Source organism: Triticum aestivum, chromosome 2D, assembly GCF_018294505.1.
Source record: "Triticum aestivum cultivar Chinese Spring chromosome 2D, IWGSC CS RefSeq v2.1, whole genome shotgun sequence".
Taxonomy (NCBI): Eukaryota; Viridiplantae; Streptophyta; class Magnoliopsida; order Poales; family Poaceae; genus Triticum; species Triticum aestivum.
In genome coordinates, this window is record NC_057799.1 from 87859548 (window position 1) to 87931636 (window position 72089).

Here is a 72089-nt window from a genome sequence, read left to right on the forward strand (position 1 = left end):
AAAAACCACGTCATCGTCAGTAGTGACGAGGGCAGAGCATCGACAACGTGCTCAGAGAGGCAGCACATCAACAACACAGTGACCTTTCCAGTCCCCCCTCCATGTCCTCTCCCCCGAATTCTAGCGGATCCACCGTCGACGATGATCGCTAGAGGAGATGCGGACAACCTGTCTGGTTGCAGTGGTGGAGATCCGCAGTGGGTGGAGGGACACATCTGCTTCTCGGTTTCCTAAAGAAGCCTCAACCGACGCAATATATTGTCCACCTATTCCCGGTCCCCTCCTCAGTCCCAATCAACGGCACCCTTCTCTTTCCCAAATCCCCCCCCCCACCCGTCAGCACCCATAATCTCTCGGTCTAGGGTGTGAGGCAAGACCATCACAGTAATATGAGTAGTGCGACCACCAAGTCGGTCAAAACTAAAACACAAGACAATAAGCTAAACACACTAAAAAACAGCCAAAAATGGCAACAAGGACCTGTATGTATCACGCAAAAATGCAATAACTTGCATGAATCCGCTAAGTAAACAAAAGGCATAACTCCACCAGCTCCCTTTAAAAGCCACCATGTCTTTTTCTCATGCAAAACAAACAACAAAGGCACACACAGAGTCGCCAACTGGCGCGGCGTGCCTCCGCGCCTCCACCCGCTAGTTATATGGAAAAGCCTTGTCTAGTTTGTCGCGGCGACATGGGTCGTGCCCCTCCCGGCAGCGGCCATGTTGTGGGTCACCCGATGGGGTGTCTGGGCTCAATGTTTTGTGGCTGCTTTGAGCGAGTCTTTGTCTCCCGGTTGCGCGACTCAACGATGCTGCGTTCGTCGATGGATCTTCCAGCGATGGTCTCGGTTGGCCCTAGACTACGTCATGGCGAGGCGCGGGGCGTTATGCCGTCCTTGAGCTGGGATTTTGGATTTGACGATGGTTGGTCGATGGGCATGCGACCGGCTCACTCTGCGACAAGCTGGATGGCGCGTGTGGTGGTGTCGGTGGCTAGCCAACCATGGGTTTGGATGGAAGACAACCGGTGAAATCAGTGCTCAACGCGTCCTGGCCCGACTATGATGGCTTTTGCGGACGTCGTTTCCTTGATGAAGGTGTCGTTGTTGTTATTCTCATCCCTCTGCCCTTGTTTCTCAGGGGAAACCCTAGGTCCGAGCTCCTCGGTCTGGATGATGCTGACATGTATGATGTCGTGTTCACTCTTGGCGGCACCATCCTGGAGTCTGATTTGGCTGGAAAGACCCGTGGTTGGCATGGTGGTCATTGATGGCTCGTGTGGCAGCGGCAATGTGGGTGTGCGAGGTCGAGGCTGCAGTGAGACTGTGGTAGTCGGCTGACTCTCTAGGTGTCCGTGGGCTCATTGTGGTAGTTTGTTGTAGTGGAGGCAAAACTGTGTGGAGGGTCCTTGTGGCAACGACGACAAGCGGGGGATGGCCCATCTCGATGATTCTTCACAGCGCCAACCTTGCATAGTGCTATGTCGCTCGTTTATTCCCGGATCCATTGTTGGCCCCGTTGCTGGCGTGTGTGTTGTTCATTTCGCTTGGATCTTCATGTGGCCGCTTCTGCCACTTCGTTGTGTACTCAGTCATTGGTTGCCTCCTTTAAGTCAAAACGCTTGCTCGGGAAGAATTGGTGACGATGTCGCTAAGGTACAAACTCGTCAATATTTCCTTCGTAGCAGTGTGTGGTTTATATTGTGTCATGTGCAGTGAGTTGTATAGTTTATCGTCTGTTTTTTCTCTAATTAACTGGGCAACACTCTTCTTCTTAATCATTGAAAATGAGGTTGCAGGTTTATTTATATAGATAAAAAGAAAATTTTGTTTCGCTTCTCCAGCCATCCAGAAAATTTTGTACTTATGGTAGAAGAAAGACGAGTGATACAAACAGCGAGATCGAACGGCTCGCAGGAAGCAAGGAACGATCGTCTGACAAGCGAGGCGATTGATCGGTGGCTTCCATCGGTTAACCGACGCCCATCGGCGTAAAACAACACGCATACGACGAGCTCCGGCGGCTGGCGCCGCCGATTCCCTTTAATGTGGCGATCGATCGGTGCCTTCCTCCGCCTCTTCGTTGCCGTCTTGCCGACGGATCTGACGAAGAAACGTGGCGCACCGGTAGCCGTAGGCACGCAGACTGGCGTGCCGCGACCATGCAGCCACCGCTGGAGCTCTCGCCGCCGGCACCCGCCCCTAGGTCTGCACACCCTTGACCTCTCCCTCCCTCTCTTTTCCCCTCCTTTTCCTAGTGCAAATTTGTTGGGTGGATTAGATCCAAACTAGAATCAGCCAAGAACACATCTCCACGGCAACTATTGGTCAGTAGCCGTCGCGCATCTTGGTAATTTTGCTAGTTTCCTTGTCGCGGCCACGAATGAATGATGCCCCCTGCCGAGATGCACGCCCGCCCCTGAGCAATGCTTTGGTTGTGTAAGGCGAGCGTACTGCGAGATTGCATAAATGTTGTCCGGATAAACAGGTGAGAGTTTTGCGAGATTGGTGGCACTTGATTTATTATTTGTTTTGAGTATACTCTACAAAGTACAAACACCACCAGTTTAGCTACATGTGGTTGCCTGAATTTATAATTTGGGTCAGTCGAATTTCACGTGAAGGAAGGAACAGCTGGAGGGAAGGAAGGAGCTCTCCTGGGGAGCCCTCTGGGTCTATCTTAGGCTTGCAGGCGACCTCATTATCTATCTTAGGGGTGTGGGGCATGGTGCAGGTTCGTCGGAAAAAAACTGGTCATCGCCGGGTGGTGGAAGCACGGCGGTGGGCGGCGGTTCAGGGGAGCGCCATCCACCGGCGGTGGCGGAGGCAGGCGGTTAGGCTTGTGCTGGATCGGTGAGGGAAGAGAAACAATACATGTACCGGTTTGAGGTTGAAGATGAAGCATTGTCCGTTGGATCTTGATCCAATGATTGAGATAGGAGGGGGGACCGTTTTCATATTTTCACGCGACTGGCGCCTAACCGCTCCCAAATATCACCCTCCCAAATGCATGATTCGGAAATGTACCAATTTTAGCTCACTAAATAAGGTTATCTTTATTCTGTCGTACTGAGCATCAAGCTGTTGGCTATTCTGCGGTAGCTTATTTTAATTGTAGTGTGCCATCTCGATATACATCTTACTATATAAAGCATTAATGTTTAATGACATGAATATTTTTGTTTCCCTTTAATGTGTAGTACTGCAGTAAGAGCCTAATACTACCACATTTCCAATCTTTTTTCTATGATATCTGATTCCTCAATGCTGATACATCGTTCTTGAATTTTTTGTATGACAGAGAAGTGGTCGTTGCAGAGTGGCCATCTAAGAAAATCTGCCACTGCTTGGTCTCTACCTCAGCCTCATCTGAACAACGTGTTTGGGCAGACCTACCGGACAGCCTGCTTCACCTAATCATTGCTCTCTTAAGCTCATTCCATGACCTCCTTGCTTTTACTGGCACTTGTCACTCTTGGCGTGCTGCGGTCTTTTCCTTCCCATTATCCATATATGCCTTCGTCTTTCCACCTCTCCATCTCAAAGCAGCTTGGCGTAAGGCTAATCGGGATTGCGGCACATGGTATTATCTTTTATCGAACTACAAATGGCGTCTTTGTGATCCTGTGAGGACAGACTTATCTCTTCGCCGCTCAGCTCCCCGTAATGCTCCAAATTACATGCGCTATTTGGGCTGCTCATATGGGCATCTTATTTTCTCCTGTTTGGAGCACCTTCTCCTTGTCGATGTTTACACAGGTACTAAGGTGAAGCTGCCCAAACTCCAAGCCAACAGCGGTTGTGCGATCTATTGTGGCATTCTTATGGCTCCACTCAGTTCATCCAGCTCGTGTCTCCTCCTTTTCTCAAAATCATCCATGTTCCAGTGGCGGGTTGGAACAAATTCCTGGACAGAGTACCCTTTTGTTTCTGAACAATTATTTCTTCAGATTGTTTTGTTCAAAGGTCAGATGTTTGCCATGGGCTTGACCCACACGCTCAAAACCATATCCTTGGCACCTCAGCCCAGTGTGCAGGAAGTCGATGTTGTGTGGGGAGAGGACCTCGTTGTTGGCTTGAATTATGATCCATGGTTGGTGGTCTGTGGTGACATGCTTCTCATGGTTGATCTTGTTGATGACTTGATAAGCAATGGCACCTTTCAAGTCTTGCACTTTGATTCTTCAGCCGAACCAGCTAAGTGGACAAAGATGGAGAAGTTGGAAAACTGGGCTCTCTTTGTTAGCCTTGATAGGAGGAGCCCAACATTTTCTTGCATGAACCCTGAAAGATGGGGTGGAAAGAGTAACTGCATTTACGTTCCGAGTGCATCCAAAGACTCTGATGAACCCTGGATTGCTGTAGAGCTTGGTCAGGCAGTTTACAGCACAACTCGCTCCGATTCATACATTCTAGGAGGCAGAAGCGATCAGCTTGAGAGCCTCTGGGTGCTCCCCAGCTTGGTCTATGGTGTTGGCCAGTGAAGCATCATGTTTGCTTGTCGCATGTTTTTTTACTCTTGCATATGCCCATTCGACTGCTGCTTTTACAAGTATATTATGTTGAGCTCCAGCCAGTGATGTAGTGAACAAGAAAGTATTTTATGGACGATTATTCATGCATGTGTGTTCCTTGATCTGCATGCCATGTGCCTCTCCTTGGCTTTAATGGAGGGCATAGTTCAGAAAAATGATGCTCCTGAAATTGCACCTACTGTTAGCATGCTAAATGCAATCTACTCCCTCCGTTCCTAAATATAAGTCTTTTTAGACATTTCAGATGGACTATAACATACGGATGTATGTAGACATATTTTAGAGTGTAGATTCACTCATTTTGCTCCGTATGTAGTCACTTGTTGAAATCTCTAAAAAGACTTATATTTAGGAACGAAGAAAGTACTACTGGTTAGCAGCCCTCTTGGATTGCTTATTAATAAACAATACACTGGGTTCTACTTTCATGTCACGACAAGGTAACTTAAATTTGCAGCATTGTTTCTTTTGATCTGCAGGCACGAGTTTGACGAAAATTTGCCTAAGAATGTTAGGCTGGTATTTCCCCCCAAACCTTTAGAGTGATATTTGTAATCTTTTGTCATCAAGGATGAAAGAGATGTTTGTCCTAACGTTTAGGGACATACCAACTCACAGGAAAATCTCAAAAAGATGAAGCTTTACTAGTTAGTCTACTGCTGTATTCTACAGAAAATCAAGGTGTTAGTTTTGATGTAGCTTATTGCGATTGAAATGTACCATCCTTTTTTCTCCCTTGCTACTACGACCTAAGCAGCGTGTCATTTGAGTAAAATGCATTGGTGGTCACTAGACTTGTCGTGTCCGTTCAGTTTGGTCACTGTACTCAAAAATACAGTTAATATGGTCACTAAATACGAGTTGTGGTGATTATACGGTCACTGTCACATCGTATATCTTCGTATTTTGTTGAGTTGACTAGTCAAACAGTTTGAATGATGCCTCCTCAGCTCTATTTTTTTCTCTGTACCGATGCAGGCAAAATAAAATAGTGACGCGGTGGGGATTCGAACCCCAAACAGTGTACACTTATAACAACCGTCACGATTCCTTATTGTACATTAGCGTGCATGCACACCGTGCACACACAGTATGCGGCAATTTTAGCAAAAATAAATTTGAGCTGAATTTTAGCAATTTTAAACTAAAGATATGCATGAAAATGTTGTGTAGATGCAACACACACGAAGTGTTACAGAGAATTTTTTGCCGCTACGTTCAAGTTCTGTGGTATTTTTTTCTCTTATATTGAGGTTGTTTCAAGTCAGCCGAAACATCTTAGTGTACCTCATGATCGAACTGACGGCTGCGCCATTCAACATGTACTTTCCAATTGCATACTAAGCAGCCCTATCTACCTTGGTTTCGTGCCATCCCACCAATGCTTACATAGCGGCGAGCTAGCTATATGCAAGAAATAGAAACGAGGCCATGCATGTGTACAAGGCTGGGGGTTCACGCTACATGTTCTCTTAATCTGTGACGAAACTGAAGAAATATTAGCGCCTAGCAGCCGGAACGTGCAGCTTGATTAACAGACTAACAGGGTAAATGAAAAGAGCTTGAGAGTTGAGAGGTGCATCAGAGTAATTGGACTGGAGAATGAATTATGTATTGATGGGATGATAATAATATGCAGATATCACAAGCACGTACAATATATGCATACGCACACAACCACAAATATGCACGTACCCATACAAGCTCAAGCACAGCATGCATGCACAGCAAGCAACAAACGACGTGTCATGGCTGTCACGTGAATGCATAACGTTACAGCAGGATGCCTTTCTCCAGTTTAGACACAAGGAGAGGTGAGCACAGCGGGCTAGCTTGCTGACATCCTAGCGCTATGTTTGGGGTTTGATTCCACACTATGTCACTATTTTATTTTGCCTCTACTTCTTTCTTCCACTCACAGACAAGTGGGGTCTGCGTCCATAAAGAAAAAAAAGAGCTGACAAGGCATTATTCAAACTGTTTGACCGGTCAACTCAATAAAATACGAAGCTATATGAAGAAACAGTGACCGTATAATCACCGTAACTCATATTTAGTGACCGTATTGATCACATTCTTACGTACAGTGACCAAAGTGGACGTACACGACAAGTTTAGTGACCACCAATGCAATTTACTTGTGTCATTTTGTTAAGAAGAAAGATCTCTCGAAACATGCTCTCGCTTTGCTTTATAGGTAACTTACAAACCAACGTGCACGGCGGAACAATACAATCTGCGCAGACTTCCCTTCACACACTTCAGACGTAGTGATTTAATCAATGACTTGGTCTTTCCAATGCTGCTGATATTTTCGCTCTCCTTGGTGTTTCCATGGTGTCTATCTAAAGAAGATTCATCACCCAGTGTATCCTCATCATCTCTTCTTTTAGCAGATGCCACAGCAGTTTCTCTGTTCTTTGTCATCTCCTGATTTGCATCAGGTTTGTCAACTCCCTTCGATTTTTTGACAATATTCTCAGCAATGACGTCCCTCGTAGATTTCTCAGCGGAAGAAGCCACATCCTTACCATGTTCACCAGCAGCATCAAGCGCATATGACTTGCGAAGAATGTTGAAAACTTCCAGTGTTCTAGTCCGGACCGTCAAACACGTGCTAAATTCTGAATGGATGTAAGGGATATCTCCTACATTGAGGTAACAAAGCATCAACATAGCCTCCTTTGCCATGCCCAACAAGGCGGCAGAAACCGTGGCGCATCCAGCCCCATTGCTGACCATAAGATCCAAGGCAAACCTTCGGACATGCCCATTCCCCTGTATGACTTCTACTCCAAAGCTGATAACCGGTCTGAAGTCTGAACAACTCAAAGTTTTGAACTTGTGGGAAGAAAAGAGAAGCATAGTGCTGCTAGGGTATCTCAATTTGTATGCATTTTTCCCGATAAAGGGCGTCTTTATTAACTCAAAATGTCTCGATTTGCATGCATAGTGTCGGATCAGACATATAAAGCAGAAGCCGTCATGTGCCAGGAGAAGTTGCTTAAGATCCCAAGCCTTGTCATCCTAGATGAAGGCCGCACTCCGCGAAATGAGAAAACTGACTTACTGGCTGCACTTGGAAAGTATACGAACTCCTTGCAAAGTGGTGCTCTCAGGAACCTTGTTTCAGAATCATGTAAAACAGGTCTTCAACATCTTGAACCTTGTCCGGCCAAAATTCTTGAAAACGGAGGGATCCCGGGCGATAGTGAAGCACATACTAAGCAAGGTGGACATGTTGGGGAAAAAATGCAAGGTCAAAGAACATTTCAGTTAAGTTATGTGATTTTGTAGAAGAAAACCTTCAAAAGGACACAAATGATAAAATGAGAGCGATGATCATCCAGAGTCTGCGCGAGCTAACTGCAAATGTACTCCACTATTATCAAGGCGAGCTTTCGGAGGAGCTACCAGGACTTTTGGACTTGACCGTGTTCTGAAAATGAGAACTGAGTAGGAAGAGATCCTGAGGGGTTTGGTGGGACTGGGGAAATTCAGCAAAAGTGCAAAATGTAGTGTTGTTTCTCTTCATCCGTGCTTAAAGGATATTCAGAACGTTAAAGGCAAAAACCGATATATTGTCGTTGAGAAGATCGGTTCCGTCATGTGTGGAATTGATATCAAAGTTGTCGCGAAGGCCAAGTTTATATACAATCTGTTGTGTCTTTCAGAAGCGGCAGGAGAGAAAGTACTCGTGTTCAGTCGGTATGTGCGTTTTCTGATTTTCTTGGAAATGCTGCTCGTAAGAGAGAAAGGATGGATTCCAGAGGTGCACATTTTCAGCATGACTAGTGAATCAACTCCAGATCAGCGAGACGAGGCTGTCGAGAGATTCAACCAATCACCGGATGCTAAGGTTTTCTTCGGTTCCATCAAGGCATGCGGCGAGGGCATCTCCCTCGTCGGTGCGTACGAAAACCCTTCCGTGATGCGCCAGGCGATCGGGCGTGCTTTCAGGCCAGGGCAGTCCAAAATGGTGTACTGCTACCGCCTTGTCACTGCCGACTCGCCAGAAGAGGAGGACCACAACACGGCCTTTCGAAAGGAATGGGTGTCCAAGATGTGGTTCAAATCGAACGAGCTTTGTGGAAATGATGGTTTTGAGCTTGCTGCTGTGGATGTTTCAGAGAGCGGGGATAGATTTCTTGACAACGAGGCGTTGCGACAAGATATCAAATCCCTATACAAAAGGTATGTATGTCTTTAAATCATGTGAATGAATGAATCTCATAAAAACTTCTGTTTTTGTGCATCAATGAGTACACCATACTTCGTTTTCTTTGCAGGTGAACGACAGTGGTAAGCGCTGACGAACCAGTGAGGGAGAATGAACCCGGGAAGGAACCGAAGCAAACTTTCTGTGCTTCTTGGCAGTGTTTTGCCGATCGTCTTTGATTGCGTTAGTATGAGGAGATATAGCAGGGCACAAGTGTCTAGTAGTACAAGCATCTGCACTCTGAAATGTTGAAAGTATCTAGTGGACATGTATGTTGGTAAAAAAGTCATTTTGTTTTGAATTCCTTTGAGATTTTATTGTTCATCCCTGGAGCCAAAACGTAACCGCTGATCGTGGATCGCTGCAAGAACATCCTTACCTTGTGTGCTTTTCTTCTGAGGGGGAGAATTACACAACGGTCGGTGCAGCTAACCGCCGGACAGTGTAGTGCAAGTCCCTCTTTGCTAAATATAAGATGTCTAGACAGTTCAATTTAAACTGCCAAAACGTACATGTAGAAATAGTGGTAGTATATATTTAGCTCTCGAGGGAAGCTCAGGGCTGTAATTATCACCACCAGAGAGAGCATCAGTCTAAAAGTGTTGACAGCAAAATAAATGAATTAAACATTTTCCAGCTCACTGTGATTTTGTAGATTCTTTATTCATCAGTCTAAGCAAGCTACTTAGCTAGTTTGATGAAGTTAGGAATAGATGATGTCATGAACACCAAATGGAAAAAAGTTCTGAAGGAAAAGAAAAACAATTGCACATCAGAGTTCAGCATGGTCCTCTGTAGACTTAAGGAAGTTCAGAAAGATCCTGGAAACAGCGACGTTCTGTATCATCATGGAACACTCAACAGAACTACAGAAATATGCAGTAGAGCTACAGAACTACAGAACTACAGAAATATGCAGGCTATATGGGAGAAGATTCAACCCATACACTCCCTATGCAGGCAGTGTTCCTGCGGTTTACTCTATTTTCGGATTAACAGAAGAGTAGCAAAGAATTTACCAACGACGCATATCATTTCTTTTCGGTCTAATGAATAGGCGGTGTTCCTGCAGTTTACTCTGTTTATTTTTTTCGAAGACCAACATGACACAAGTCAGACGTGCCAAGGGAGCAAACTTGAAAGCAGCTTGCCAACACCTCAATGGCAATTCTCTGTAGACTGGTCCTTTTTAGCAGTTTATGTAGCCTGGAACTCTGGAGACTCTGTAGCAAAGACTGTGTAAAATTTGTGTGTGGTAGAGGATAAGATCTTGCAGCATCCTTTGCTTGTAGAGAGAAAAGTATCTAAACAAGAAATGATGTCGTCTGGAATGATTTGGCATTTGAGCATACATGAGTTCTAAGCAAATCATCAAACCATGATCAAATAGTAGAAAATAAATTGGAGATGGGTTGATTTGCGGTCTCCCATGGGCGATATGCCTGAAATTCAGTTTTCGCGAGAGAATATATAAGCACTGCAAATAATACTAGAGGTTCAGAATTTACATAGGATAAGCTCAGCCAACAACTAGTGCATATTTAGGGTCCAAAATATGAATAACTTGGGGAGTTTGACAGATAATAACAGAAGTTCAATTTTCATTAGGTTCTTCTGAGCTTGTTGTGGTTCCTTGATTGTCTTCAATTGATCCAGTTCCAGTGCCGCATTGTTGCTCTGACTCACCCGTGACAGTTGCTAGGCAGTCTGATGTTACAAAAACAGGAAGACCACACTCCAATCTTTTGTCTGGGATCCAAGTTGTTGTATTGCATTCAAATGGCATGATATTTCTGTAGTCGCGTGAGATCTTAGATTCACCGAAATTAACACTCCAGGTCCTACCTAGGTAGGGCAGGCTGTAGTATGGGGACATGTATGTAGCCAGTGGCGGACCCAGGAATTGAAGTTAGCTGGGGCAAACATTTAATTTCTAATTTTTTTGGGTACAAATGCAATTCTATTCAACCAGAACTCAAGCATTCAACAACAAAAAAAAGGCTCTTAGAAACAGTAAACTGCTAACATGGATCTTGTCGCTTGAAATGCTCATTTATGCCACAATATGATCCCATAATTCCAATTTCCAAACGAGACCTACAAAATTATGAATGCATACCGTGCTTCTTTGAAGTTCCGCCAATCATTCCCAAAACGAGTACGAGGAAAATCGTGACCATACAAATGCCCCACACCTTTCGACAAATATGCCCTTCTCATTTCATCTCTAATTTCTGGAGTTGTGTACTCTTCAATTTGCTTACGTGTGCCAGGATCGGGATTCACATCATCTGAACTAAATGCCGGAGGAATGCCTTGCAACATCAAATGGCACCAAAATTGAGCTGCACCACTGCTGAAGAATGTGCAAGATGTGATCTTTTGGTACAATATCGTCTGAATGTGTCAGTATTATCAGTCATTCAGTGATTCAGGATGCAGCAGAGGATGATAGTTGGGTAGGTTTTGCTTTTAATAAATGACAACGCCTTTGGCGTACGTGGCACATCAGTACACGGCACAGGAAAACTGTGGCTTCCGTCTATACCGTTTCATCAGGTGCATCTAGACCCGGGTACCAAAATGAATATCCGATCTTTTTTTTCTTTTTCTGGATCGATTGGAGGACATGTCGTCTGTTTGGGCCTGTAGGCTGTAGTAACACGGTTTACCGGACCAGCCCAACTGCCCAAATCTCTCTCTACCTCACGGCCTCACGTACCCCTTCAACCGCTCCCTGATGTACCGGTTTGAGGCTTCAACGGTTCGACCTCTGGCTTTCTGAACTCTGAAACAGAGAACAGCGCTGCAGCAGGCAGATGTGTAGGTGGGGGTCGATCCTCCGCCGCCGGCGACCCGGGGCGGCCGCCCCAGCTCGCCCCAATGGTGGGTCCGCCACTGTAATGTAGCAGAGCTAACACCAATCTTGCAACAGATGGCGATAACATGAGAGCAAGGCTTGTGAAGTAGCTGCGGCTTGCTGCATGAACAGGTGACAGTTTTTTCAACAGTGGATCCTTCAGACTTATTCATGCTGCGGGTATATTCCGACTTCAGGTGAACAGTCACCTCCCTCTTCCTTCCCTTAACTGTAAATTTCCGATCCAATACCTCACCACGAGCATTCTTCTCATCGGTGTACATATACGTAAGTGTATGCGTCTCGGATTTCTGCATTTTGGAATTCATGTCAACCTGGACACGTTCCGGGAAGTTAATTGATGGGTTGCCGATTGCTTTGTTTGCTGCAGCACTTGTGTTTTCAAAGTACTTTACCAAGCGCAGGAATGTTACCTCCACTATCGCACTGAGCGGAAGGCATGTGATCCCTTTCAACACAGGGTCGTTCTTATATACATCAGCTATATCACTGCCCATGATGCCATACCTTGCTCCATCTCTGTCATATGCCAGTGACCACTTCTCCTTTGGTTTCAGACTGATCCAATCAGAGAACTTTGTTATCTTTCCTTTGGTGTCATCAGCATGATCTTCTTCCTTCCCATCCTTCACAGAATCATGTTGGTTACATGGGCTTTGCGCCTCAAGCTCTGCCACAACATGCTTGACTGATTCCTGCTGCATTTTCCCACTAGCGCCACGTTCTTTCTCTGCCATATATGTCGACGTTAACTCGTCTAGCTCCTTCCAGATTTTACCAAACTTATGGCGTCGCTTCTGCTGGCAAAGTTTCTTGAAAATCAACAGCAGCTTCTTGTCGCCAAAATACGCAAAGAAGTTTTCAGCAAGGTCTTCCATGCACCACCGGCTTTCTGATTTACGCCACTGTCGATATTGATATTTCAGAAGGTCTTCCACAGCATCAATCAACTCCCTTTTGTAGTCATGTATAATGCACACATCAGACTGATGCACCACTGCTCGCTCCAAATTCCTAAGAAACCACAACCAACTTTCCTTGGTCTCACCCTCAACGACAGCACATGCTACTGGAATGGAAAAATCATTAGCATCCAATGCCACAGCAGTCAACAACATCCCTTGATATTTCCCACATAGTGGTGTGCCCTTGATGCATAGCACATGGCGACAGGTATGGAAGGCCTGTAGGCACTGTCCAAATGCCCAAAACATACGCTGCAGGACTCAGAAACCCTTACACTCTGCAACCTCTGCATCTTTGATGTCAACAAAACAACCAGGGTTCTTGCGTGCTATTTCCTTAAGCAACCTCGGGGCAAGGTTGTGTTGTGTGAATCATAAAAGGTACCGAATTCCCTCTCCAGAGCAAACTGTCTTGCCCTCCACGCCTCGACGGGACTAATCTTCTCGCCTAAGGGTCCAGTGAGATAATGTACCAATTCCTTAGCTGTCATCGTCAGGTCATCCACAAGGTCACGGAAGGCGTAGCGACTACTTGCCAGGCACTCCGTCCCAGGCAACACAACCGTGGCCAGTTGAGAGTAATCATCATGTACGGCTTTGAGCAAAATGCCGTAGTGCATGACCTCAGAGGATTGCACATACAACATGAACTTCTGCGTCACATTTTTTTTCTCTTCAATTTATTTGCAAAGGAGCTCCAGCATTTGTCAGTCAGAAATTCATGCATGTCCCATGGGTAGTCCTCCAAACAACAGTCCGGTTCGGAGGACTCTTCGTCAAAGAAATCAGTTTTGCGTTGCTTGAGGAACCCCTTGATATCGAGATCTTGTGTTTCTGGATGGAGCCGGAACAGCCTGAAGATCCAGAGCTGTAGATCCACCAATGACATGGACTGTGGCTGCAGCGGTAGCTCGCCGATTAAGTGAGCGCATTTGTTTTCTAAATCGTTGCCACGCACGCGGGAAAACGGTGATCTACATCCATAGTACACAGGCATCTGAATCGGCTCCTCAACCTACACCATCAAACAATGCCACAACACACATGGAAGAGATTCAGACGAATCAAACAGCCAAGCAAGTGCTGGGACAAATTCAGACTAACTAAATTATCAAATGAGATGATGGGTACAGTGAACTACAGACCTGTGGCTTGTGAGCCTTCCTGACAGCCTTCGCCGTCGCCGTCGCCGGGGCCTTCCGCTTCCTCGCGCTGGCGACGATACCCTGCGAGATCAGAACACGCAGATCTTCAACAAAACGGGCGGCGGCGAATCCATCGAGTGGTGCCCGGAGGGCGGCGAGGAGAGCGTACCGGCTGGGGGACGGGGAGCGCGTCGGGGCCGGCGAAGGACGGGACTTCAGCGACATCGGCGCTGGTGCGTGGTTCGTCCATCGCCGGCTTCGTCGGAACAGGGTTGCCGCCGTCGGCGTGGGTTTCCATCTCTTTCTGTTCGCGCAGTTGGGGAATGGGAATGGGAAGAGGGTTTTCCCTCGCTTCTGGAGTTTTTCCCTCCATTTTCTCGTGATGGGCCGCTCGCCAGGAGGTTCCGCGAGCTTTTGTACCTGGGCCGTTATTTCCATTTGCTGTTGGGCTCTCATCCCCACTGAGAAAGAACTCTCCTAAAAAAGCTCGCAATATTATTTTCTAGAAAACAAAAGCTCGCAATAAAACAGCAGACACCCCTAAAAGAAACAGTAGAAAATATAAGATGGAAACCATGTTACAGTGGAAACATTTACAAATTCAAGCTCAAAACCATAATATAAAAAATTCAGCAATGAATAGTGACAAAAGGTGCAACATCTTTTTGACCTCACTGTTCATGGAAAACTTGTTTTTTATTTCTTGCCTCCCAAATGAATATATATTTGACTATTAAAATTTTAAATGTATTTCTTACCGCCATAATATAATCGTATAATCCAAGACATCATTTTAACAAAAAAGGGTGGATTTCCTAATCCTAAATTGTGTTATTTAACACCATATTCTCCTATCATTATCATGACTACATAATAACATCACCTAGCAAACACATCTCCCGAACACGGGTACGACGTGCCCCGGCGCCGAAACCTACTGGAGTAGTAGTCATCTTTAGTTCCCGAGGGAAGTAATCACTGAGATTAGCACCACCAGTAACGATCGGAGGGAGTGTCTGCAGCAAAAAGAATTAAACATGGTCCAGCCGTCCAGCTCCATGTGCTTTCATTCAAAATCTTTCTGGGCGAGAGTGATTTTATTCATTTAATGGACATGGTTGTTGGCCTGTTCCAACTCAAGAATGGTTTACTGATTTTGTATACTCATTATTCATCAGTTTAATCAAGCAACTTAGCTAGTTCAATGAGGTTAGGAATGGGTGTCATGAACACCAAAAGGAAAACGTTCTGAAGGAAAAAACACACAAGAAAAACAACTGAGTTCAGAATGGTCCTCGGTTTGTAGACGTAAAGAAGTTCAGAAAGATCTTGGAAATTATTTCATCATCCAACACTCAGCAGAAAAATGCAGCAGAACTGCAGAAATATGCATTACGATTCTTTATAGTATGTTGTTTCGACACAACGGAAAAAATACAGCCAAGAAAAAAAACATGATGAATGATGAAGAACAGTAGCAAAGAATTGACCAACAATGCAACATTATCTCTGTATATATCATTTATTTTCATTTAATGATGAATAGACAGTGCTCGTTCAGTTTCTCGTGGGAAAAAAACATAACATCATTATATTTGTTTTTGTAAAGACCAACTTAACACGGGTAAATGTGCTAACAGAGCAAACTGAAAGCAGCATGTCAACACCTGATGGCAAATCTGTAGACTGGCTATTTGGAAGAAAAATAATCTGTAGACCAGAACTCTGCACCACATTTGCATATGGATTCCCTGGCAGCATTCTTAACAAGAAATGATGTCTTCTAGAATGATTTGGCATTCGAGCATGCAAGAGTTCCAACAAAATTATCAAACTGTAACGGTGTAACCTACAGGAAAAATAATAATAGAGGGGTTGATTTGCAGTCTCCCATGGGCCTAGTAACCATATTGTCTTAATAAGCCTAAAATTCAGTTTTCATGCACTGCAAATAATACCAGAGGTTCAGAGTTTACATAGGATAAGCTTGACAGTGACTACTGCCTATTTAGGGCCCAGAATATTAATAGCTTGATAGGTGATAACAGAAGTTTAAATCTCATTAGGTTCTTCAGTGCGTGTTGTCACTCCTTGATTGTCTTCAGTTGATCCATTTCCAGTGTTGCATTGTTGCTCTGATTCATCCGCAACAGTTTCTAGGCAGTCCGATGTTACAAAAACAGGAAGACCACACTCCAATCTTTTGTCTGGGATCCAAGTTGTTGTGTTGCATTCAAATGGCGTGATACTTCTGTAACCGCGTGAGATCTTATATTCATCAAAATTTCCACTCCAGATCCTACCTAGGTAGGCCAGACTGTAGTATGGAGACATGTATGTAGCAGTGCTAACCCCAATCTGACAACAGACGGCGATGACATGAGTGCAGGGCCTGTGAAGCAGCTGTGGTTTGTTGCATGAACAGGTGGCACTTTCTTGTATTGTGGATTCGCCAAACTTACTTATGCTTTCCGATTTCAGGTGAACAACCTCGTTCTTCTGCCTCGACTGAACTGTAAAATTCCGAAACTGTTTCCCCTGGAAAACATTTCTGGTTTTGGTGTCTAGGCAAATCACGCGATGCATCTTGGATTTGTGCATTTTTGAATTCATGTCATCGAGTTAATTACGTTGTGTTGTTAGTGGAATTCCTTCTAATTCTAAATTAGAGAAAGAGGGGTTTTATACCTTATACATTAGTCAAGGGAATGATCCCCTGGCCCCGGATTTCCATATAAAGAATACGACGAGGATAAAGACCCTCTTTAACCTGAATTCTAATTGAAGCTTAGTCCCATCTGCTATAGCTTGAAGCAGGCCCAGGGGGCCAGCATATTCAGGACCAATACGTTGTTGTATCGACGCAGATATTTCTCTTTCTAACCACACAATTACGAGTACCTCTATTGTTATTCCCAAAAGGAGGGTCAAAATGGATTCGCAAACAAAAAGGGGAATTCGTAGTCACTTTTTCCTGTCGCGTAAAAAAAAAGTCTTTATGCGAGAGCAATAGAGGTTGGGATACATCTATCTCTTCTGAGCAACCTCTTTTGGATTCTTAAGACCACCCTTGCAGTAGTGCCGGATGCGGGGAAAGGTTGGGTTTTCCTATGAGTGGACCTCCATACCATTTTGCATTTCTCGACAAATATAATCTGTTTGGCTATTCTAAGTGGTTCTTTTTTTCTGGGTAAAGAGGAACTTGTCATTTTGAATTCTTGGGTTCAGGAATTCTTCTCATTCGTTGGTTATTAGAAGCATCCCAAAAGCGTCCGGGTCGAAATATGGCTTTCAAATTAAGTTCCGAATTAGTAGATGCTGCCAAAGGGAGTGGGGGTGCCATACGCAAAAAGGAAGCGACTCATAGAATGGCATCATACACCTTAAAGTTCATAGAACGAAAAGAAGTTTTTTGGAGGCCCTCGTCTTTTGTCATTCTTTGCTCCTTTTTCACTCAATGATTCCTTCGAATTTGCCGACCAAAAATTCTCTAAATTATGTCTCCTATTTCTATGAAGGGATTATTCTATTCTACTATTGATCAATAATCATACGGAACTCAAAATATTTTCCGGAGATATTCATTTTCCTGAAGAGGCGGATAAGATATTAGGTGGCTGTTCGTCATTTCTAGTAGAAATTATGAATTGGTATAATGGAGAATTACTGCATTTCATAACTGATTTTTTTCTCTTTTTATTTCGTTTCTTTTTTATTTATACCTTCTTTATCTTTAGTTTTATCTAGTTAATCAATAGTATCTACCGGCTCGAACTCGAATTTGATCGCCTTCCATACTTCACAAGCTGCGGCTAGTCCGCTGATTCTTCAACATCAGTCGGTTCGGACCTCTGCTTAGTTTCATCCAAGCTTCAACGCCTCCTATTTAGAGGAATTAGCTACTTCAACGATCTTTGATGGTTATAGGGGTATCCAAAGTACAAACCTGATGGTTGTTTGTTATCCCAACCATTCTTCCCAGCCCTGATACCGATCAGGAAAGTCGTATTGAATGATCCGGGTCGATTGCTTGCGGTGCGATGGCTCGAATCCATAGTCAATCCTACTTTCGATAGGACCAGTTGACAATTGAATCCAATTTTTCCCATTATTTGACTATCCATAATAGTGCGGAAAGAAAGCCCGCTACCAAACTGCTCTACTCCGCTCTGGAGTACCAGAAACTGGTGGACAAAAAAGGCTTGAATACAAGCCTCTAACATGTCTAGACAAAGAGAATACTCCTTTTATACAGAATGGAGCGGGTAGCGGGAATCGAACCCGCATCGTTAGCTTGGAAGGCTAGGGGTTATAGTCGACGTTGGTTGATTATTTTTAACGTCTCTAATTCAAAACCGAACATGAAATTTTGATTTCATTCGGCTCCTTTATGGATATTTAGTGTCCGTCCGCCTCAACGTCTATATAAAGGATTACGTATGGGCAATATTGAAACTGTACTTTCCAGTAGTATCGCTGCTGTTTTTTTTTGCAGCTTTCGTAGTTGCTGGAACTATGTGGTATGGGTCAGCATAAGGAAATTAATATGCGATTTTCAAAATAGGGGAATCCAAATGAAACCCTTTTTTTGCTCAGTCTATCTGGAATGGCGATCGGATTGCACTTTTACCCAATTTGGGAAGCTGCATCTGTTGATGAGTGGTTATACAATGGTGGTCCTTATGAGCTAATTGTTCTACACTTCTTACTTGGTGTAGCTTGTTATATGGGTCGTTGAGATCAATTCGGAAGCGCTTTTTCTTATTCTAGCAGACGGAATTCCTTTGGTCTAATTTAGGACTTTCAAATCTATTTATTTTATTTTATCTAATTCTATCTACGCCCCAGGGGCTAGGAACAAAACAGTCCTTTCCTTTTTCTGAAGGGCCAACTTGATCCTCTTCCCCAGGGATCCCAGATGAGGGAAGCCTAGGAGAGCCGCCGACTCCAACTATCGTCCATGTACGATCCATACTAGATCTGACCAACTGCCCATCCTACCTCCTCTACCTTTTTGACAGCCCATCTTTTTGTCTCAGTAGAGTCTTTCAGTGGACCCGTTCAGGGAAGTTCATTGATGGGTTGCCAATTGCTTCATTTGCTGTAGCACTTGTGTTTTTGAAGTGCTCTACCAAGCGCAGAAATGTCACCTCCACTATCGCACTGAGCGGAAGGCATGTTATCCCTTTCAATACAGGGTCATTCTTGTATATATTTGATATATCAGCGCCCATGATGCCGTACCTAGCTCCCTTTGTGTCATGCACCAGTGACCACTTCTCCATTGGTTTCAGACGGATCCAGTCAGAAAACTTTGTTACCTTTCCTTCGTTTTCATTGGCATGATCTCCTTCCTCCTCAGAGCCCACTGAATCAGGTCGGTTGCATGGGCTTTGTGCCACCAGGTCTGCCTCATCATGCTGGACTAACTCTTGCTGCATTTCCCCACTAGTACCACCTTCTCTCTCTACTGTATATTTTGTTGTCAGCTCATCGAGCTCCTTCCAGATTTTAACAAACTTATTTAGTCGCCTCTGCTGACAAAGTTTCTTGAACATCAACACCAGATTCTTGTCACCAAAATATGCAAAGAAGTCTTTGGCAAGGTGTTCCATGCACCACCGGCTTTCTACTTTCTGCCATTGTCGTTGATCGGAACTTAGAAAGTCCTCTATAGCATCGATCAACTCTCTTTTGTAGTCATGTATAATGCAAACATCCGATGGATGCCTCACTGCTTGCTCCAAATTCCCAAGAAACCACATCCAGCTTTCCTTGGTCTCCCCCTCAACGACGGCACATGCTACTGGAATGGAGTAACCATTAGCATCTAATGCTACAGCAGTCAACAGCACCTCTTGATATTTCCCGCATAGTGGTGTGCCTTTAATGCATAGCACAGGGCGACAATGATTGAAAGCCTGCACACACTGCCCAAAAGCCCAAAATATACGGTGGAGGACTCGAAAGTTGCTACATCCTGCAACCTCTGCATCCTTGATGTCTACAAAACCCCAAGGGGTTTTACATGTTATGTCCTTAAGTAACCTTGGGGCAAAGTTGTGTGAATCATAAAATGTACCAAACTCCTGCTCCAGAGCCTTCTGTCTTGCCCTCCACGCTTCAGGGGGACTCATCTGCTCGTCATAGTGTTCAGCAAGATAAGCTATAATTTCCTTAGGTGTCATTGACAGGTCTTCCACTAGGCGGAGGAAGCGGAAGTTAGAAGTTGTCAGGCATTTCGTCCCAGGCAACACAACCCTTGTCAACTGAGAGTAATCATCATGTATGGCTTTGAGCAAAATACCATAGTGCTTGATCTCAGAGCATTCTGCATACAACATGAACTTTTGCGTCACATTCCTTTTCCGCTTTAATTTATTGGCAAAGGCACTCCAGCACTTGTCAGTTTGAAAATAGTGTGTGTCCCACGGGCAGTACTCCATATACCAGTCAGGCTCGAATTCGTCGAACAAGTCAGTTTTGCGTTGTTTGATGAACCCCTTAATAGCGAGATCTTGTGTTTCTGGATGGAGCCAGAACAGCTTGAAGATCCAGAGCTGTAGATCCACCAATGACATCGACTGCGGCTGCAGCGGCAGTTGGCCGATTACGTGTGCACAATCTTTTACTCTAGGAGAAATGTATGAACAATCAACTAAATCATCGCCTTTCACGCAGTAAAACTCTTCTCTGTGTCCGTAGTATGCAGGGATCTGAATGGGTTCTTGAGCCTACACCAAACAATGACACCACAGATGGCACAGCTTCAGACGAATCAAACAAGCAAGCAAGATTGCGGCGGCAGGTTAGTGACTTATTGCTACAGTACAGTACAGTGCGGTACAGTACAAACCTGCCGCTTCCGAGGCTTCCTCGCCGTGGCTGCCGGAGCCTTCCGCTTCCTCGCGCCGGCGGCGGCACCCTGCGAGCCCAGAACACACAAACTTCAACTAAAAGGGGCGGCGGGGAATGGATCGAGTGGTACACCGAGGCGGAGGGCGGCGAGGAGAACGCACCGGGTTGGAGGCGGGGGCGTCGGCGCCGATAGGGGAGGCGGAAGAGTCGGAGGCGTGGGGTTCCGCCGCCGCCTCCATGGACGGCTTCGTCGGAGCAGGGCTACCGTCGGGAGTATCGGCGGCGGTTTCGAGCTTGGCAGTGGGAAGGGATTGGGAGGAGCTATTTTTTTTCAGAACGGAAGAGCTTTCCCTCCATTTTGTCGACCCTTCGCTCCGTTTTCTGGTGGAGAGCAAGGGCCAGGCCTTGTTCAGCATGGGCCGCTTGCTTTTGCTTGGGCTCTGGGCTTTGCATTTCTTGAAGGCCCCCGTGCAGCACGCCAACGTTGCTGTTGTGTTATCCGGGACTGAGCTAGTGTTCAGATTCAGGATATTGTTTCAGCAATGGGAGAAAATGACTCAACATACATTCCCCACGCAGGCATGACGCAACATTATCTTTGTACATTTCATTTCTTTTTCAGTCTAATGAATCGGCAGCATTTCTGCCAATTTCTCTGGAAAAAAAGCAGCAATAACATGAGGCGAAAATGACTCTGTTTAGGAGGTTTCTAAAGACACTGCAATCACCAGCAATGACATGAGGAGAAAATGTAAATTTTATTTGTGGTGGAAAATAAGGGATTGCACTTGGATTCAGAGAAACTGTTCAGCATGCTCATCTCTTTGCATCATCCTTGCTTGCAGAGAGGAACATATCTAAACAAGATATGATTGGCATTTGAGCATGACAAAATCATCGAACTGTAACTAAGTACAGTAGAAAAGAAATAAGAGACGAGTTATTTTGCAGTCTCCCATGGGCGTAGTGACCACTAAAGATTCAGGATTACATATGACCAACTTGATAGTCACTTTCCACACAAAAATTCCACTCCAGGTCCCTTGGGTTACTGGGTATTAACATGGTGGAATTTGTAACATATTCAAATGGACATGAAATTTTCTTAGGGGTTCTGGATATGCAACACTGCTATTGCACATAATTCAAATGAAAAGCTAACATGATCTGAGAAAAGCCAAACCTATTTGCCAAATAGCTGCAATATGATGCAACCTCTTGACATTGCAGTATCTCAAATCAGAATATCTTCTAACCAATAACTGTCCCAAACATGGTTATGTGGTTCACCAGTCACACTTTTCTGACTAGAGCAGCAGAATGTTTTAAGAAGTCACAGATGCATACAACAATCGTATATACAGAAAGTTACTCAAATGCTCTGCACAAATTCAGGCCAACAATTTTTCATTCATGTCTGAAATTGATTACAATATGACTTGATAGTCGATACATTCAGGACTTGCTTGGCCAACAATTTTTCATTCATGTCTGAAATTGATTACAATACGACTTGATAGTCGATACATTCAGGACTTGCCTAGCCCAAAGCTTCACCCACAAACACACACACAAGAGTTCAGTAACCAATGTTACTCGTTGGAAACTGCAACTTTAACTCACCAAGACGCCAATGCCTAAGAATCCAATTCAGCCAAGATTAATTTTACAGGAGAGTCAGCATAGTCTCCAGACGCTAGGCAGCTCACATGATAACTGTGTGTATCGACAAGTTCAATTCTACTCCTTTTTTCCTGCTACAAGCCGGGTAGCAAACGGGCATTTTGGATTTTGCGGCGAGTGCGTTTTACGCTCTGTCTTGGGCCGGAATTGCAGTACATGAGTTTCCAATTTTTTTGGCTCATCTGCTTCACTTTGATTTATTGAAAATGCCCTTTATTTACTTAAACCCTTAACTTAGGACCAGGTGTGGATGTAGTGTAACTATGTCGTACACATCTTAACAAGATTTTTGCTGCCTAGCTAGATGGAGACTCTGCTGACACTCTAGTAAAATTACTAATGACTGAACGGGATTCAAAGAACACTAGAAATGTTGGTAAGCAAGTGCAGAACCTAGAGGGACAAAGATTAAATGAAACTTATGTGTGCATGGTTTAGGAAGCAACTAAAAGACTAGGGAAGGCGTAATACCACTGGACGCAGCCAAGGAATTGGTTGCTTCCTTGGTGCTGCAGCGGTGACACGGTTTTGCTTCAGAATCTTGCAGCTGAGCTCCCCCATCCCCCTTCTTGCGCGCAGAGTTGAAACTACTGGAGTCATCTTCTTCACACCGGGCGCAGCAGCAGTGAGAGGCAGTGGTGTAGAGCCGACGAAAGAGCAAGTCTTGGAAGCGACCTGACGAGAGACCTTCTTCACAGGCGCAGCAGCAGTACTCCTACAAATTTGCAACTAGATTACATAGTTGGCAACTTGTAGCTTGCAACTAGATTCCTCTGCTCCCTCTGCTTTTCTCACTGCCGACTCTTCTCCTCTGATGTAAGACTACCACCAAGAAGCTTGCACTGTTGATGATTTCTTGCTCTGCTTCCATCACCCGTGGATTTGCATCGCTTGAGCAAAGTCCCGTCGACGAGCCATCTCGAGGAGGTGAGCTTGATAACGCCATGCTTGCTGTCGTGCTTGGAGCAGCTCCTCAGGGGACTTGGTCACGTCGGAGTAATGGATCCAGGGGTCGTTGAACTGCACGGTGTCCGCCATCTGCTCCACCTTTCGCTGGGCCTCCGCTCGGCTGCGCTCGATGTCGCGCCGACGGCTGGCCTCTTCTTCGGAGGCAGAGCGAGCCTTGTCGAGGCGAGCCATGGTGAGGCGAGCGTTCTCGATCAGTTCGCGCATGCTGATCTGCGGCTTCGGTTGCACACTGGGCGCAGCAGCAGTGGCAGGCAGTGGTGTAGAGCCGACGAAAGAGCAAGCCTTGGAAGCGACCTGACGAGAGACCTTCTTCACAGGCGCAGCAGCAGTGGCAGGCAGGCAGATTGGAGCCTTGGAAGCCGGGCGCTTGCGGTGGTGGCAAGCGGACTCCTCGTCTTGAGCCATCTGGCGTCCACGGGCACGGATGGCGCACCGGACATCCACGGGGTCAGCACCAGTAGCAGCCGGCAAGGTGGTGGCAGGCCCAGGGCGCGCGGCAGAGGCAATATCAGAGGCATCCAAGGAGCCGGGCATCGCCGGCGCATGGCTGCGTTCTCCGCGGTTGACACACCAGACACGGACGGGATCACCACGGGCCGCCTTGGCAGGAGCAGCGACATCAGATGCGGCCGTGGCGCCGTGGCGATGGGGACGCCCTCCATGGTCGACACCGTAGCGGCGGAGTTCTTGGGCGGCTGCAGCGGCCTCCTTGGCGAGGCCGTCTTCGTCGAGACGGCGCTGGAAGTCGGCGTCCCAGCGGGCGAGGGACTCCCGGGACTCACCGGTGGCCTTGGCAAGGCTGTGCTTGGTCCAGTACTGGAGCACCCTCTCGAGGGTGCGCGAGGGCACCCGCATCTCCAGCGGGAGGGCTTGGGCGGCGGTCGGGCGATAGTCCCACGCCGGAGCGACGAGCACCTTGCCGTCGGAGCTACGGAGCTGGAGCACCTTCGCCGCCATCGATGCCGCGTCCTGGATTGGATCTGGGGATCGGGGAGGGAGGCGAACGAATCGAGTTGGAGCCAGTGCTCCCGCCGCAGGCGCCTTTATTCATCGGAGAGCTCCTGGTTCTTGCCGGACTCGGATTACCAGTTGTCGCCGGCTGAACTGGAAATGAACTCGAACTCGAATTCACAGGGGGCAAGCCCTTGGCCGTGTGCGTACCTGCTGGAGCGGGGCAGGCGATGTGCCGCCACGGCCATTCCATCAGCGGGCAGGCGCAGGTACCCGAGCTCCTCCACGAGGCCGTCAGCCAGCGCACCCACACGGCGCGGCTCTGTTCCTCTGTTCTCCGAGCCTCTTCCTCTGTTCCTTTTCTTTGCTCCGGCCTCTCCGGGCTCTCTGGCTGCCGAAGGCATTTCCTTTTTTAACATTGTCAAGACTTTTATTCCTCAAATCACCATATCGTTTGCAATTGCAAGTGCTTGGGAAATAAAGACAGGGATAGAATCATTCCAACTTTCAGAAGGTCTAGTAGTACTATAAAAATTTAAAAAGATCACACTCCACAACAATAATCATGAGTATCTCAAAGATACACGTCTTTTTTTGTTTGCGAATGAAAAGCTTTCATTAATTAAGTGGGATCATTACAATCTGCCTCATAAATTGTCTATCTCCCCTGGAGTACCACGCACTATTACGTCCTTTTTTTCAGCACATGGCATCCATTTCTGTTGTCAAAATTCTCCTTCCCTCTTGTACATACTTTCTTTCTCCTATAAAGCTATGGTACGCCTTTGGCGTACCCTCGATTTTTTTTCTCCTTCCCACGCTCAGTGATGGCGGTCCCAGTGCTCACACAATCACAATATGTTTGAATAGTGTCAATCCTAAGACGTCTCTCTCGCCATAAGATGAGAAATCTGTACTTTTTCATGTGAGGTTTTGGCGAGGCGTGTATACGTGGTTATAGATGGTTCACTTCATCTCTAATCTTGATGTTGCTGACTTGTTCATTTTTAATCCGACTCGGCACCGGTATGAAAAAAAAAACAGGATCATGCACTATTGATTAAGGTTGCATCCTAAATTGTATCTTTTTAAAACGGTTAACAGGTAAAATAACATCATATTCATATTATAAACATCTTTCTAATCAAATTTCATATATAATATGTTAAATTTGAAGTTAGGGCTAGAATATATGAATATTTTTTAAAGCATTTGATATGTACTACGGGTTGATTAACCCAATTATTAGGGCGTTTTATGCAAAAGAAGAAAAAAATTGACTAAAAGCTGACGTGTGGGTTGATTATCAGAAACATAAGGGGTTTTACTCTAAAAGTGAAATTCTGACTTAAAACTGGAATGCGGGTTGATTACCATAAACGTCGAGTCACTCACGCTTGTAAAGGGTATCGAGTCACTTGCGATTGGAGACGGCTGGATTTTCTGTAAAAGCGAAAATCTGGCTTAAAATTGTAATGTAGCCTTGCCATCGCCAACCTCTCCGTGCCTGAGCCCGTGGCCCAATATTTTCTCCTCCAATGAGGTCATGCTATGGCCGCATCTGTGCCGACCTCACCACGGTAGGCATCTTCGCCAAGCGCTGAAGGTCATCATCCCGCCGCCACCATCATAAGTATTCATATATTGTTGAAATACATGTGCAACTGCAGAGAATTCAGTATATGCGTTACACCTTATAAGTAAGTTTGTTGACGGACCTACAATTGCCTTGATATTTTGGGTTGTTATCAATTGCTTCTAATACATGTCATGTTAACCATGACTCCATACCACCTTTTTTCAATTTCTCGCCACTATTTCTCCTTCTTTTTCCTCTGTGTCCCACTTGGTCCAACACGTGGGCTCACTTTTTATCTGCGAATTGTAGAGAGAATCAACGGGTGATCAAGGACACGCTTAAGAATATGTATATGGAGCCATGAGTAGAAGCAAGGTGTGAAGGGTCAATGAGTGTAGTGCCTTCCGTGTTTCTTTTCTCAGAAATGTTTGGAAGAAAGAGTAACTATAATCTTTGGTTTCAAAATGGATTAACTTTAAGATATTTCTTAAATGTAAAGTATTGATTTCTTGATGTCTTCTCTCACATCAACACATGCTTTCATTGATTCGATGTTTGTAGGTCGTGTCTTATTGCATGTTACCAACACGTCACAGCCCATACTACGGACACTACTGCAGGTTGCTGCTAACGCGACACTACAATCAGAGACCCTTCGACGAAACTGTGTGCGATGCATTAATCGCAAACGATGGTGTAAAAAACCGTCAAAAGGTGCAAAACGTTTGCGATGGAGGATGCATCAAACACGGTTTAGATTTTAGTTGCGTGTGCGATGCAGGGCATACGGTTCAGTTCAATTAACCGTTTGCGATGAGGAGGAACAAAAGAAACGGGCAGCCAGATGAAGGTGTGTGCGATGTACGGCATACGGTTCACTCGGATGAACTGTTTGTGATTAGGCAACACAAAAGAAACGGGAAGCCAGATGAATGCGTGTGCGATATATGACTTACGGTAAACTCAGATGAACTGTTTGTGATTAGGCAACACAAAAAAAACGGCCAGCCAGATCAAGGTGTGTGCGATATACGGCATGCGGTTCACTCGGATGAACTGTTTGCATTGAGACAAGAGAACAGAAACGGTTCAATATATCAAGATGTGTGTGATACACGGCAAACAGGTCTGTAATCAGAAATGTGTGCGAAGACCGATAATAACACAGATGATTGATTCTAATAAGACGTATGTGATATGCTCTGTCTACACAACATCTATTGGCCATTGGGCGACGGGCGGTCATCCGGGTACGCCATAAGGATGCGAAGAGGGCATCCTATATCAGCAAGGACTAGCTATTCCACCAATAGCTCATCTAAGAGAACTCTCAAGTTAACTGTGCTCAGGCTGGGGGAGGCATGAGCTGGGTGACCGGATGGGAAGTTGTCTTGATGTTAATCCCACTGATGGGATGACATTTATGACACATCCCATCAGTGGAATTAACCTCAAGGTCCTTGTTTTGATTTTTGTTTTTGTTTTTAACACATGTTAAAGAAGGTCTACCGCATTACTTTTTGACAAGGTGCAATTGAGGGCATACACTTCAAAAGAATTAACTGTTTGCGATTAGGCAACAGAACATAAACGCCACGTACGCGGCCGAGAAAGCGTGCCCACGTTACGCCGTCCGGGAATAGTGCCGCACTTAGAAATTATAGAACCGTCAATAAATTTTTAGCCTGCGTCCAGTCACATTCCAAATTGCAAACCTGTTCACACCGATCAAAACCTAAATGGTTTCCCACTTAGGAGCGTATTAGTACTCGGTTATAAATACTACTACTCCAAGATGACTACACATCCCTCCTCAACTCCTCATCCACAAAAACAAACAAGTCATTCACATCGTTCCCTTGCATTTGCCGTGGCCAGCATGAGTTATGGGTCGAGAGATTGCCACCAGGGAGCGCGAGCATGGAAGCGGAAGCACGAGAGATGTCCCGCCTTGCCGCGAAAGCAGCCAACATGTCCTGCCGCGCAGCCGTAGCAGCAGAGAGGTCTCGCCGTGCCGCCGAAGCAGCACGGAGGTCCCACTGCGCCGTCGATGCAACAGACTGGTCCGGCCACGCCGCGGAAGCAGAATAGATGTCCCGCCGCGCCGAGAATGCAGCAGAGATGTCCTCCAGCGCCGCGGCGGCCTGGGAAAATGTCTCGCGGGAAGGCGAGGACTCTTACAGGCGCATGCATGGCATCATCCTTAGCCAGATGGATCAGATCTCCAGCTGGGCGAGGTTGCAGGATGACATGAAAGCCTTGTTTGAACAGGCTACCGGCGTCATCCGACAACTAAATGAGAGCAATGCGAAGCTCCGGGCCGAGCATGACCTGCCGAGGGCGAAGATCATCGGAAGTGTGGAGCAGCAGGAAGAGACCACTGCCTTGTTGAAGAGGACCGGCGTCATCGTCGAGAAACTTATGGACGAGAATGCCATACCACGCATCGAGCACAGAAGGCTGGTGGAGGAATCCGTGGATGCTCTCAAGCAGCATCTGGAGGACAAGAAAGAGCTCATCGCCGCTCGCCGCGGAGACTAGTTCCCGCGGCCTGCAGCAATGCATCAAGAAAGTAGAGATCAGCGAGCCAGATCGTTGTTGTCTTCCTACTTCTTTTGCCCTTGTGTATTTCGAGCGTTGCCGCATGTGGCTTTTTTAATTGTGTTCCTAAATATGTAAGACAATTATTATCCACTGTCATTGTCCTTATATTCATCATGCTGGCTATAAGTCGCAGTCGATGCTATATAGGTCCGTCGAATCTTACATCAAGATCCATGCAAAACTTTCTTTTCAGATTTTCATTTTTCTCTCTTAAATCTCAGTCCAGTGAGACATATAGCCACGCCGTAGAACAAGGGCTCGGGCGCCATTAATGGAGACGTTAGGAGGGAGTTGCGCGGTGGGTAGCGGTCAAAGGGCTCTTCTCCCGATGAGCACGCGCAGGGGTCTGATCGCACGCCTCCCGTACTCAAATAGCTACCCCGCACGACACCTCCTAGCCAATAAAAAAAGGAGACGCGTGGCGGCACGTAATTGGTAAGTAGAACGACCACGGTTTCAATAATACTTGTGTTTCCGATTTGTAACGTGACATCACTTGTTCCAAAATGACTTTGTTGATTATTAATGTGTGCGTCTTCACAAATCGGACAGAAAAATTACCACAGCATGTTGGTGCCATGTCATGACACCATGCCAAGTTTCATGATTTTCAGGCGTGTTTTGGATTTACAGGAATTAAAAAACCAAGTTTCTAAATCTTTCCGGCCGAGCCACGACGCCCAGATGTTTGAATTTCATTCTCATCTCTTGCATGGGACCTAGAAATTCACCCAAGGACACACATGTGATTTTTCAACCAACTTTGGTGCACTGGAGCATGTGCTTGTAGTTCAAATTTGAATTATGCACATTAAATGCCTAGAAACTCAATTAATGTATAAAAAGGCCAAACGAACCCCGAAAAATTCCAAGATTAAACACAACACTCCTGTTGTTCTATGTTGACACTAGAATTTTTTTTGAAAGCAATAAGAGGCAACGGATACCGTTCCGTCCCCAAAGGTGGCACGTTCCCTACCGAAACCATCATGCTTGTTGTGAGAAGCTCTGGTTTGTGAGAACCTTATACCCAAACCTGCCCCAAATGGGAAAAAATTACCACGGCATGTTGACGCCGCTCCATGATAGCATGCCAAGTTTCATGAATTTCAGACGAGTTTTGGATTTACTAGAATTTAAAAATTAGGTATCTCAACGTTTTGCCGGCAATCAATAGTGCCCTGGTGTTTGAATTTTATTCCTATCTCTTGCATGAGACCTATAAATTCACCCAAGGACACACATGTGATTTTTAACCAACTTTGGTGCACTGGAGCATGTGCTTGTAGTTCAAATTTGAATTATGCACATTAAATGCCCAGAAACTCAATTAATGTATAAAAAAGCCAAACGAACCCCGAAAAATTCCAAAATTAAACACAACACTCCTGTTGTTCTATGTTGACACTAGAAATTTTTGAAAGCAATAAGAGGCAACGATATTGTTCCGTCCCCAAAGGTCACGTTCCCTACCGAAACCATCACACTTGTTGTGAGAAGCTTTGGTTTGTGAGACGCTTATACCCTAACCTGCCCCAAATGGGACAAATTTTTTACCACGGCATGTTGATGCTGCTCCATGATAGCATGCCAAGTTTCATGAATTTCAGACGAGTTTTGGATTTACTAGAATTTAAAAACCAGGCATCTCAACATTTTGCCGGCAATCAACAGTGCCCTGGTGTTTGAATTTCATTCCCATTTCTTGCATGGGACCTAGAAATTCACCCAAGGACACACATGTGATTTTTAACCAACTTTGGTGCACTGGAGCATGTGCTTGTAGTTCAAATTTGAATTATGCACATTAAATGCTCAGAAACCCAATTAATGTATAAAAAAGGCCAAACGAACCCCGAAAAATTCCAAAATTAAACACACCACTCCTGTTGTTCTATGTTGGCACTATAATTTTTTTGAAAGCAATAAGAGGCAACGGATATCGTTCCATCCCCAAAGGTGGCACGTTCCGTACCGAAACCATCACGCTTGTTGTGAGAAGCTCTGGTTTATGAGAAGCTTATACCCAAACCTATCCCAAATGAGACAAAAAATTTACCACGGCATGTTGATGCCGCTCCATGATAGCATGCCAAGTTTCATGAATTTCAGACGAGTTTTGGATTTACTAGAATTTAAAAACCAGGCATCTCAACGTTTTGCCGGCAATCAACAGTGCCCTGGTATTTGAATTTCATTCCCATTTCTTGCATGGGACCTAGAAATTCACCCAAGGACACACATGTGATTTTTCAACCAACTTTGGTGCACCGGAGCATGTGCTTGTAGTTCAAATTTGAATTATGCACGTTAAATGCCCAGAAACCCAATTAATGTAACAAAAAGGCCAAACGAACCCCGAAAAATTTCAAAATTAAACACAACAGTCCTGTTGTTCTATGTTGACACTAGAAATTTTTTGAAAGCAATAAGAGGCAACGGATATCGTTCCGTCCCCAAAGGTGGCACGTTCCCTACCGAAACCATCAGCTTGTTGTGCGAAGCTCTGGTTTGTGAGAACCTTATACCCAAACCTGCCCCAAATGGGACAAAAAATTTATCACGACATGTTGATGCCGCTCCATGATACCATGCCAAGTTTCATGAATTTCAGATGAGTTTTGGATTTACTAGAATTTAAAAATCAGGTATCTCAACGTTTTGCCGGCAATCAACAATGCCCTAGTGTTTGAAATTCATTCCTATTTCTTGCATGGGACCTAAGCATGCACCCAAGGACACAAATTTGATTTTTCAACCAATTTATATGCACCAGAGCATGTGTATGTAGTTTAATTTTGAATTGTGCACCTGAAATGGCTAGAAAACTAGTTTAATGTATAAAATGTCCAAACGAACCCTGAATAATTCCAATTCTTTTACGACACACATATAGTTGCATGTTCACTACAGTTAAAAGGTGTAGCAATTCAAACACCGTCCATTGCCGCTGTGACCCCATTATGTAATTCAAATCAAGATGAAAAATCAAGTAGATCCCACACAGCTTATTATCACCAACCGTGTGAGATGTAGTACGAAATATCCTGGAGCACCATCGCTGTATAGTACGCCTATGGCTTACACGAGAAGGTGCGTCGGCTACAATCCACAGCCGGTGTGTCAAGCACACTAGCTCGCTCCCCAAATACTCCCGCCTTTGCATCCCTCGCAATTTTGAAAATATTACTACCTCGTAATCTCGAAAATATCTATCGCCTGGAAGGTTTTAATGTTTGATAGCAGACGATTAGTATGTGTGGACCGTGTGCGATGTCTGTTACTCCCGCTCTGCTTCAGTCCCTTGATTCAAATTTTCAGTAGCCCCGACATTTTACTCCCGCCTCTGCATCCCTCGCAATCTCAAAATATCTGCTCGCCCTTGATCCAAATTTTCAGTAGCCCCGCCTTGTTACTCCCGCCTAGTAAAATTTTCATTTGTCGCAGTATTTCCTCAAACACCACCTTGCCCCCCCCGCCCCCTCCACACACACCACACACTCCCCAAAACCTCCGTTCACACAGACACACACAACCCTCGAAACCATTGGTAGGCCGCCGCCATCTCCGGCGCCTCCATCCTGAACCTCTGCCTGTGTGCCGGGGAGCTCGAGGAGACAATGGCCAAAAAGAGGTTTATCGTGGCCTTTTCGCCCGACGCCGGCAAGGTGGCCGCCGAGGTGTCCCCGCTGTCCTCCGCGGGCTCGATCCACCGTCGCCGGTCCCCTGATCCGCCCACCGCCGCGCCCCTACGCCGGTTCGAGGACTTCCCCGTCCTCCCTCGGACCCGGCAGCCGACGAGGTCCTACCTCAGGGTCCGGCAGCGGTGGTGGGGGACGTGGGTCACCGAGATTACCGATCGGGAGACCCGGCCCATACCCACCGGTGGCTCGGTAGCTTCCACACGGCCGAGCTCGCGGCCATGGGGTACGACCGCTGGCAGGTCTGCTACCACGGCGCGGCGGCTAGGCCCAATTTCCCCTTCGACACATGTCCGGTCCACCTCGTTCCACCGGAGCCAGGGGTGGTGAGCTAAGCTATGGCGCGAGAGGACCGTGAGGCGTGGGAGCGCCTCGAGGCCGAGGCCGCCGCCGAGGCCTACATGCAAGAGCTCCATCGGCAGCATCCGGAGCTCGTGGAGGCAGAGTGGGCGATCTTTGCCGGCGTCAAGGGCGGCGAGGTTATCGCGCTCTCCTCCGATGATGAGGTCGAAGGCGGCAAGGACGGCGGCGCGGAGGGCGGCGAGGTTATCGCGCTCTCCTCCGATGACCAGGTCGAAGGCGACGGCGGCGGCGGCGCGGAGGGCGTCGAGGTGGGCCCCGAGGACAAGAAGATCGACATCGATGAGTGGAGGAGTGCCTTCTCCAACGACCCCGACGACGGCACTGGCCCGGATCCGGCTCGCGGCACACCGTACATGACGAGGAAGGATTGGCTCGACCTCTACTTCGACCGAAAGTAGTTTACCTTAGTTTAAATTTATGTTTTATGTTCGGTTATGCAAAACTATCTATGTTTATGTTTGAATGCATGCTACTTTTGGTTGAACCTGCTTTGAACTTGATCAAATTGAAGCTTAAAATGTTAAGTTTAGGGGATCGACTAGAAAAGGCCAAAAATTGATGGAGTATATATATATATCCACTAAGGGTTTTAGTCCTTTAACTTTTAGAGGATCGGCTAGAGATGACCTTATGACTTGTTTATTTCAGTTCTTCACAACGTGATACTCTATATGTGCAACTATTTGCCGTGCAGTTCAATTTCATCAATAACAGTTTCAACAATACCACTATGAATTACAATATTTGGTTGCTGTTAAGGATATTGCAGTTAACATGCCTTTTCACTTTTTTAACAATAACTAGTGTACTTTAGACCTGCACAATACCAGTTTGAATGACTATTTGCTTGTTTTTAAATGTTATGCCTGATGCAGTTAACACACATTTCCACTTCTTGTTTTGCTTAACTAGCGTGCTTAAGCCTGCACACTGAAGCTATCATTTGTAGATTATGTTGTCTACCATGGATATATTTGGTTGATGTTTAGCCTGTTGTGCTTAACATGCCTTTATATGTACTCATGCAGGACAATATTGAGAACAGTGTTGTTTTCCATCGAGGTTATTTTCATCGCATTGCTTATATGTACTCACTGTTCAGGATATCGGTGGCTGGTACCATATAGCCTGGGGCTGATAAGGGATTAATCATCGAATCGGACATTTCACTTAATATATCTGCAACCCATTTATCAGTAGGTTAACTAGGGTCATATTTAATATATCTGAGGCTACATAGCAACATACATTGTACTGAATGACTAAATATGCAATCCCAGGCTACATAGCAACAAGGAAGAGTGTTACCTTAATGTTCTGATGATGTCTAGATATACATTTAATAAAATCTTATATAATGGGATGGAGGGAGTGTTGTACTACATCATTTTTCAATTGTTGTTTAGCTTCTAATATTAACTTGGTGCTTTTTGAAGGAAATATGCCCTAGAGGCAATAATAAAGTTGTTATTTATATTTCCTTATATCATGATAAATGTTTATTATTCATGCTAGAATTGTATTAACCGGAAACTTAGTACATGTGTGAATACATAGACAAACAGAGTGTCCCTAGTATGCCTCTACTTGACAAGCTCGTTAATCAAAGATGGTTAAGTTTCCTAGCCATAGACATGTGTTGTCATTTGATGAACGGGATCACATCATTAGAGAATGATGTGATGGACAAGACCCATCCGTTAGCTTAGCACTATGATCGTTTAGTTTATTGCTATTGCTTTCTTCATGACTTATACATGTTCCTATGACTATGAGATTATGCAACTCCTGAATACCGGAGGAACACTTAGTGTGCTATCAAACGTCACAACGTAACTGGGTGATTATAAAGATGCTCTACGGGTGTCTCTGATGGTGTTTGTTGAGTTGGCATAGATCGAGATTAGGATTTGTCACTCCGAGTATCGGAGATGTATCTCTGGGCCCTCTCGGTAATGCACATCACTATAAGCCTTGCAAGCAATGTGACTAATGAGTTAGTTGCGGGATGATGCATTACGGAACGAGTAAAGAGACTTGCCGGTAACGAGATTGAACTAGGTATGGTGATACCGACGATCGAATCTCGGGCAAGTAACATACCGATGGCGAAGGGAACAACATATGTTGTTATGCGGTTTGACCGATAAAGATCTTTGTAGAATATGTAGGAGCCAATATGAGCATCCAGGTTACGCTATTGATTATTGACCTGAGATAAGTCTCGTTCATGTCTACATAGTTCTCGAACCCGTTGGGTCCGCACGCTTAACGTTTGATGACGATTTGTATTATGAGTTTATGTGATTTGATGACCGAAGGTTGTTTGGAGTCCCGGATAAGATCACGGACATGACGAGGAGTCTTGAAATGGTCGAGATATAAAGATTGATGTATTGGACCATGTTATTCAGACACCGAAAGTGTTCCGGATGGTTTCGGGTAAAACCGGAGTGCCGGAGGGGTTACCGGAACCCCCCGGGGGAACTAATGGGCCACCATGGGCCTTAGTGGAGAGAGAGGAGGGCAGCCAGGGCAGGCCGCGCCCCGCCCTTGCAGTCCGAATTGGACAAGGGAAGGGGGGCGGCGCCCCCCTTTCCTTCTCCCTCTCTCCCTCTCCTTCCTTCCCCCTCTCTCCCTTCTTGGTGGAATCCTACCAGGACTTGGAGTCCTAGTAGGACTCCCCTCCTTGGGCGCGCCTCCTAGGGCCAGCCGCTCTCCTCCTCTCCTCCTTTATATACGGGGGAGGGGGCACCCCACAGACACACAAGTTGATCTTTTAGCCGTGTGCGGTGCCCCCCTCCACAGAAACAGACCTCGGTCATATCGTCGTAGTGCTTAGGCGAAGCCCTGCGCCGGTAACTTCATCATCACCGTCGTGATGCCATCATGCTGAAGGAACTCTCCCTCGTCCTCAACTGGATCAAGAGTACGAGGGACGTCATCGAGCTGTACGTGTGCTGAACACGGAGGCGCTGTACGTTCGGTACTAGGATCGGTCGGATCGTGAAGACGTACGACTACATCAACCGCGTTGATAAAACGCTTCCACTTTCGTTCTACGAGGGTACGTGGACACACTCTCCCCGCTCGTTGATATGCATCACCTAGATAGATCTTGCATGATCGTAGGATTTGTTTTTGAAATTACTGCGTTCCCCAACACTTTTAGGTACATATATCATTGCCAAAGTTCCACACTTCGACCCTTTCTGGGGCAATGAGATATTCATGAACCAACATCAAGTGAGGAAACTGATAAAGATTGTTATTAAAATGGGTCCAAAGACGTCAATCGAACTATTTGTTTACACTTTATGCAAGACAACAAAGAACTGCAGGATGGTAAGTAAGAACCCTGTAGCCTTCTTTTTACTGCCAGTAATGAGTTGTGTTAGATGACAATGTCTGAATCTTTTTTCCTTTGCAGTGGATCCTGAGGAAGTTTACTCAAGATTACCTCTCAAACTACATGATTGGAGGCCGACCATCACAAGGGGTTGGACTAGAGTCCTGCATGCCTTCTGCATCCAGGAGATCACAATAAGGCCATTCCGCTTCACCTTGTTCAGCAACCGGAATGTCTGTCGCCTCTTTCTTTACCATCTGTAATACTACAAGTATAGAACCCTGGTTCATCATTCTTTATTTGGTGCTTATGTAATTCTTAAACATATGTACCTGTGAATCGAATAACGCATTGGTTGTTTGAGCCTGATGGATATGAATAAAGCTAAAGCCTACTTTCAAGTTTAAATTAGGTACAATTTTAAATAGCAGCAATTAAATTAGGGCGAAATTAGGGTGTGCAGGTCATTACGGCACACACGGTTAATAGAGCATAGCGCGTGCGATATACATCTTAATCCGACACGGTTCACAGAGAGGAAACGTGTGTAACAATGCACACAGTTGTCGTTTGCAAAGCGTGTGTGATGTCACACACTATCGCATACGGTGCGGGAAAACTACATGTGTGTGATTGTCTAGTATCGTACACGGTTTATAATCATGAACTGTTTGTGATGTGCCAGGCATCGTAAAACTCCCGTGCCTGGAATCTGCCTGGAAAACTCCCGTGTCTGGAATCTGCCTGGATTTAGTTAAAACCACAAAACTCCGACTGCGATGGCAATGCGAGCACAAACGAGTAGTAAGGATGAAGCGTTTGGGATATTCGAGATATCGGAAACGGTTATATAGGGACAACTGTATGCATCAAGGCTCCCTATCCCCGATGGTTTCTGGGTCGTGTGGGAAGGACCCCCCTATCTGAAGGAAATATGCCCTAGAGGCAATAATAAAGTTGTTATTTATATTTCCTTATATCATGATAAATGTTTATTATTCATGCTAGAATTGTATTAACCGGAAACTTAGTACATGTGTGAATACATAGACAAACAGAGTGTCCCTAGTATGCCTCTACTTGACTAGCTCGTTTATCAAAGATGGTTAAGTTTACTAGCCATAGACATGTGTTGTCATTTGATGAACGGGATAACATCATTAGAGAATTATGTGATGGACAAGACCCATCCGTTAGCTTAGCACTATGATCGTTTAGTTTATTGCTATTGCTTTCTTTATGACTTATACATGTTCCTATGACTATGAGATTATGCAACTCCCGAATACCGGTGGAACACTTAGTGTGCTATCAAACGTCACAACGTAACTGGGTGATTATAAAGATGCTCTACAGGTGTCTCCGATGGTGTTTGTTGAGTTGGCATAGATCAAGATTAGGATTTGTCACTCCGTGTATCGGAGAGGTATCTTTGGGCCCTCTCGGTAATGATAATCACTATAAGCCCTGCAAGCAATGTGACTAATGAGTTAGTTGCAGGATGATGCATTATGGTACGAGTAAAGAGACTTGCCGGTAACGAGATTGAACTAGGTATGTGGATACTGACAATCCAATCTCGGGCAAGTAACATACCGATGACAAAGGGAACAACGTATGTTGTTATGCGGTTTGACCGATAAAGATCTTCGTAGAATATGTAGGAACCAATATGAGCATCCAGGTTCCGCTATTGGTTATTGACCGGAGATGTGTCTCGATCATGTCTACATAGTTCTCGAACCCGTAGGGTCCGCACGCTTAACGTTCGATGACGATTTGTATTATGAGTTATGTGATCTGATGTACCAAAGTTTGTTCGGAGTCCCAGATGAGATCACGGACATGACGAGGAGTCTCGAAATGGTCGAGACATAAAGATTGACATATTGGACCATGTTATTCGGACACCGGAAGTGTTCCGGATAGTTTCGGGTAAAACTAGAGTGCCGGAGGGGTTACAGGAACCCCCCCGGGGAAGTAATGGGCCTTAGTGGGCCTTAGGGGAGAGAGAGGGCAGTAGCCAAGAGGTGGCGCCCCCCCAAGGGGAGTCCGAATAGGACTAGGGGAGGGGGGCGCGACCCCTCTTTCCCTCTCCCTCTCCCTCTCCTTCCTTCTTCCCCCCTTCCACCAAGTGGAATCCTACTAGGACTTGGAGTCCTAGTAGGACTCCTCTCCTTGGGCGCGCCCCCTAGGGCTGGCCATCCTCCTCCCTCCCTCCTTTATATACGGGGGAGGGGGCACCCCATAGACACATAAGTTGATCTTTTAGCCGTGTGCGGTGCCCCCCTCCACAGTTACACACCTCGGTCATATCGTCGTAGTGCTTAGGCGAAGCCCTGCGCTGGTAACTTCATCATCACCGTCGCCACGCTGTCGTGCTGACGGAACTCTCCCTTGGCCTCAGCTGGATCAAGAGTATGAGGGACGTCATCGAGTTGAACGTGTGCTGAACACAGAGGTGCCGTACGTTCGGTGCTAGGATCGGTCGGATCGTGAAGACGTATGACTACATAAACCGCGTTGATAAAACGCTTCCACTTTCGGTCTACAAGGGTACATGGACACACTCTCCCCGCTCATTGCTATGCATCACCTATATAGATCTTGCATGATCGTAGGAATTTTTTTGAAATTACTGCGTTCCCCAACAGTGGCATCCGAGCCAGGTCTATGTGTAGATGTTATTTGCACGAGTAGAACACAAAGAGTTGTGGGTGATAATAGTCATACTGCTTACCAACATGTCATACTTTGATTCGGCGGTATTGTTGGATGAAGCGGCCCAGACCGACATTACATGACCGCGTTCATGAGACTGGTTCTACCACCATGCTTCGCACACAGGTGGCTAGTGGGTGTCTGTTTCTCCAACTTTAGTTGAATCGAGTGTGACTACTCACGGTCCTTGTTGAAGATTAAAACAACACACTTGACGAAAAATCGTTGTGGTTTTGATGCGTAGGTAAGAACGGTTCTTGCTAAGCCCGTAGCGGCCATGTAAAATTTGCAACAACAAAGTAGAGGACGTCTAACTTATTTTTGCAGGGCATGCTGTGATGTGATATGGTCAAGACGTGATGATATATAAATTGTTGTATGAGATGATCATGTTTTGTAACAGTTATCGGCAACTGGCAGGAGCCATATGGTTATCGCTTTATTGTATGAAATGCAATCGCCATGTAATTGCTTTACTTTATCACTAAGCGGTAGCGATAGTCATAGAAGCAATAGTTGGCGAGACGACAACGATGCTTCAATGGAGATCAAGGTGTCAAGCCGGTGATGATGGTGATCATGATGGTGCTTTGGAGATGGAGATAAAAGGCACAATATGATGATGGCCATGTCATATCACTTATATTTATTGCATGTGATGTTTATCCTTTATGCATCTTATTTTGCTTAGTACGGCAGTAGCATTATAAGATGATCTCTCACTAAATTTCAAAGTACAAGTGTTCTCCCTGAGTATGCACCGTTGCTACAGTTCGTCGTGCCGAGACACCACGTGATGATCGGGTGTGATAGGCTCTACGTTCACATACAACGGGTGCAAGCCAGTTTTGCACACGCAGAATACTCGGGTTAAACTTGGCGAGCCTAGCATATGCAGATATGGCCTCGGAACACTGAGACCGAAAGGTCGAGCATGAATCATATAGTAGATATGATCAACATAGTGATGTTCACCATTGAAAACTACTCCATCTCACGTGATGATTTGACATGGTTTAGTTGATTTGGATCACGTGATCACTTAGATGATTAGAGGGATGTCTATCTAAGTGGGAGTTCTTAAGTAATATGATTAATTGAACTTTAATTTATCATGAACTTAGTACCTGATAGTATTTTGCATGTCTATGTTGTTGTTGATCAATGGCCCGTGCTACTGTTCCTTTGAATTTTAATGCGTTCCTAGAGAAAGCTAAGTTGAAAGATGATGGTAGCAACTACACGGACTAGGTCCGTAACATGAGGATTATCCTCATTGCTGCATAGAAGAATTACGTCCTGGAAGCACCGCTAGGCGCAAGGCCTGCTGCAGACGCTACTGATGACGTTAAGAACGTCTGGCAGAGCAAAGCTGAGGACTACTCGATAGTTCAGTGTGCCATGCTTTACGGCTTAGAACCGGGACTTCAACGATGTTTTGAACGTCATGGAGCATATGAGATGTTCTAGGAGTTGAAGTTAATATTTCAAGCAAATGCCCGGATTGAGAGATATGAAGTCTCCAATAAGTTCTACAGCTCCAAAATGGAGGAGAATAGTTCTGTCAGTGAACATATACTCAGAATGTTTGGGTACCACAACCACTTGACTCAACTGGGAGTTAATCTTCCTGATGATAGTGTCATTGACAGAGTTCTTCAATCACTGCCACCAAGCTATAAAAGCTTCGTGATGAACTATAATATGCAAGGGATGGATAAGACAATTCCCGAGCTCTTTGCAATGCTGAAAGCTGCAGAGGTAGAAATCAAGAAGGAGCATCAAGTGTTGATGGTTAACAAGACCACTAGTTTCAAGAAAAAAGGTAAAGGTAAGAAGGGGAACTTCAAGAAGAATGGCAAGCAAGTTGCTGATCAAGTGAAGAAGCCCAAGTCTGGACCTAAGTCTGAGACTGAGTGCTTCTACTGCAAAGGGACTGGTCAATGGAAGCGGAACTGCCCCAAGTATTTGGCGGATAAGAAGGATGGCAAAGTGAAAGGTATATTTGATATACATGTTATTGATTTGTACCTTATTAATGCTCGTAGTAGCGCCTGGGTATTTGATACTGGTTCTGTTGCTCATATTTGCAACTTGAAACAGGGGCTACGGATTAAGCGAAGATTGGCTAAGGATGAGGTGACGATGCGCTGATGACCCACAAGTATAGGGGATCAATTGTAGCTCTTTTCGATAAGTAAGAGTGTCGAACCCAACGAGGAGCAGAAGGAAATGACAAGTAGTTTTCAGTAAGGTAATGTCTGCAAGTGCTAAAACGGTAAGTAGCGAGTAGTTTGATAGCAAGATAATTTGTAACGAGCAAGTAACGATAGTAACAATAAGTATGAAGCAAGGTAGCCCAATCCTTTTGAGGCAAAGGACAGGCCAAAACGGTCTCTTATGATAAGCAAAGCGTTCTTGAGGGTACACGGGAATTTCATCTAGCCACTTTCGTCATGCTGGTTTGATTTGTGTTCGCTACTTTGATAATTTGATATGTGGGTGGACCGGTGCTTAGGTGCTATTCTTACTTGAACAAACCTCCTACTTATGATTAACCCTCCCCCAAGCATCCGCAACTGCGAGAAAAGTATTAAGAATAAATTCTAACCATAACATTAAACTCTAGGATCCAATCGTTCCCTTACGGAATAGTGCATAAACTGGGGTTTAAGTTTCTGTCACTCTCGCAACCCACGATCTATTTACTACTCCACAATGCATTCACTTAGGCCCAAATATGGTGAAGTGTCATGTAGTCGACGTTCACATGACACCACTAAGGGAATCACAACATACATACCATCAAAATATCGAACACATATCAAATTCACATGATTACTTGCAACATGATTTATCCCGTGACCTCAAGAACAAAAGTAACTACTCACAAATAACCAACATGCTCATGATCAGAGGGGTATTAATATGCATAATGGATCTGAACATATAATCTTCCACCAAATAAACCATATAGTAATCAACTACAAGATGTAATCAACACTACTCGTCACCCCTAGCAACAATCTATAGTTCCGATAACAAGATTGAATACAAGAGATGAACTAGGGTTTGAGATGAGATGGTGTAGGTGAATATGTTGATGGAGATTGCCCTCCCCACGATGGGAGAGTTGTTGGTGATGATGATGACGATGATTTCCCCCTCCGGGAGGGAAGTTCCCTCGGCAGAATCGCTCCGCCGGAGGGCAAAAGTGCTCCTGCCCAAGTTCCGCCTCGAGACAGCGGCGCTCCGTCCTGAAAGTCTTTCCTTTATTTTTTCTAGGTCAAAATGACTTATATACTAGAAGATGGGCACCGGAGGTGGGCCGAGGAGGCCACAACCCACCAGGGCGCGCCAGGGGGGCCTGGCGCGCCCAGGTGGGTTGTGCCCACCTGGTGGCCCCCTCTGGTACTTATTGGATCCAATATTTCTTATATATTCCATAAAAAATCTCCGTGAAGTTTCAGCTCATTTGGAGTTGTGCAGAATAGGTGGCCTGACGTAGCTTTTTCAGGTCCAGATTTCCAGCTGCCAGAATTCCCCCTCTTGGTGTGTACCTTACAAATTATGAGAGAAAAGGCATTAGAATTACTCCAAAAAGCATTATTATGGATAAAAACATTGTAAATGACAGTAAGAAAACCTGATGCAAAATGGACGTATCAACTCCCCCAACCTTAGACCTCGCTTGTCCTCAAGCGAAAACCAAAATGAAAAAACATGTCCACATGCTTTGAGAGAGAGGTGTCGATAAAAACAAAAATGCGGACATAGAAGCATCATGTTGATTATTATAACAGCAACAAAATTGAACATAGGACTTTTATCATACACTTCAAATGAATAAGTAATAGTTCATCACACAATCAAAGTATAAAGCAAAAAATCTATTAGAAACCAACAAACTATGTTCTCAGTCAACTTTGCAACTACAATTCATCATCTTTTCAGGGAGGGTCACGTGTCGGAGCCTTTAGGCAAGTCCACATACTCAACCATCATATAGTCTTCTATGATTGCTAACACTCACCGAGTACACATGAGCAAAACGTTTCAACCGGACACATGGAAAGATAGGGGCTTATTGTTTCGCCTCCCAACATACTCACCTCAAGGGTGATGTCAACAATAATAACTCATGCTATCTATATTCAACTGGACATGTGTGCCTAGATCTTTCCTCACCACATGATTCTTGCCAAAAGAGAAAAATAAAAGGAATAGAAGGAAAACTTTTACTCTTTGCATGAAAGTAAATACATGAAAGTAAAAGATAGGCCCTTCGCAGAGGGAAGCAGAGGTTGCCATGCGCTTATTTGTTTGGATGCTCAACCCCTTAGTGCAAAAGAACGTCACATTACATTGCCCCTTAAGATGACAACCTTTATTAGGCAGTCTGTCGCTTTTATTCTTTGTCGTCCAAGTTTGTGCAACGGCTCAATTTTCTCTCACACTAAAAGATCTCACATATTTAGAAGCAATTTTTATTGCCTTTTTGCACCGATGGCAACTTACTTGAGGGATCTTGTTCAATCCCTAGGTAGGTATGGTGGACACTTGAAAAATATTTGGGTTTAAGGGTTTTTGGATGCACAAGTAGTATCTCTACTTAGTGCAGAATTTTTGGCTAGCAAAGATAGGGGGCAAGCATCACATGTTAAAGGATCTATGACAATATGACTTCTATGTGAATATAAACATACATAAACCATTACGTTGTCTTCCTTGTCCAACGTCAACACTTTTGGCATATAATATTTTGATGAGGGCTCACAATGACAAAAGATTTCTAGGATAGTATATTTATATGTGAATCTTCCCTTCCCTTATTAATTCTTTCATGAGTTGCATCACTGACTAATGCTATGTTTGTCAATCTCTAATAAAATTTTCTTACTTATACTTTTCCTTATGTGGTGCTATCAACTACCATAGGATTAGTATATGATCTTATTGATTTATTTCCTTTCTTTTATTTGCTTCCTTTCTCTTTTTCTTTTCTTTATTTGCAACATGAAAGTAAAGAAAGTAAAAAACTCAAGCTAACTTTATTATATAACTTGCACATGATAACAATGATAGATCACTAAGCAAACTCTCTAAGCAAAAGATTGAACTAAAATAAGTAGAGGCAAAAAGATAGCGGGATGATATGATACCGGGGCACCTCCCCCAAGCTTGGCGGACGCCAAGGGGAGTGCCCATACCCGATACTCAGTTCTCCTTTGATGGTGAAGAAGATGGTGGTGGTGAATAAGGAGAAGGGATCTTGTCCTCAGATTTCCATGGTAGTGGTGAGAAGACAGGGGATTCGCCCTTTGCTTCCTTCAGTTTTTGACTAAGAGTAAACTTTTCCATCATCAACTCGTCATTATCTATCTCGAGTTTTATTATCTTCTTGCACAACGCCTACATGCTCTCATTTTTGAACCGGGAAGGAATCGGTTCATCTTCATCTTCTTCTTTCGAAGTCCAGCTATAGTGCTTCTCATCCCCATAGGACATTTGGTTTGCGATGAGGTCAGCAAAACAGCTTTCTCTTTCAGCGTCTTGAGATGACATATTTTCAGATCTGCACAGAAAACAACAAGAAAAGAAAGAGAAGGTTTCTTTATGATACGTTGGTTAACAGGTTTGGGAAGTATATATAGATTTTTTATCTTGGAGGACAAGCAGATGGAAGAAAAACCGAGTATGGGAGGTGTCCCAGGTGGGCACAACCCACCTGGGCGCGCTAGGCATGCCTGACGCGCCATGGTTTATTATGCCCACCAGGGTACCCTTCCTGGTAGTTTCTTTATTTCCAAAATTCTAAAATATTCCAAAACTGATAAAATATATTTTTGCAGATTTTTCGGAGTCTGTTTACTTACCGTATCACATACCTCCTTATTTTGACGATTCTGTAGTGTTTCGGAAGGACTCTTTTATGTGTTCTTCCGGTGTTAAAGTTTGAATAATATTGCTTTCAACATTAATAGGCGTACCTGAGATATAATGCTTTATTCGTTGCCCGTTGACAACTTTCGGGTTAGTACCTTCGAAGTTATTTATTTTGATGGCTCCAGACTGGTTGTCACGACCGGTTTTTCAATAAAATATTTATTGAGAGACCAATCCCTTTTACGGACCAGTAAAGAAGAATTCCTTCTCACTGGTAGACAATATCTTGGTCACAGAAGAAAAATACCAGGAGTACTGAATATAATACAAGGTTGAGCGGAGACTGCTCAACAATTTATTACATGCACACCATTAAAACATAATGGCGGATAGGGTGGCATAACTACTAGCTCACGATAGGAGTGGCGGTGAAAATATCACCGCGATGTGGGTGATATGACTCCTGAAAACTAACAACTCTTCGAGCGTCGGAGTGAGGCTCGAGGAGACTTATTGCGGGTGGCGGAAGCGTATATAATACAAGTGACCAATATCCAAGATCGCACGGGACTGACTGGGATTCCTCTAGGCGTCGGACTCACTATCAAACTCTTCATCCATGAGATCGCCTTCGTCAACATCTGGCCAAATCAACAAGCCAGGTGAGTACTATGAAAGTACTCGCAAGATAGTTCGGACATAAGATATAACAAATGTAAACATGATGCATATGAACAGATTAACAAGTGCACTCAGACATAGAGATAATAATGCACGGGAAATAAAAGAGAAGTCGGGCGGTAGTCCTCCCGAAATCCCAAAATAAATACTGGGTGCCAAACGAGGGTCTGAATGACTCCTCGAGAGGAAAATGCAAGAATAACAATGCCGCAGTCGGGCGTCAAAGCGACACCACATAAAGGGCTTATAATAGAAAATAAAAGACAGTGCGTGCCACAGTCGGACGTCTGAGCGACATCACATAAATGGCTTATATTAAAAGTAAATAATAGACATGCCACAGTCGGACGTCTGAGCGACATCACATAAAGGGCTTATATTAAAAGTAAATAACAGACATGCCACAGTCGGACGTCTGAGCGACATCACATAAAGGGCTTATATTAAAAGTAAATAACAGACATGCCACAGTCGGACGTCTGAGCGACATCACATAAAGGGCTTATATTAAAAGTAAATAATGAACGGGCCACAGTCGGACGTCTGAGCGACATCACATAAAGGGCTTCATAACTTAATATCTCAGTAGCTCAAGAAATTAAATCATAACAAGGGAATAATCAGGTATGAGATAAATAACAGGGGTTAGTCCATCCACATGAATAATGTTTAACCAAGTTTACCACTCACGCTTGTTCACCGGGGATAATACCACGAGGACTTGACATAGATATGGGTTTACTGATCACGATACTTGACCATGGATACGATGACTCGGAAGGATTTGACTCTGCAGAGTTTGTACTTTAACCACAGCCAACGGATTTCAGTAGTCACGGGGACTAGTTCCGTTTACGGTGTTTTGGAAGAAACACATCTAACCAGTACACACCCATTCAACATTCCGAAGCCAGGAATCACCCTCGGCAACGTTCAAGAAAAACCTTGAGACGGGGAGGCTACAACCTCGCGTAGCATGGGATCAAATTTCTATATGCGCGCTCTAAGGGGTGCCCCCCTCTCGGTCCCAACCGGAAACACCCATGCCCCCTGACCGGATGACTGGCTTTAATCCAGGGCCATGGAACCCTCATCCTGGCCCCTCTATTTGGTGTGTACACGGAAAGAGGTTACCAACTTACTAAACCGCATTCTGGCAGAAAACATGTGGTAGCACGGAAGGGGAAATAACGATAATGTGACTCCGTCCACGTTAACGTCGGAGTTTATCGGATGACGTAAGGCTGGCATGCTACAACAGTACCACCTTACTGCCCTTCATGTCACCACATGACTAGGCCATCTCTCATCAGAGATCATAGTAACTTCGGAACACACGGGTAGTTGCCTCACATGCAACGAGATACTCACCGATGCTCATATGTCATGCACAACCTTTCACGCAACCATGCAAAACACCTATCATATCAAAGGTTCAAACATGCTTGCTTGGTTCGGAGAAGTCGGAGTCTAGCTCGGCGAAGTTCGCGGCTCCGTCACCTCTTCCGGAACCTACGGTATAGCGAAAATGCATACTAACGTGAAAACCAACGCGTGCATAAAAGTTGTCTAAATTTTTTTCCAAATAAATCCTACAAAAAACTAGACAAAATTATAAGACTGTTAGAAAAAGAATCACTCAAAAATCACTTTTTATTTAAAAGTTATAAGGGTTTTTGTCCAGGGACTAATCTGTAATGAAATAGAAAAGAAACAGGGACTTAACTAAGAAAACAGAAAACGGTTCGAATAGAAATGCGCCAGCCCACAGAGAAAACGTACTTTGCCCGAAGGCGCCAACAGAAAACGCTTCGGGGGTGAAAGAAGAGAGGCTGACGTGGGGGGTCCACATGTCAGGTTTGAAAACCTCGCCGGCGCCCGAAGGCTGCGGTGGTCGCCGGCGTCGAACCACGGCGAGTTAGGGAGATCAGAGTGTACCAAGAGGTTCAGCGTATCCTTCCACGTCGGTGGGTGGTGGACTTGGGCGTCGGGGAGCACCACGTCGACGACGACACTTTCTCCGGCGGACGGCGGCTCGGGCGATGGTGGGGAACTCCGGTGGTGTGCTGCAAACTTCGAATTGAAGCGCGGGTCAGAAGGAGGGATGTACTAGAGAGCTACTGGCAAGAGATGGGAGGCAGAGGTGCACGCACGGGAGCGAATCGAGCTGGATCCCGTGGCGGGTCGCGGCGGCCGGAGTTGAGGAAGGAGACTCCCTCGGGGCTCTTCCAGTGGCTAGGCGGGGTCTTGGTGGAGTGCAGAGGTGGTGTGGGTACTAGCTGGAGCTCGGGGCCTCTATTTATAGGCGGCTCGAGGGGGTGGCCGTGAACGGGGTCGCTCCGGCGAGCAATTACGGCGAGGCAGTGGCTTGGCAGAGGGTTTAGGTGGCCAGGCAGCATCAGTGAGGGTTACTGGTCCCGTTCCACTGCTAAACACGGTCGGTCTTGGCGTAATGGCGCTGGTCCACGGCGGGGTGGCCGTACGGGCACGACGGCGGCAGAGAGCGCGCTCCGCGCCCAGCGGTTCACGACGAGGGTGGCAGCGCGCACTGGGGAGTGGAAGACCACGCGGCGACCTCCGGTGGCTTGGGCGGCGCTGGACGGCGCTGTCTGCGCTGCGCCTCTCTTCTGGCGGCCGCAAAGCCGCCGCTGGCGTCGGTCACGGGACGGCGCACCTCCTGCTGCTCGTCGCCGACGTCCGCAAGCTTCCAGGCGCTCATGCGGTGCAGAGAACAAGGGGGAGGGGACAGGAAACACGGCGACGCCGGGGCACCGGCGAGATCGACAACAGACACTGAAGAAACGACAGTAGTTCAGCCACTGTTAACTGAATTTGACTGAACCTTAGAGAAACAGTGTCCAGCAGGTGTTCGATGAAATGATTTGGTATGAAGAATTTTTTTTCTGGAGTTGGGACTTGGTGAGGTGACCTCTCAATGCACCCAGAGGCTGCCTGATTTTCCTCAGATTTTTAGGAGAAGGTTTTGAATGAATTTCATCAAATTTGACAAATCTGGTCCAAACTTGCAGCAGCTGTAGTTTGAAAAATTTGAACTGAAGACCAGTGGATCTTCATGGATCTTGGCTGAGGGTTCAAAGGACTAGGAAGGGAAATTGGTTTGGGGGCAAAAATCAAAACAGAAAGGGTAGCTCCTTTGTAAATCTTCAAGAGCTAGAATAGAAGGCAGAAATTGTTTTTGATAAGATATAAATAGAAATAAATATATGGAGAGGTCCAACTTGCTGGTCTTGAAGTACATCATGATCCAAAGATGAGGAAAGGCTTATGAGAGTGGATTTGCACTAAGGTCATGGCAAGAGAGATTTGTTGAAAGTGGCAAAGGATCATTCCAAAAGCCATAGGGCTTTTCAAAGGAATTGTCAAAAGACATTTTTCCAAGAGAGAAGTATTTTGGTTTGAGTCCAAATAAAAAGAAAGAACCTCCAAGACCAAAATCAAGTCTTGGGTGAATCCAAATAAAACTCTTGCCATAAAGAAAATATTTTGAGAGGGAGGGTTCTTTTGAAGAAAAACTTAAATCATCTCCCTCAAGTCAAATAATTTTTTTGAAAAGGCCAAATAAAATTTTGGGTGTCACACTGGTAAACCTCCTCGATGACATAGGGACCTTCCCATTTGGAGAGGAGTTTGCCTGCAAAGAATCTAAAACGAGAGTTGTACAAAAGAACATATTCTCCAACTTTATACTCACGTTTTTTAATTCTTTTGTCATGCCATCTTTTAACTTTTTCTTTGAATAACTTTGCATTTTCATAAGCTTGGGTTCTCCATTCATCTAATGAGCTTATATCAAATAACCTCTTTTCACCAGTAAGTTTGAAATCATAGTTGAGTTCTTTAACTGCCCAGTATGCTTTATGTTCTAACTCAAGAGGTAAATGACAAGCTTTTCCATAAACCATTTTATAAGGAGACATACCCATAGGATTTTTATAAGTTGTTCTATAAGCCCAAAGTGCATCATCTAATTTCTTAGACCAATTCTTCCTAGACCTATTAACAGTCTTTTGCAAAATTAATTTTATTTCTCTATTGCTAAGCTCAACCTGACCACTAGACTGAGGATGATAAGGTGAGGCAATTCTATGGTTAACATCATATTTAGCAAGCATTTTACGAAAAGCACCATGAATAAAGTGTGAACCACCATCAGTCATTAAATATCTAGGAACTCCAAACCTTGGGAAAATAACTTCCTTAAGAATTTTAATAGAGGTGTTGTGATCAGCACTACTAGTTGGAATAGCTTCTACCCATTTAGTAACATAATCAACAACCACCAAAATATGTGTATACCCATTAGAGGAAGGAAAAGGGCCCATGTAATCAAATCCCAAAACATCAAATGGTTCAACAACAAGTGAATAGTTCATAGGCATTTCTTGACGCTTACCAATATTACCTATTCTTTGGCATTCATCACATGATGAGACATACTTAGGAGCATCCTTGAAGAGAGTAGGCCAATAAAATCCAGATTGCAATACCTTGTGAGCAGTTCTATCTCCAGCATGATGCCCTCCATAGGGTTCGGAGTGACATTTCTGTAGGATTTGTCCCTGTTCATGCTCAGGTACACAACGTCTAATAATACCATCTACTCCTTATTTATAAAGATGTGTGTCATCCCAAAAGTAATGTCTTAAATCATAGAAGAATTTTTTCTTTTGTTGGTAAGTAAAGCTAGGTGGCAAATATTTAGCAACAATATAATTAGCATAGTCAGCATACCAAGGAGTACTATTAGCAACATTTATTGCAGCTAACTGCTCATCAGGAAAACTATCATCAATAGGTAGTGGGTCATCAAGCACATTTTCAAGCCTAGACAAGTTATTAGCTACGGGGTTCTCAACTCCTTTTCTATCAATAATATGTAAATCAAATTCTTGTAGCAAGAGAACCCAATGGATAATTCTAGGTTTAGCATCTTTCTTTTCCATAAGATATTTAATAGCAGCATGGTCTGTGTGAACAGTTACTTTGGAATGAAGAATATAAGGTCTAAATTTGTCACAAGCAAACACCACTGCTAAGATTTTTTTTTCAGTAGTAGCATAATTTCTTTGAGCACTGTCTAGAGTTTTACTAGCATAATGAATAACATTCAATTTTTTTATCAACTCTTTGTCCTAGAACAGCACCAACAGAATAATCACTAGCATCACACATAATTTCAAAAGGCAAGTTCCAATCAGGTGGTTGAACAATAGGTGTAGTAATTAAAGCTTTCTTGAGTGTTTCAAAGGCTTCTAAACAATCATCATCAAAAACAAAAGGAACATCCTTTTGCAAAAGATTAGTGAGAGGCCTAGAAATTTTAGAGAAGTCTTTAATAAACCTCCTATAGAAACCAGCATGGCCTAGGAAACTACGAATACCTTTGATGTCCTTGGGACATGGTATTTTCTCAATAGCATCAACCTTAGCTTGGTCCACTTCAATGCCTTTTTCAGAAATTTTATGACCCAAGACAATACCTTCATTAACCATAAAGTGACACTTCTCCCAATTCAAGACAAGATTTGTTTGTTCACATCTCTGCAAAACTCGATCAAGGTTGCTTAAACAATCGTCAAAAGACTTCCCATAAATAGAGAAGTCATCCATGAAAACCTCAACAATCTTTTCACAAAAATCATAGAATATAGCCATCATGCATCTTTGAAAGGTAGCGGGTGCATTACATAAAATAAAAGGCATACGTCTATAAGCATATGTTCCAAAAGGACAAGTAAAAGTGGTCTTTTCTTGATCAGGTTGAGAAACAGGTATTTGTGAAAAGCCAGAATATCCATCAAGGAAACAAAAGTGTGTGTGCTTAGATAATCTTTCAAGCATTTGATCAATAAAAGGCAAAGGGTAATGATCTTTTCTAGTAGCTCTATTTAGTTTTTTGAAATCAATTACCTTTCTATAGCCTGTAACAATTCTTTGTGGAATAAGTTCATTCTTATCATTTGGAACAACAGTTATACCTCCTTTCTTAGGGACACAATGAACAGGACTTACCCATCTACTATCATCTATAGGATAGATTATACCTGCTTCCAGTAGTTTTAATATTTCTGTTCTTACCACCTCTTTCATTTTCGGGTTTAACTGACGTTGGTGATCAACAACAGGTTTGGCATCAGGTTCCATATTAATTTTGTGCTGACATAGAGTGGGACTAATGCCCTTTAAATCATCAAGAGTATATCCAATAGTAGCTCGGTGCTTCCTTAGAACTTTCAATAATCTCTCTTCTTCATGTTCTGAAAGGTTAGCACTGATAATAACATGATATATTTTCTTTTCATCAAGATAAGCATATTTCAAAGTGTCTGGCAATTGTTTTAATTCAAACACAGGATCACCCTTAGGTGGAGGAGGACCTCCCAGAGTTTCAATAGGCAAATTGTGTTTAAGTAGAGGACGTTGTTCAAAGAAAATATTATCTATTTCATTTCTTTCATGCATATGTAAATCATTTTCATGGTCTAGCAAGTATTGTACTAAAGGATCAGTAGGTGGCACAACAATAGAAGCAAGACCAATTAATTCATCCTTACTAGGCAATTCTTTTTCATGATGGTTTCTACTAAACTTGGAAAAATTAAACTCATGAGACTCATCACCAAAGCTAACACCCATAGTTTGTTTCTGGCAATCTATCTTAGCATTAACTGTGTTCAAGAAAGGTCTACCAAAGATAATGGTACAAACGTCATCTTGTGGGGAACCAAGAACAAGAAAATCAGTAGGGTATTTTACCTTCCCACACAAGACTTCAACATCTCTAACAATCCCAATTGGTGATATGGTGTCTATATTTGCAAGTTTAATAGTAACATCTATGTTTTCTAACTCAACAGATGCTATGTCTTCCCTAATTTCTTGATATAACTTGTGAGGAATATCACTCACACTAGCACCCATGTCACATAAACCATGATAACATTGATCTCCTATTTTAACTGAGATGACAGGCAGGCCAACTACTGGTCTATTTTTACCCCTTTTTTCAGGGTTGGCAATTCTAGTAGCTTCTTCACAGAAGTAGATAACATGCCATCCACATCTTCTTCTAAGAGATCTTTGACCATAGCAATATTAGGTTCAAATCTAATTTGTTCATCTGGTTTAGGTGTTCTAACATAGCTTTTGTTAACCACAGTTGAAACTTTAGCATGTTCCTTTGTCCTAACAGAAAAGGGGGGTTTTCAATATAAGCAGTGGGAACAACTGGATCAACATTATAGAGTATAGTTTCTTCTTTAACTGGTACTGGTTCTTTAGTTTCATCTCTAAGAGGTGGGTGATATTTAAACCACTTCTCTTTAGGGAGTTCAACATGAGTAGCAAATGATTCACAAAAGGAGGCTACTATCTTAGAGTCAAGTCCATATTTAGTGCTAAACCTTTGAAAAGCATCTGTATCCATAAAAGATTTAACACAATCATAATTAAGCTTTATAACTGACTCTTTACCTTTGTTGAGTTCCCAATCTTCAGAGTTGCGTTTAATTCTTTCCAAAAGATCCCACCGGAATTCAATAGTTTTCTTCATAAAAGAACCAACACAAGAAGTATCCAGCATGGTTTGATCATTACGAGAAAGCCGAGCATAAAAGTTATGAATAATAATTTCTCTTGAGAGCTCATGATTGGGGCATGAATATAACATTGACTTAAGCCTCCCCCAAGCTAGAGCGATACTTTCTCCTTCACGAGGCCAAAAATTATATATATAATTCCGATCACGATGAACTAGATGCATAGGATAATTTTTTTGGTGAGACTCCAACTTTAAACGATTCCAATTCCATGATCCAATATCATCGCATAGCCTATACCATGCCAATGCTTTTCCATTCAAAGATAAAGGGAAAACCTTTTTCATCACCTCATCCCCGGATAAACCTGCAAGCTTGAACAGTCCACAGATTTGTTCTACATGTATCAAGTGCATATCAGGATGTTCGGTTCCATCTCCTGCATAAGGATTAGCTAGCAGTTGTTCTATCATACCCGAGGGAATTTCATATTCAATATTTTCAGTAGGTGCAGTAGGTTGAGGGGCAATTAATTGTGGTTCTGGATGAGGTGAAGATACCCCGAACAAACCCATCAAAGGATTGTTTTCCATAGTAGCAAGTGACAGTAAATTTCAGCACACTATATAAATGTTTCCTTACCGAATTCCACTTACCAAAGGCGCTTCACTCCCCGGCAACGGCGGCAGAAAATAGACTTGATGACCCACAAGTATAGGGGATCAATTGTAGCTCTTTTCGATAAGTAAGAGTGTCAAACCCAACGAGGAGCAGAAGGAAATGACAAGTAGTTTTCAGTAAGGTAATGTCTGCAAGTGCTGAAACGGTAAGTAGCGAGTAGTTTGATAGTAAGATAATTTGTAACGAGCAAGTAACGATAGTAACAATAAGTATGCAGAAAGGTAGCCCAATCCTTTTGAGGCAAAGGACAGCCAAAACGGTCTCTTATGATAAGCAAAGCATTCTTGAGGGTACACGGGAATTTCAACTAGTCACTTTTGTCATGCTGGTTTGATTTGTGTTCGCTACTTTGATAATTTGATATGTGGGTGGACCGGTGCTTAGGTGCTGTTCTTACTTGAACAAACCTCCTACTTATGATTAACCCTCCCGCAAGCATTCACAACTACGAGAAAAGTATTAATAATAAATTCTAACCATAGCATTAAACTCTAGGATCCAATCGTTCCCTTATGGAATAGTGCATAAACCAGGGTTTAAGTTTCTATCACTCTCGCAACCCACCATCTATTTAATACTCCACAATGCATTCCCTTAGGCCCAAATATGGTGAAGTGTCATGTAGTCGACGTTCACATGACACCACAAAGGGAATCACAACATACATACCATCAAAATATCGAACACATATCAAATTCACATGATTACTTGCAACATGATTTATCCCGTGACCTCAAGAACAAAAGTAACTACTCACAAATAATAAACATGCTCATGATCAGAGGGGTATTAATATGCATAATGGATCTGAACAGATAATTTTCCACCAAATAAACCATATAGTAATCAACTACAAGATGTAATCAACACTACTAGTCACCCCCTAGCAACAATCTATAGTTCCGATAACAAGATTGAATACAAGAGATGAACTAGGGTTTGAGATGATATGGTGCTGGTGAAGATGTTGATGGGGATTTCCCTTCCCAAGATGGGAGAGTTGTTCGTGATGATGATGATGATGATGATGATGATGATTGCCCCCTCCGGGAGGGAAGTTCTCCCGGCAGAATCGCTCCGCCGGAGGGCAAAAGTGCTCCTGCCCAAGTTCCACCTCGAAACGGCGGCGCTCCATCCTGAATGTCTTCCCTTTATTTTTTCTAGGTTAAAATGACTTATATACCAGAAGATGGGCACCGGAGGTGGGCCGAGGAGGCCACAACCCACCAGGGCGCGCCAGGGGGGCCTGGCGCGCCAGGTGGGTTGTGCCCACCTGGTGGCCCTCTCTGGTACTTATTGGCTCCAATATTTCTTATGTATTCCATAAAAATCTCCGTGAAGTTTCAGCTCATTTGGAGTTGTGCAGAATAGGTGGCCTGACATAGCTTTTTCTGGTCCAGATTTCCAGCTGTCGGAATTCCCCCTCTTCGTGTGTACCTTGCAAATTATGAGAGAAAAGGCATTAGAATTACTCCAAAAAGCATTATTATGGATAAAAACATTGTAAATAATAGTAAGAAAACATGATGCAAAATGGATGTATCATGTGCGTAGGAAATGGTTCCAAAGTCGATGTGATTGTTGATGATGTTTGCTAGGACTACGTCGGTATTTCCCCCAAGAGGAGAGGATGATGTAGCACAACAACGATAGGTATTTCCCTCAGCAATGAAACCAAGGTATCGAACCAGTAGGAGAACCAAGAAACAAAACGTAAAGAGCCCCTGCACACAAATAACAGCCACTCGCAACCCGACGTGTTAAAGGGGTTGTTAATCCCTTTCGGGTAACGGCGCCAGAAGGCACGTTGACGGGAGAAAATTGTAATAGATTGAAATAATAGATCACAACTAAAATAAAGTGAAGCAAGGTATTTTTGTATTTTTGGTTTAATAGATCTGAATAAAAACGCAAAGGAAAAGTAGATCGCAAGGCAAGTATATGAGGAAGAAGACCCGGGGGCCGTAGGTTTCACTAGTAGCTTCTCTCGAGAAAAATAGCAAACGGTGGGTAAACAAATTACTGTTGGGAAATTGATAGAACTTCAAATAATCATGACGATATCCAGGCAATGATCATTTCATAGGCATCACGTCCAAGATTAGTAGACCGACTCCTGCCTGCATCTACTACTATTACTCCACACATCGACCGCTATCCAGCATGCATCTAGTGTATTAAGTTCATGGAAAAACGGAGTAATGCAATAAGAACGATGACATGATGTAGACAAGATCCATCTATCTATTGCGGCAGATATTAGATCTCGTCTTTTTATCCTTAGTAGCAACGATACATACGTGTCGGTTCCCCTTCTATCACTGGGATCAAGCACCGTAAGATCGAACCCACTACCGGGCACCTCTTCCCATTGCAAGATAAATAGATCAAGTTGGGCAAACAAAACCCAAATATCGGAGAAGAAATACGAGGCTATAAGAGATCATGCATATAAGAGATCAAAGAAACTCAAATAGCTTTCATGGATATAAAAAGATATAACTGATCATAAACTCGAAGTTCATCAGATCCCAACAAACACACCACAAAAGGAGTTACATCATATGGATCTCCAAGAGACCATTGTATTGAGAATTCAGCGGGAGAGAGAAAGCCATCTAGCTACTAACTACGGACCCGAAGGTCTAGAAAGAACTACTCACGCATCATGGGAGAGGCACCAATGGAAGTGGTGAACCCCTCCGTGATGGTGTCTAGATTGGATCTGGTGGTTCTAGACTCTGCGGCGGCTAGATGAATATTTCGTCGACGCTTCTACGGTTCTGGGATTTTTGGGGTATTTATAGAGCAAAGAGGCGGTCCGGTAGGTGCCCGAGGTGGGCACAACCCACCAGGGCGAGCCTGGGCCTCCTGGCGTGCCCTGGTGGGTTGTCCCCTCCTCGGGACTCCCCTAGGTGCCACCAGGGCCCATCTTCTTCCTTCTGGCCCAAAAATATCTCCAAAAAGTTTCGGCGCATTTGGACTCCGTTTGATATTGATTTCCTGCGATGTAAAAAACATGCAGAAAACAGCAACTGGCACTGGGCACTATGTCAATAGGTTAGTACCAAAAAATGATATAAAATGACTATAAAATGATTATAAAACATCCAAGATTGATAATAAAACAGCATGGAACAATAAAAAATTATAGATACGTTGGAGACATATCAGCATCCCCAAGCTTAACTCCTGCTCGTCCTCGAGTAGGTAAGTGATAAAAACATGATTTTTGATGTGGAGTGTTGTTCATCAAGTCATATCATATTCTTTTCTTTATAGCATGGACATTTGGACTTTTATGTGATTCAAAGCAATAGTCTAGTTTTGACATAATAATTTAGATACTCAAGCATATCAACAAGCAACCATGTATTTCAAAATATCAATGCTAAAACAAGTTATCCCTAGCCCATCATGCTCAAACATTGATCCATTCATGAAACACACTCGAATATTAGCTATACCAAATACTTAAGTACGATTATATTGCCTCTTAGTTGGTGCTTTTATAAGAGAAGATGGAGACTCAAATTCAAAAATAAAAATTTCATAAAGTAAAAGGAAGGCCCTTCGCGGATGGAAGTAGGGATTTGTAGAGGTGCCAGAGCTCAAAGCAAAAAAATTGAGATAAAAAACATTTTGGGAGGTGTATCCATCCCACCAACGAAACGACGTAGAGCTACAAACACTTTCCATGCTAGATATGCCATAGGCGGTTCCCAAATAGAAAATAAAGTTTTTTCCTTTTTCCACCATTCTTTCACTTTCCATGGCCAGCCGTATCCACGGGTGCCTTCCATACCAACACATTCCAAGGAATTTATTATTTGACAACATAAAGTAAATTCGTTTTTGCATTTCGGGACTAGGAATCCCTAAAACCTTTGCCTTACTCTCGTGCAATGACAAGTGAATAAATACTCATCGTGAGAATAACACATCCATCATGGAAAATATTAGCCACCCGTTACCGTTCCGCGAGCAAAATAAACACACAAAAGAGAAGTTTATTTTGAAAATTAGAGATGGCACATGCAAATTTGCTCAGAATGGCAAAAGAGTACCGCATATAGGTAGATATAGTGGACTCATGTGGCAAAACTGGTTTAAAGGATTTTGGATGCACAAGTAGAGATCATACTTGGTGCGAAATGAAGGCTAGCAAAAAGATTGAGAAGCGACCAACCAAGAAACAAATAATTTCATGAAGCAAGCATTAAGCATAAGTAACACCGAATAATGCACCACAAGTAGGATATAATTTTCATTGCATGATTATTGACTTTTGTGCATGCATAGAGAATCACAAATCTTAACACCAATATTCTTACTAAAGCACAATTATTCATCAACATAACTCACATATCACATCATCATATCTCAAAACTATTACTAAGAATCAAGTTTATTTTCTACAATGATCTTCATGACATTTTTTTCTTATTTTATCCTTCTTGGATATCTATCACTTTGGGACCAATTTTCATGTGTTGTTTTTCATAAGCTCAAACAAATATAAGTGAAGATCATGAGCATAACAAATTTTCTTTCTCTCAAAATAATTTAAGTGAAGCAAGAGAGAATTTCTTCAGAATTTTACTAACTCTCAAATAAATCTAAGTGAAGCAAGAGAGTATTTCTTCAAAAATAACAAAGCACACCGTGCTCAAAAAGATATAGGTGAAGTACTAGAGCAAGTCCTAGCTCATAAAAGATTTAAGTGAAGCACAGAGAGCAATTCTAACAAGTCATGATATAATTTTGGCTCTCTCAAATAGGTGTGTCCAGCAAGGATTGATGACTTAAAACAAAAAATAAAACAAGCAAAGACATATATCATACAAGACGCTCCAAGCAAAACACATATCATGTGACGAATAAAAATATAGCCTCGAGTAAAATACCGATGGTTGTTGGAAGAAAGCGGGGATGCCACTCGGGGGCATCCCCAAGCTTAGTTGGTTGCTCATTTTTGGATAATAGCTTGGGATGCCGGGGCATCCCCAAGCTTAGGCTCTTACATCCTTCCTTCATCCATCGCAAGATAACCCAAAACTTGAGAACTTCAATCACACAAAACTCAACAAAACCTTCGTGAGATCCGTTAGTATAAGAAAGCAAACCACTACTATAAGTGCTGTATCAAACCAATTCATATTTTATTTTTGTATTGTATCTACTGTATTCCAACTTTTCTATGGCAAAAACTCATCAAACAAAACCATAGAGCCATCAAAATAAGCACACAACACAAAGAAAACAGAATCTGTCAAAACAGAACAGTCTGTAGTAATCTGACTTTGGCGAATACTTCTGTAACTCCAAAAATTCTGAAAAAATAGGACGACCTGGGTAATTTGTATATTAATCTTCTGCAAAAAGAATTGGCATTTTATCATGTTCTGGTGATTTTTACAATTGTTTTCGTGAGCACAAAATTTCTGTCTTTTTCAGCAAGATCAAACAACTATCACCCAAGAAGATCCTATAAGCTTTACTTGGCACAAACACTAATTAAAACTAAAAAGCACAATCATAACAGTAGCATAATTGTGTAAACACACAAGAACAGAAAGCAAAAAGCAAAAATAAATTTTATTCATTGGGTTGCCTCCCAACAAGCGCTATAGTTTTACGCCCTTAGCTAGGCGTAAGGCAAGGATCTAAGTTTTGTCATCTTTCTTCTTCTTAATTTTCTTAGGGGTATTTTTATCAGGAGGTTTTGTAAACACAACATAAAACATATTATCCATAGAATCTTTAGCATTCCTTAGTTGGTTTTCATCATAACCCCTTTGGTTTCCCGCAACAATCCAAGAATAGTGTTGATTAACATTATTGAAAACTTGTTGGATCATATCTAGAACGGAGACTTCCTTCTTAAGATTCTCATCAAAGATCTTATTATCCCCAAGCAAATGCCTCAGTGCATAGTCACTATTGTAAAGAATTTCATCTATCACGTGTTTTTCACGATTCATACCATAAAAGTCAAAGATTTCCCTAGCTTCCCGAATTATGTAGTCAAACTCGTTCATAAGAACGAGAGTGGCCAACTTTTTGGCTCTAGGATTCTTTATTTCGGGAAGCTCAAAAAACAATCTTTACAAAGTAGGATGAGTGCGGAAAAATTTACTTTCAAGTTTCAGAACTAGTGCTGAAACAACATCCGCATAGGATCTAGTAGTTTTAAGTATAGGAGCATCATCAAGATTCAGATTTCCGACACAATTGAAAAATTCTTGGATACGTTCTTTTCTCATAACGTTCCCTTGCCCCAAGATAAAAGTTTTAGCATCTAGATTGCCTGTACGTCCAATCTTAGGAGTCAGGCCATCATCTGTTGGTGCCATACTGAAATAACTCATGATTGCAAGCAGAAAATAGATCTGACAAGAAAATGGCGAACGGAAAAAGAGAAGCGAATAAAACAGCAAATTTTTGTGAAGTGGGGGAGAGGAAAATGAGAGGCAAATGGCAAATAATGTAAATTGCGAGGAGATGAGATTTGTGATTAGGAACCTGGTTATGTTGAAGATCCTCCCCGGCAACGGCGCCAGAAATTCCCTTGATGATGTTTGCTAGGACTACGTCGGTATTTCCCCCAAGAGGAGAGGATGATGTAGCACAACAACGGTAGGTATTTCCCTCAGTAATGAAACCAAGGTATCGAACCAGTAGGAGAACCAAGCAACAAAACGTAAACAGCCCCTGCACACAAATAACAGCCACTCGCAACCCGACGTGTTAAAGGGGTTGTCAATCCCTTTCGGGTAACGGCGCCAGAAGGCACGTTGATGGGAGAAAATTGTAATAGATTGAAATAATAGATCGCAAATAAAATAAAGTGCTGCAAGGTATTTTTGTATTTTTGGTTTAATAGATCTGAATAAAAACGCAAAGGAAAAGTAGATTGCAAGGCAAATATATGAGGAAGAAGACCCGGGGGCCGTAGGTATCACTAGTGGCTTCTCTCGGGAAAAATAGCAAACGGTGGGTAAACACATTACTGTTGGGAAATTGATAGAACTTCAAATAATCATGACGATATCCCGGCAATGATCATTACATAGGCATCACGTCCAAGATTAGTAGACTGACTCCTGCCTGCATCTACTACTATTACTCCACACATCGACCGCTATCCAGCATGCATCTAGTGTATTAAGTTCATGGAAAAATGGAGTATTATTAATGCAATAAGAATGATGACATGATGTAGACAAGATCCATCTATCTATTGCGGTAGATATTAGATCTCGTCTTTTTATCCTTAGTAGCAATGATACATATGTGTCGGTTCCCCTTCTGTCACTGGGATCAAGCACCGTAAGATCGAACTCACTACCGGGCACCTCTTCCCATTGCAAGATAAATAGATCAAGTTGGCCAAACAAAACCCAAATATCGGAGGAGAAATACGAGGCTATATGAGATCATGCATATAAGAGATCAAATAAACTCAAATAACTTTCATGGATATAAAAAGATATAACTGATCATAAACTCGAAGTTCATCAGATCCCAACAAACACACCGCAAAAAGAGTTACATCATATGGATCTCCAAGAGACCATTGTATTGAGAATTCAGCGAGAGAGAGAAAGCCATCTAGCTACTAACTACGGACCTGAAGGTCTACAAAGAACTACTCTCGCATCATCGGAGAGGCACCGATGGAAGTGGTGAACCCCTCCGTGATGGTGTCTAGATTGGATCTGGTGGTTTTGGACTCTGCGGTGGCTGGATGAATATTTCGTCGATGCTTCTGGGCTTCTAGGATTTTTGGGGTATTTATAGAGCAAAGAGGCGGTCCAGGGGGGTGCCCGAGGTGGGCACAACCCACCAGGGCGCGCACGGGCCTCCTGGCGCGCCCTGGTAGGTTGTCCCCTCCTCGGGACTCCCCCCAGGTGCCACCAGGGCCCATCTTCTTCCTTCTGGCCCATAAAAAATCTCCAAAAAGTTTCGGGGCATGTGGACTCCGTTTGATATTGATTTCCCGCGATGTAAAAAACATGCAGAAAACAGCAACTGGCACTGGGCACTATGTCAATAGGTTAGTACCAAAAATGATATAAAATGACTATAAAATTATAAAACATCCAAGATTGATAATAAAACAACATGGAACAATCAAAAATTATAGATACGTTGGAGACGCATCAATCGTCGTCGGCACGCTACCTCTACATCTACCTTCGGGATTAGTTTTAGACCTAAATAATTGTTATTTGGTGCCAGCGTTTAGCATGAACATTATATCTGGATCTTGTTTGATGCGGGACGGTTATTCATTTAAATTAGAGAATAATGGTTGTTCTATTTATGTGAATAATATCTTTTATGGTCATGCACCCTTGATGAGTGGTCTATTTTTGTTGAATCTCGATAGTAGTGATACACATATTCATAGTATTTAAGCCAAAAGATATAAGTTCAATAATGATAGTGCAACTTATTTGTGGCCCTGCCGTTTAGGTCATATTGGTGTAAAGCGCATGAAGAAACTACATGCTGATGGGCTTTTGGAATCACTTCAATATGAATCACTTGATGCTTGTGAACCATGCCTCATGGGCAAGATGACTAAGACTCCGTTCTCCGGAACTATGGAGCGAGCAACAGGCTTTTCGGAAATAATACATACTTATGTATGCGGTCCGATGAGTGTTTAGGCTCGCGGCGGGTATCGTTATTTTCTGACCTTCACAGATGATTTGAGTAGATATGGGTATATCTACTTGATGAAACATAAGTCCGAAACATTTGAAAAGTTCAAAGAATTTTAGAGTGAAGTGGAAAATCATCGTAACAAGAAAATAAAGTTTCTACGATCTGATCGTGGAGGAGAATATTTGAGTTACGAGTTTGGTCTGAAAAAATGCGGAATGGTTTCGCAACTCACGCCACCCAGAACACCACAGCGTAATGGTGTGTTCGAACGTCGTAACCGCACTTTATTAGATATGGTGCGATCTATGATGTCACTTACTGATTTACCGCTATCATTTTGGGGTTATGCTTTAGAGACGGCTGCATTCACGTTAAATAGGGCACCATCTAAATCCATTGAGACGACACCATATGAACTGTGGTTTGGCAAGAAACCCAAGTTGTCGTTTCTTCAAGTTTGGGGCTGCGCGCGATGCTTATGTGAAAAAGCTTCAACCTGATAAGCTCAAACCCAAATCGGAGAAATGTGTCTTCAACATGATATGTGTTTTGCTTGGAGCATCATTTTATTTTGTTAGTATTTGCTTACTGTTATTTAAAATAATGGTTTGCATCTCTATTTTAAATAAAAATGTCAAGGATAGCCTTTACCATGCTTATTTTGCAAGTATACATGTTGCTGTTTCAAAACAGAAAGTTTATCGCTGTTGCAAAAATTCCCTAGACAAGCCAGAATATGATAAAATGTTGAAACTTTTTGAATATTGAGCTCTGATAAATTTTCTACAGTGTGGTAGAATTTCATAATGTTTGGAGTTAGGGAAGTATGATGAATCTTGCATTCTTTACAGACTGTACTGTTTTGGCAGATTGCTGTTATGTTTGCATTGTTTGCATATGTTTGCTTGTTTAATGATTCTATTTGAGGATAGGAGTATTAAATATGCAGAGGCATTTAGTATGCAATGTTGAATAATAATTTTAGTGATTTGTTACAGTAGAAAATGATAAGGTTTTTGCATTGGTTTATACTAACTTATCTCACGAGTTCTTATTGAGTTTGGTGTGGATGAAGCTTTTGAGATTTAGGAAACCGTGATATGGGAGGAATTAAGGAGACACAAAAGCTCAAGCTTGGGGATGCCCAAGGCACCCCATGATAATATTTCAAGAAGTCTCAAGCATCTAAGCTTGGGGATGCCCCGACATGCATCCCACCTTTCTTCTTCAACAATTATCGGTTAGTATCGGTTGAGCCTAAGTTTTTGCTTCTTCACATGATGAGTGCTATCCTTGAAATGTCATTTTATTTTGTTTTGCTTGCTGTTTGAATAAAATACCAAGATCTTAAATTCTTAAATGAGAGAGAGTCTTCACATAGCTACATAATTATTTAACTACTCATTGATCTTCACTTATATCTTTTCGGAGTAGTTTGTCATTTACTCGTGTGCTTCACTTATATCCTATGAGTAAATGGTTGAATGATTTGAATATCATAAATCTGAAATTATATATGTTTCATATGCTTATCCCATGGGGAGTAATGACTTCACATATAAGAAGTAGAGGTGGTAATTTTTTTGAAGGTTAGCAAACATTGTATTGGTCACTTGAACAATTCATGAAAGAATATTGAAGGAAGAGAGATTTCACATATAAATATACTATCTTGGACATCTTCTATGATTGTGAGCCCCATTAATTATTTTCAAACCTGAGCAAATTAGTTGAAGTTGGACAAGGAAGACAACATAATGAGTTATGCTTGGGTATATTTGTATAGAAGTTATATTGTTATGGATCCTCGAACATGTGGTGCTTGCTATTTAGAATCCTTTGCTAGCCAAAATATCTGTACTAAGCGGGAATACTTCTTGTGCATCCAAATTCCTTGAACCAAGTTTCTTCCATGAGTGTCCATCATATCTACATATATGCGGTATTTACCTGCCGTTCCAAGTAAATTTGCATGTGCCAAGCTCTAAACCTTCAAACAATAATCTGTTTTGTATGCCCGAATCGCTCATGTAGCGACTAGGGGCTGTCAGTATCTTCCATGCTAGGTGGGTTATTCTCACGATGAGTGGACTCCGCTCATCATTCACGAGAAAATGGTTGGTAACTGGGATGCCAGTCCTATGATCAAAAGATCAAAAACAAATTCGCAAATAATTTAAACAAACTCCCCCAGGATTGTTGATAGTTGGACGGCACTCGTTGTTTCGAACAAGCCATTGAGTGTGATTGTTGGTGGAGGGGGAGTAAAATCTTTACCTTTCTGTTTGGGAACCGCCTATAATGTATCTAGTATGGAAGATATTGGGAACTCTTGTTCGTTATGTTGACAATGAAAGCATACCTCTCAAAATTATTTTCATCTCTGTTTTTGCTTCGAGCTCTGGCACCTCTGCAAATCCCTGCTTCCCTCTGCGAAGGGCCTATCTTTTACTTTTATGCAAGAGTCAGTAGCATTCCTTCTCATTCCAACCTACTTTTTAGTTGGCAAGCATCATGTGGTGGAGAAAGATCTAAGCATATATGGCCATTCAAATATATTTGATCATGAATTATTATTGTTGACATTACCCTTGAGGTAAAAGGTTGGGAGGCGAAACATTAAGCCCTATCTTTCTCTGTGTTCGATGAATGTTATTTGTTCTAAAAATATTCTTTGAGTGGTAGCAATCATGGAATACTATATGATAGTTGAGTATGTGGAATTTGCTAAATCAATGCTCTTACATAGACCCTTCCTGAAAATAAGATGAATTGCAATTGTTTGATGACTGAGAACATAGTTTGTTAGTTTTCAAGAAAGTTTATGATCTATGCTTTAACATGTGAATAGCTTGTTACTTGATCATGAAAAGCTTTATGATATGATCTACTGTTATGATATATAATGATGCTAGCAAAAGTGATTGGAACTATCATTGATCAAACTTATGCACTTGCTAGCATTCACACTTCACAAATTATTTCTTTTATCATTTACCTACTCGAGGACGAGTAGGGGATGCTGATACGTCTCCAACGTATCTACAATTTATGAAGTATTCATGCTATTATATTATCAGTTTTGGATGTTTGTGGGATTTATTATACACTTTTATATTATTTTTGGGACTAACCTATTAACTGGAGGCCCAGCCTAAATTGCTGTTTTCTTGCCTATTTCAGTGTTTGGAAGAAAAGGAATATCAAACGGAGTCCAAACGGAATGAAACCTTCGGGAGAGTTATTTTTGGAACGGAAGCAATCGAGGAGACTTGGAGTAGACATCAGGGAAGCTTCGAGGAAGCCACGAGGCAGGGAGGCGCGCCCTACCCCCTGGGTGCGCCCCACCCTCGTGGGCCCCTCGTGGCTCCCCTGACCGACTTCTTTCGCCTATATATGTCCATATACCCAAAAAACATCGAGGAACATAATAGATCGGGAGTTCCGCCTCCGCAAGCCTCTGTAGCCACCGAAAACCAATCGGGACCTTGTTTCGGCACCCTGCCGGAGGGAGAATCCCTCACCGGTGGCCATCTTCATCATCCCGACACTCTCCATGATGAGGAGGGAGTAGTTCACCCTCGGGGCTGAGGGTATGTACCAGTAGCTATGTGTTTGATCTCTCTCTCTCTCTCTCTCTCTCTCTCTCTCTCGTGTTCTTGATTTGGCACGATCTTGATGTATCGCGAGCTTTGCTATTATAGTTGGATCTTATGATGTTTCTCCCCCTCTACTCTCTTGTAATGGATTGAGTTTTCCCTTTGAAGTTATCTTATCGGATTGAGTCTTTAAGGATTTGAGAACACTTGATGTATGTCTTGCATGTGCTTATCTGTGGTGACAATGGGTATTCACGTGATCTACTTGATGTATGTTTTGGTGATCAATTTGCGGGTTCCGTAACATTGTGAACTTATGCATAGGGGTTGGCACACGTTTTCGTCTTGACTCTCCGGTAGAAACTTTGGGGCACTCTTTGAAGTTCTTTGTGTTGGTTGAATAGATGAATCTGAGATTGTGTGATGCATATCGTATAATCATACCCACGGATACTTGAGGTGACATTGGAGTATCTAGGTGACATTAAGGTTTTGGTTGATTTGTGTCTTAAGGTGTTATTCTAGTACGAACTCTATGATAGATCAAACGGAAAGAATAGCTTCATGTTATTTTACTACGGACTCTTGAATAGATCGATCAGAAAGGATAACTTTGAGGTGGTTTCATACCCTACCATAATCTCTTCGTTTGTTCTCCGCTATTAGTGTCTTTGGAGTGACTCTTTGTTGCATGTTGAGGGATAGTTATATGATCCAATTATGTTATTATTGTTGAGAGAACTTGCACTAGTGAAAGTATGAACCTTATGCCTTGTTTCCTAGCATTGCAATACTGTTTACGCTCACTTTTATCGCTTGCTACCTTGCTGTTTTTATATTTTCAGATTACAAAAACCTATATCTACCATCCATATTGCACTTGTATCACCATCTCTTCGCCGAACTAGTGCACCTATACAATTTACCATTGTATTGGGTGTGTTGGGGACACAAGAGACTCTTTGCTATTTGGTTGCAGGGTTGTTTGAGAGAGACCATCTTCATCCTACGCCTCCCACGAATTGATAAACCTTAGGTCATCCACTTGAGGGAAATTTGGTACTGTCCTACAAACCTCTGCACTTGGAGGCCCAACAACGTCTACAAGAAGAAGGTTGTGTAGTAGACATCACTCCCTGCCGCGTGGCCTCCTTGCTTCTTTCTAGACATCCACTCCAAGTCCCCTGGATCACGTTTGTTCCAAAAATAACTCTCCCGAAGGTTTCATTCCGTTTGGACTATGTTTGATATTCCTTTTCTGCGAAACACTGAAATAGGCAAAAAAAACAACAATTTGCACTAGGCCTTCGGTTAATAGGTTAGTCCCAAAAATAATATAAAAGTTCTTAGTAAAGCCCATTAAACATCCAAAACAGATAATATAATAGCATGGAACAATAAAAAGTTATAGATACGTTGGAGATGTATCAAGCATCCCCAAGCTTAATTCCTGCTCGCCCTCGAGTAGGTAAATGATAAAAACAGAATTTTTGATGTGGAATGCTACCTAGCATATTTCTTAATGTAATTTTCTTTATTGTGGCATGAATGTTCAGATCCGAAAGATTCAATATAAAAGTTTAATATTGACATGAAAATAATAATACTTCAAGCATACTAACAAAGCAATCATGTCTTCTCAAAATAACATGGCCAAAGAAAGTTATCCCTACAAAATCATATAGTCTGGCTATGCTCTATCTTCATCACAAAAAATATTTAAATCATGCACAACCTCGATGACAAGCCAAGAAATTGTTTCATACTTTTGATGTTCTCAAACTTTTTCAATCTTCATGCAATACATGAGCATGAGCCATGGACATAGCACTATATGTGGAATAGAATGGTGGTTGTGGAGAAGGCAAAAAGGAGAAGATAGTCTCACATCAACTAGGCGTATCAACGGGCTATGAAGATGCCCATTAATAGATATCAATGTGAGTGAGTAGGGATTGCCATGCAACAGATGCACTAGAGCTATAAGTGTATGAAAGCTCAACAAAAAAAACTAAGTGGGTGTGCATCCAACTCGCTTGCTCATGAAGACCTTGGGCATTTTGAGGAAGCCCATCATTGGAATATACAAGCCAAGTTCTATAATGTAAAATTCCCCCTAGTATATGAAAATGACAACATAGGAGACTCTCTATCATGAAGATCATGGTGCTACTTTGAAGCACAAGTGTGGTAAAAGGATAGTAACATTGTCCCTTCTCTCTTTTTCTCTCATCATTTTTTTTTATTTTGGGCCTTTTCTCTTTTTTTATGGCCTCTTTTCTCTTTTTTTTTCTTTTCGTCCGGAGTCTCATCCCGACTTGTGGGGGAATCATAGTCTCCATCATCCTTTCCTCACTTGGGACAATGCTCTAATAATGATGGTCATCACACTTTTATTTACTTACAACTCAATACTTAGAACAAAATATGACTCTATGTGAATGCCTCCAGCGGTGTACCGGGATATGCAATGAATCAAGAGTGACATGTATGAAAGAATTATGAATGGTGGCTTTGCCACAAATATGATGTCAACTACATGATCATGCAAAGCAATATGACAATGATGGAGCGTGTCATAATAAACGGAACGGTGGAAAGTTGCATGGCAATATATCTCGGAATGGCTATGGAAATTCCATAATAGGTAGGTATGGTGGCTGTTTTGAGGAAGGTATATGGTGGGTGTATGATACCGGCGAAAGGTGCGCGGTATTAGAGATGCTAGCAATGGTGGAAGGGTGAGAGTGCGTATAATCCATGAACTCAACATTAGTCATAAAGAACTCACATACTTATTGCAAAAATCTATTAGTTATCGAAACAAAGTATTATGCGCATGCTCCTAGGGGGATAGATTGGTAGGAAAAGACCATCGCTCCTCCCCCGACCGCCACTCATAAGGAAGACAGTCAATAAATAAATCATGCTCCGACTTCATCACATAACGGTTCACCATACGTGCATGCTACGGGAATCACAAACTTTAGAACAAGTATTTCTCAAATCCACAACTACTCAACTAGCATCACTCTAATATCACCATCTTCATATCTCAAAACAATTATCAAGTATCAAACTTCTCATAATATTCAATGCACTCTATATGATACTTTTTATTATACCTATCTTGGATGCTCATCACTTAAGGACTAAAATTTTAACCAAAGCAAATTACCATGCTGTTCTAAAACACTCTCAAAATAATATAAGTGAAGCATGAGAGATCAATTATTTCTATAAAATAAAACCACCGCCGTGCTCTAAAAGATATAAGTGAAACACTAGAGCAAAATTTTCTAGCTCAAAAGATATAAGTGAAGCACATAGAGTATTCTAATAAATTCCGATTCATGTGTGTCTCTCCCAAAAGGTGTGTACAGAAAGGATGATTGTGGTAAACTAAAAAGCAAAGATCAAATCATACAAGACGCTCCAAGCAAAACACATATCATGTGGTGAATAAAAATATAGCATCAAGTAAAGTTACCGATGGACGAAGACAAAAGAGGGGATGCCTTCCGGGGCATCCCCAAGCTTAGGCTTTTGGTTGTCCTTGGATTTTTCCTTGGGGTGCCTTGGGCATACCCAAGCTTAGGCTCTTGCTACTCCTTGTTCCATAATCCATCAAATCTTTACCCAAAAACTTGAAAACTTCACAACACAAAACTCAACAGAAAATCTCGTGATGCTCCGTTGGCGAAATAAAACAAACCACCACTTTAAGGTACTGTAATGAACTCATTATTTATTTATATTGGTGTTAAACCTACTGTATTCCAACTTCTCTATGGTTCATAACCTCCGATACTAGCCATAGATTCATCAAAATAAGCAAACAACACACGAAAAACAGAATCTGTCAAAAAGAGAACAGTCTGTAGTAATCTGCATCTAACGCAAACTTCTGGAACTCAGAAAAATCTACCAACATAGGAAGACCTATATAATTTGTTTATTGATCTACTGCAATTGGAATAAGTATTTTATCACGTTTTGGTGATTTTTAACAATTGTTTTCGTGAGCAGAAAGTTTCTGACTTTTTCAGCAAGATCAAATAACTATCATCCAAGAAGATCCTATAGGTTTTACTTGGCACAAACACTAATTAAAACATAAAACCACATCTAACCAGAGGCTAGATCAAATATTTATTACTAGACAAAACCAAAAAGCAAGGAACAAAAATAAAATTGGGTTGCCTCCCAGCAAGCGCTATAGTTTAACGCCCCTAGCCAGGCATAAAGGCAAGAATAGATCTAGGTATTATCATATTTGGCATGCAATTCTTCAATAGAACACCTATAGCCTTTAGGGTTTTCCTTCCTCTTATTAATGATCAAACTCCTAGGCAATAAATCAAGAAATTCATTTGTAGCAAACGGTTCCTTAACGATAGTGAAAAAGTCGGGGTGGACACTCATTGATTTGAGATCCGCAGTTTCCTTACTAGAAGATTCACCCTTATTTTTAGGAACATACATAAATTTGGCAATTTTGGTAGTAGGAGGATTTGGAGTATTTCTTACGGCAGAAAAAGCGGACCCTAAGTTGGTAATAATACCCTCAAGTTTATCAATTCTAGTGGAATCTTGATCTATTCTTTCATTAACTAAGGGTTCTTTTTCTTTAAAACTTTTCAGAGTAACTCCTACCTTAGATCCATATTGGGTAATTTCATTGTGGATCTTTTTATCCAAATTCTCAATCAATTCCACAGTGGCAACTTTATTTTCAATAACTTCATGCCTTTGCATCACATGTTCCAAAGTTAGCATAGTTCCATTAACCAAAAGAGGTGGTGGGACAAACAAATCTATCATAGCATTATAAGAATCAAAAGTATGGCTACCAAAGAAATTCCCTCCGGTAATGGTATCAAGAATATATCTATTCCAAGGAGTGATGCCTACATAAAAATTGCGAAGAAGAACGAAAGTAGATTGCTTCCTAGTAGATCTATTTTGAGCATTGCAAATTCTGTACCAAGCATCTTTTAGATTTTCTCCCTCCCTTTGTTTAAAATTAAGAACTTCATTCTCGGGAGACAAAGGAGTAGATAAAGGACTGGCCATGACGACACACGGCGACACAAGAAGCAAGCAAAAAGAGGCGAACAGAAAAGAGGGCGAATAAAACAGCAAGGGTGAAGTGGGGGAGAGGAAAACAAGAGGCAAATGGCAAATAAGGTAATGCGAGGGATAAGAGTTTGTGATGAGTACTTGGTATGTCTTGACTTGTGCGTAGACTCCCCGGCAACGGCGCCAGATATCCTTCTTGCTACCTCTTGAGCACTGCGTTGGTTTTTCCCTTGAAGAGGAAAGGGTGATGCAGCAAAGTAGCGTAAGTATTCCCCTCAGTTTTTGAGAACAAAGGTATCAATCCAGTAGGAGACCACACGCAAGTCCCTCGTACCTACACAAACAAATAAGAACCTTGCAACCAACACGATAAAGGGGTTGTCAATCCCTTCACGGCCACTTGCAAAAGTGAGATCCGATAGAGATAATAAGATAAATATTTTTGGTATTTTTATGATATAGATTGAAAGTAAAGATTGCAAAGTAAAAATAGATTGGAAACTTATATGATGGAGAATAGACCCGGGGGCCATAGGTTTCACTAGTGGCTTCTCTCAAGATAGCATAAGTATTACGGTGGGTGAACAAATTACTGTCGAGCAATTGATAGAATAGTGCATAGTTATGAGAATATCTAGGCATGATCATGTATATAGGCATCACGTCCGCGACAAGTAGACCGAAACGATTCTGCATCTACTACTATTACTCCACACATCGACTGCTATCCAGCATGCATCTAGAGTATTAAGTTCATAAGAACAGAGTAACGCATTAGGAAAGATGACATGATGTAGAGGGATAAACTCAAGCAATATGATATAAACCCCATCTTTTTATCCTCGATGGCAACAATACAATACGTGTCATTTCCCTTTCTGTCACTAGGATCGAGCAACGCAAGATTGAACCCAAAGCTAAGCACTTCTCCCATTGCAAGAAAGATCAATCTAGTAGGACAAACCAAATTGATAATTCGAAGAGACTTGCAAAGATAACCAATCATAAATAAAAGAATTCAGAGGAGATTCAAATATTGTTCATAGATAATCTTGATCATAAACCCACAATTCATCGGATCTCGACAAACACACCGCAAAAAGAATTTCATCGAATAGATCTCCAAGAAGATCGAGGAGAACTTTGTATTGAGATCCAAAGAGAGAGAAGAAGCCATCTAGCTCATAACTATGGACCCGAAGATCTGAGGTAAACTACTCACACATCATCGGAGAGGCCATGGTGTTGATGTAGAAGCCCTCCGTGATCGATGCCCCCCCGGCGGAGCGCCGGAAAAGGCCCCAAGATGGGATCTCACGGGTAGAGAAGGTTGCGGAAGTGGAAATAGGGTTTCATGGTGCTCCTGGATGTTTTCGGGGTATATGGATATATATAGGAGGA

The 72089-nt window shown here is 43.1% G+C and overlaps 3 protein-coding genes and 1 pseudogene across 3 annotated transcripts; 1 reads left to right on the top strand and 3 right to left on the bottom strand.

The window, feature by feature from the left end:
• Positions 1-1963: 1963 nt before the first annotated feature.
• On the top strand, positions 1964-4643 carry LOC123051835 (uncharacterized). Its single transcript, XM_044474813.1, has 2 exons — positions 1964-2207; positions 3303-4643. The coding sequence occupies exons 1-2, from the start codon at positions 2164-2166 to the stop codon at positions 4483-4485; spliced, it is 1227 nt and encodes a 408-aa protein (XP_044330748.1). The 5' UTR covers positions 1964-2163; the 3' UTR covers positions 4486-4643.
• An 8286-nt stretch (positions 4644-12929) lies between these two features.
• On the bottom strand, positions 12930-17788 carry LOC123051838 (uncharacterized; annotated as a pseudogene).
• A 214-nt stretch (positions 17789-18002) lies between these two features.
• On the bottom strand, positions 18003-20938 carry LOC123051837 (uncharacterized). The gene is made up of 3 exons (XM_044474814.1): positions 20766-20938; positions 20603-20671; positions 18003-20480 (listed from the first exon to the last, which is right to left on the bottom strand). The coding sequence occupies exons 1-3, from the start codon at positions 20841-20843 to the stop codon at positions 18795-18797; spliced, it is 1833 nt and encodes a 610-aa protein (XP_044330749.1). The 5' UTR covers positions 20844-20938; the 3' UTR covers positions 18003-18794.
• Positions 20939-21994: 1056 nt separating this feature from the next.
• Positions 21995-24591, bottom strand: LOC123051839 (uncharacterized). The gene is made up of 2 exons (XM_044474815.1): positions 24418-24591; positions 21995-24317 (listed from the first exon to the last, which is right to left on the bottom strand). The coding sequence occupies exon 2, from the start codon at positions 24211-24213 to the stop codon at positions 23158-23160; it is 1056 nt and encodes a 351-aa protein (XP_044330750.1). The 5' UTR covers positions 24214-24317; positions 24418-24591; the 3' UTR covers positions 21995-23157.
• Between the last annotated feature and the right edge of the window lie 47498 nt (positions 24592-72089).

What these genes read in the sequence shown, in the direction of transcription:
- LOC123051835 (XM_044474813.1), top strand. Translation starts at nt 2,164, where the DNA reads ATGCAGCCACCGCTGGAGCTCTCGCCGCCGGCACCCGCCCCTAG. An exon ending in CCGCCGGCACCCGCCCCTAG is followed by an intron (nt 2,208 to 3,302) that starts GTCTGCACACCC and finishes TTTGTATGACAG; the next exon opens with AGAAGTGGTCGTTGCAGAGT.
- LOC123051837 (XM_044474814.1), bottom strand. Translation starts at nt 20,843, where the DNA reads ATGGAGGCGGCGGCGGAACCCCACGCCTCCGACTCTTCCGCCTCCCCT. An exon ending in ACGCCCCCGCCTCCAACCCG is followed by an intron (nt 20,672 to 20,765) that starts GTGCGTTCTCCT and finishes CTGGGCTCGCAG; the next exon opens with GGTGCCGCCGCCGGCGCGAG. An exon ending in GGAAGCCTCGGAAGCGGCAG is followed by an intron (nt 20,481 to 20,602) that starts GTTTGTACTGTA and finishes TGTTTGGTGTAG; the next exon opens with GCTCAAGAACCCATTCAGAT.
- LOC123051839 (XM_044474815.1), bottom strand. Translation starts at nt 24,213, where the DNA reads ATGGCGGCGAAGGTGCTCCAGCTCCGTAGCTCCGACGGCAAGGTGCTC.